A 72,089-nucleotide genomic window follows, 5' to 3' on the forward strand; every position below is an offset into this window, starting at 1 on the left:
GAGGCGATAAAGTTGACCAACAACCATATGGTAGGGTCGGGTCTTAATCAACAAGCAAGTGAGATGAGACTTCTCAATGGGATATTCAAGAATTCCATTTTCCAAGAAGCAACAATATCATCTACCCAATAAGATGTGAGATCAACCTTGAACAATTGGGCGTCCTATTGAAGTCTAAACAAATGGGCATTAGGTTATCATCAACATCAGTCACATTTTCTCTACTTGTTAGTCAAGACATGTGAATGGCCATGTAATGCTACTTTCCTTTGTGCACAACCACATAGAAATCAAACTCAAGCAAGAGCAATAGCCATCTAGTAATATGGCCATAGCACAAGGCTTGTTTAAAAGATAAAGTAGATCTCAATGATCAACAAAAATCATGAAGGGAGTGGCAACAAGCAAATAATGTTGAAACTTCTTAACTACATAAACCATTGCTAGAACTTTCTGTTCACTGGTGGAATAATTCATCTCAGTCTCATTGAGTTGCCTACTCACAAAGCTCACCAAAAAGTCCATGTTGTGTTCACTAGGTTGGCACAAAATAGCTCTAATGGAAATTTTGGATGCATCAATATGAACATGAAATGTGATTGTCCAATCTGCGACTCGTAAATAGGTGCAAAAACAAAATCCTTCTCTAGGGCCTCATAGGCTTCTTAGCATTCAATAGTCCATGCCTACACAATCAAGAGCCTATAAAGTGGCCTTGTAATAGCAACATATTTAAAACAAATCAACAATAATAGCCAGTATGTCCAAGCTAGCATTGAGTGCCCTTTGGATTGGTGTGAGGTGGAAGCTCCATACTAACCTTGATTTTGGGCATGTATTTGTGGTGATACCCTTCTTGGACACAATGTGTCCTAAAATAATGCCATGGTTTACCCAGAATTGATATTTCAATGGATTTAGAGATAGATGATATTGCTAACATCTTTCAAAGTTAAGGCGAAGCTTCAAGGTGCTTCAGCCAACTAGTGTGAACACATAAATCATTGACAAAAGTTTCCAACCACTAATATAGCATGTCTTTAAAGATGGTGCATATCAATTGTTAAAAAGTGGTAGGTGCATTTTTTAGTCCAAATGGCATGACAATGTAAGCAAAGACACGCCACTCAGTGGCAAAAGCAATATTATGCTAGTAATCTGGGTGAGCTTGAACTTGATTGTATCTAGAAAATCCATCCAAGAAGCTATAAGCCTCCTTCTTGGCCACCTTCTCAATCATGTAATTTGTGTATGGCAATGAACAGTGGTCTCATTTGTTTGCTACTTTGACTTTCTTATAGTTGACACATACTTTTCTTTTACTATTTTTCTTAAGTACCTCGACAATGGATGATACCTAGTTAGCATGCTCAATCTCATAAATGAATTCTACATTTTATAAAAATTTCAATAAAATATTTTTAAATAAATTACATCCATTATCATATGTTGTAAAATTTTAGCATTAAACAAGCTAAAAAATAAGGGGTTGTAGATTAGGGATAGACAGGTGAAGCACCCCAAGAGCACACACACACAAGCAATGGAGACTTGAGAACACACAAAGAGAGTGAGGGCTAAAATCTTCTTCTTCTTCTTTCATCTTCTTCCACACAAAGAGAGTGAGAGCTGAGAGCTCAGAGAACACACAAAGAGAGTGAGAGCTGAGAAGCGTTGAAGATTCTCAGCTCTCCCAAGGCCTTGGTGAAAATATTAGTAGCTTGATTCTCTGTGTTGACATAAACCAAGTTAGCCAAAACTCACTCCTGAATGAAATGGTAATGGATCTCTATGTGTTTGGCATTCACATGATATACTAGGTTCCTAGCCAATTGAATGCTACTAAGGTTATCATAGTAGATAATAACCTTCTTATCTACTCGTATTCCCAAATCATCAAGTAGCTTTCGTAGCCAAGCTACCTCACATGCTCCAATTGCAACACCTCTGTACTTCACCATATACTAATAGATAAGGCAACTATCAGTCGTTTCTTACTGCTCCAAGTAATAGTAGTACTCCCAAAGAAAAACATATAATCACTAGTGGATCTCCTATTTGAAATACCACCAGGGTCAATTCGCATTTGTATAGCCATGCAAGTACAATGGTACACATGGATCATAGAATAAGGCATAGTTCAATGTGGACTTGACATAGTGCAATGTGCACCACATTGCATCCAAATGTGGCTTATGTGGAAGCTGCATAAACTAATTCTCCAAACTAGCTATGTAGTTTAGGTTTGAGGCTCGACCCACAATCTTTCGATACATAGTGACATCCTCAATCAAGTCACCCTCATTCGTACTAAGCTTAACATTAATATCCAAAGGTATAGAAATAGGTTTGCAATTAGCCATACCATACTTCTTCAATGTAACTAATGTATTTTGTCTCTATGATAACCATATACCCTTTGGAGTCTTAATTACCTCTATGCCAAGAAAATAGCGTAGCTCTCCCAAATCCTTAATCTCAAATCTAGTCTTAAGAAGATCCCTCACATTGTCAATCTCTGTCTCACTCTCACCCACAATCATCAAATCATCCACATATATATAAATGATTACAATATTTGCATCACTCTCACATATATAAAGTGAATAATTAGCCTATGCTGCTCTGCAAAATCCAATGCTAAAAAGGTATTCTACAATCATGTCATGCCATGCCCTAAGTGGTTACTTCAGCCCCCATACAAGGCCTTACGAATCCTACATATATAATTTGGATGATTCTCATTCACATAACTAAGTGCCTGCTCCACATAAACTTCTTCTTGTATCTCCCCTTACAAGAAGGCATTCTTAATATCCATTTGATGCATGATCCAAACTTTTGATGCAGCCATTTCTATGACAATCCTTATAGTGGTCATTTTTGCCGTTTGAGAAAAAGTCTCCCCATAATCAATGTCATGAGTCTGTGCATATCCTTTAACAACCAATTGCACCTTATAATACCCAATAGATCCATCTTTAACCTCGTCAATCCATTTCTAGCTAACAACTTTCTTGCCTTTAGGTAAGGGCATCAACTCCCATGTGTCGTTATCCATAAATGCAATCGTTTCTTCATCCATAGCACAATCCCAATACTCATTACCCATATCATCCTCAAAAAAAGTGGGTTTCATATCCTATATAATCTTAGCCATGTATACACAATGATGAGCTATATAGCTATCATATTATCAATAATTGCATTAGCTTTCTCACTCTATTTGACTTGTGTGGACCTATGTCACTATCAGGTGCTTTGGTATCCTCTTGTGCCTTCCATACACTAGGTGTTTTAATAGGCAAAATCCCAAACTCCTTGGCCAAAGAGCCATCTAAATCAGCATCAATATGAGAGAAACCTGATGATACATTTGTTACAATAGGTGAGTCCCCAACTTTCTCTTTACCTTTTCTTGGCATCTATGATACACTTGGTGGAGTAATCTATGTCCTCAATTTGTCACTCCAAGATCTATCAACAAAACCATGACTACAAGACTCTTGTGATCCACTCAATGTCTATGGTTGCTTACCTACTATTTTTTGTGCATCCACACTCTCATGCTCATCATTTGCACATTATTGTACTAGCTACTCATTTCATTAAAAACAATATCTCTACTAACTCTCAGCTCATGTCTAATGGGCTATAAAATCTATATCCCTTCTACTCAAGACAATATCCAATAAATACACATTTTTCTAATTTGGATCCAATTTACTACACAACTTGTGAGGAATATCTACATAAGAAATACATCCATTCGTAAACTTCTTTTCAAGTGTCATACCATATATAGTAGCAGTGGATATTATGTTCATAATGTATACAACAATAGCAACAATTTCAGTCCAATAGTAATGAGACAAGTTTCTTTTTAATATCAATGCATGAACCACCTTTGCAATATGCATGTTTTTTCACTTGGCAATTCCATTTTATTGTGGAGTATATCTACATGTATATTGCCTCTATATACCATTGTTTACAAAAAATATACATATTTTTTCACTCAACAAATCCAATTTTTTGTGGAGTATATCTATATACATATTACCTTTATATATTCTTTTTTACAAAAAAATAGAAAACACATTGGAGAGATATTCTCCCCCTCCATTTAATCTTAGGCGTTTAATATACAACCCTCTATCCTTCTCAACCAAGCCTTAAAGCTTTTAAAGCTAGTGAACACCTCACTTTTCTTATGCATAAAATAAACCATTACTTTGCGAGTATGATCACCGAATGAAGGAGACATAATACTTGTAATCACTCAAAAGTTGTAGTCTTTGTAGGACCCGGCACATTAGAATGTATCAATTCAAGTATCTTCTTGCGCACATGCTTTTTATGTGAAAATGCATGCCTTGCTTGCTTTCCAAGTTGACATGCTTCACATACTTTATGCATCCCATTAACTCTAAACTTAGTAGGCAAGCTATCACAATCTATTTTGATTGCATGTCTTTCAACCGTTGCATATTCACATGACCAATTTTCTTATACCAAGTTTCAATATCAGCCATAGCACCTAAATCTTCTGCAAACATGGCAGCATCCATTTCAAGTAGACTTACATTAAGAGTATACAATCTGCCAACACGCTTTCCTTTGGGAATCAATCTACAATTATTTTTTAGATCTTCTACATAACAAGCATAAGATGTAAACCGAACTTGTAATCCATGTTCTACCATCTGACTAAGAGAAACCAAATTTTTTGTAATATTTAATATATGCAGCACATCATCCAATACTTAGTTTTGCCATCCTACATACTCAAAGGAATATTTTCAATATGAGTAATGGGATAAGCTATATCATCCACTGTCTCCACATAGCCCTGGAGATTCTGGACGGTGCATCTCTCTAAACCACTCTCCATGAAAATTCATGTGGTTAGAAGCACCTAAGTCTACATACCATATATCATTCGTTGATGAACCATTAGCAGTCATAGTATTCATAAAGTGCTACATAACAAACAACTATTCACTTGTGTCATCATTGTTTTTGCTACTCGATGCATAATTACTTTATTGCGTTTTCACATTTCTAATTTCAACCTTCTTTTTAAAGAAACTTTTAGAAATGTAATCTTTCTAACCATAATGCTAGCACTCTCTACTATCACCAAAATTCTTACCTATTAGAATCTGCATCTTGCTCTCTTTGACTCCCCCTTCCTCGAGGCCATCCTCCTCTATTTTGTTGTGCAATATAACCTTGACCACGACCACCACCTTGGCCTTTACCATGACCTCTACCTCTACTAGTAAACTCATATTTATATTTTTTTTTAATTTGAGAAGAAGAGAAATCCAAGCCAAGGTTCTTCTCCTCGAGTATCAACATAAAAATCAAGTCTTTAAAATCAAGGATATCATTCCTTATATTCATAGATGACTTAAAGCTCTTGTATTCATCTCCAAGTCTATCTAAGCATTCATGTATAAACATTATCATCAACTACCACGTTGATAGATCTAAGTGTCAGAGTGCAGTGATGTGGAAGCGTAGGACAAATACTGAGAGAGAGTGAACACAAAGAGAAGAGAGAGAGAGAGAGAGAGAGAGAAAAGGAGATAGTGTAAACGTAGAAAAACTGCGGTGTAGTATGCTGTATAAGAGTGTAGAAATACACAAGCGAGCAGAGGAAATATTTGCGTATGTATCCGACTTGATGACCTCGATCTCTGTCAGCCGCCCAAGTACAGTCTGTCTCAGCCAACAAATGTCAAGATCAGAATCTAAAATCGTTGAATAATGTGTCAACAATGTGCTCAAAAACTGCTATATAAAGCAGAAATAAAAGGCATAAAAATAAATATATCAACCGCATTAAATATAGCCAACTGTAATAAAATAATGTCAAATACTATCCGACTACACTACAGGCTGCCACATGGCACCTACGTAGTCTGCTAACATGGCTGACTACTGACGTGGCACTGTACTCTGTCTACTACACGTGGCTCTGTGATCTGTCTATTGTACCAAACCCTAACTGTGCAAAAACCCTAACACAACCTGTCCAGGGGATGACTCTCATGCTAACACCCCCATTGTCGCACCACAGAAGAGTAGGATGAGTCTGGGGGCAGCCAAGCTCCTCCAACAATCTTCGAAGCCACACAACCTCACATGTGGTGGAAGACGCAGCTCGATACTCCACCTCAGTAGAAGAAAGGGCTACCGTGGGCTGCTTCTTGCTACTCCAAGAGATAACACCTATACCCCCAAGATAAAACAGCAGCTTGTAGTAGATCGTCAGGGGTCCACATCGCCAGCCCAATCCGAGTCACTCCAACCTACAAGAACCAGATCTAAAGCATCTGTACCTGCGGGATAAGAAATCCCTAAGTCAGAGGTCCCCCTCAAATACCGAAGAACCCTTAGGGTAGCCTGCCAATGCACCTGTTTGGGTTTCGTCATGAACCCTGCCAAAAGACCCACAGCAAAACAAAGATCAACATGAGCGTTGAGAAGCCAAATCAAGGATCCAATCAACTGAGGTAGCGTGACGCATCCATCACGAGAGAATCTGAGTGTGAAGTGGCCTTCCAATTCGGATCCATAGGAGTAGTAATGGGTCGACCATCTCAAAAGTCACCAAGACCTCGTGAATGTACCTTTGCTGAGAGATGAAAATCCCCCACTGAGACTGATAAATCATGTGACCCAAGAATAAATGAAGAAGCCCCACATCTGTCATATCAAATGCCTAATGTTAAGTTGTCTTGATCTCTCGGACCTTTTGTGCATGATCCCTTGTCAAAATCAAATCATCAACATATAACACAAACAACACACGACCAACCTCGGAAGTGTGCACATAAAGTTGCGGATCGGCCTTGGAGCGCCGATATCCCAACTTTGACTAAAGAAACGAGTCAATCTTCTCGTTCCATGCGGAGCTTGCTTGAGGCCATACAAGGCCTTCTTCAACCTGTAAACTTTCCCATCCGAGGATGCAAAGCCAGGAGGCTGCTCAATATAGATCTCCTCCTACAAGTCACCATTCAGAAAGGTCGACTTCACATCCAATTGATAGAAATGCCATCTCCTATGGCCAGCCAAGGCAAGAATAGCTCGAATAGTCACCATATGAGCACTGGGGGCAAAAGTATCATGAAAATCAATGCCTGGGCACTGAGCAAAACCTTTAGCAACAAGGCGAGCCTTGTGCTTCTCCAAAGAACCATCGCTAAGGTACTTGCTCTCTCTTGAAGACCCACTTGACACCAATCACCTTCTTGTGAGAGGGACGAGGCACAAAAGACCAAGTGCCATTCCTCTCAATAGCCTCCAACTGGGCTTCCATGGCCTTCCACCAATGATCAGACTGCAAATCCTCCTTCACTGAGGTGGACTCACGATCCTACATAACACGAGCTAGCAAACAATAGTTGGAGCAAACAAGCTTCGAAGAATGTGCCTGGGTCCTTCGTGACCTCCATGGTCCATCCTGCGGTTCCCACTCCTCAGGGATCCCCTCGATCCCTGAATCTCGGAGTGTGTCATGGGCCCAACGAGGAGGAGGACGAACCTCTCCCCGTCACTCTCCATCTGCTAAAGACTCAGGAACATCCACCGAGACGGAAGCTCCTCAGGGGTTGCCGATGGAAGAGAAGACTCTGAATCAGAAGAAGAATCTCCATCACGAGGCTCTGGCTCCAAAGGAACTGTCTTGGGAGCCCAATTCTCCCCTGGATCTCCAAGGACGGGATGCTCCTCAACCCCCTTTGTGGCCAGAACTTCCACAAACCGCACTTCTCAGCTCGTGTAGACATCCCACTTGACGGGATAAAACAAATGATAACCTTGGGATTGGGAGCTATAGCCAACAAAAACCTATCGTTGGGAAGTCGCCTTGAACTTATCACGCCGCGTCTTCGGAATATGCACATAAGCATCACACCCAAAGATCCTGAAATAAGAGACATTAGGCTTAGTCCTGAAGTATGCCTCAAAAGGTGTCATCCTGTCAACGGCCAAAGTGGGAGATCGATTGAGGATGTGAATTGAGGTAGCCACTGCCTCGGCCCACAAAAACTGAGGTGTCTATCGATGCTCCATCATGGTGCATGCCATCTTGATCACACTACGGTTCTTCCACTCCAAAATGCCATTTTCTTGGGGAGTGCTGGTGTTAGAAAACTCCTGGTAAATGCCCCTATCTACATAAAAACGAGCAAACTCATTAGACATAAATTCACCTCCCTTATTTGAATGCAAGATCTTTAGTCACCGGCCAGAACGGTTCTCCTCAAAGAGAAGCCAATCCTTGAAGTGAGAGAAAGCCTCCGACTTCAAAGTCAAGAAATAGGCCAAAGCATCCTGCTATAGTCATCTACGATCAACATGAAGTACAAGCTCCCCTTCAGGGACTCGGTCCTCATTGGGCCACAAAGATCCGTAGATACAAGCTCCATGGGTGAATTAGACCACCTAAAAGCTTTGTTGGGAATCGCATCCTGATGTAGTTTCCCACGAATGCAAGAGACACATGGCTGATGGCTCACCACTATGTCCGGCAAGCCTCAGACAAACGACCCTCGCAACACCTTTCGAAGGTACTCCTAGTTCAGGTGGCCAAACCGAGCATGCCATAGCTCGGATTATGTCTGAGAAGTAAGAAGAAGAGAAGTAAGAGCTGAAGAAGACTTCAATTTATAGACACCATTCTCCTCATACCCTGTAGAGAGAACCTTCCTCGATTCATGATCAAGGACTCGAACAGTATCACTGTCAAACTCCACCAAGAGACCAAGAGCACAAATCTTATGGACCGAAAGTTAATGATACCCCAAACATGGCACATGAGGCACCACTGTCCACAATCCACTCTCAAGCCTGTCATCGCAGCATCAAAAATCTTTGATGTAGATTCCTCAATGACTGCTAAGTGTAGAAAAGCAGCTGATGAGGGTGCAGCCACCACTCTAGAATCCTTAGTGTCCTTCTTCTTGGTATCCTTCTTGTCTTTGTCAGGGCAATCCTTCTTCTAGTGACTGGTCTTTCCACAAATATGGCAAGTCAATTCCTTCTCCTTGTCCTTCTTGGATTTGTTGTCCTCCTTTTTCTTTTGGTTCTTTCCCTTCTTTTGAGAGGCTTGACCAACCAATGCCTCCGATTTGGAAGTATTCTGTCCCTTCAATTGTTCCTCCTGATCCAAGACCATAGGAACCAACTCTTCCCACCGAAGAGTCGACTCTCGTCCTAATGCAATAAGAGCGGAATAAAAGGTACCGAATTGTGGCGGCAACTGGGATAGTAAGGTGATCACCATGTCTTCGGAGGAAATAGGCTTCTCCGCATTTTGAACCTGCATCTGAAGCTGCCAAAGCTTGTTGATGTGTTCTCGAAGCGAAGAAGACTTATTCACAGACAAAGTCCGCATCTGCACCTCCAAAGAAACCCTCTTCATCAGGGTCATTTGGTTGTACATCTGATCGAGCTCCAACCATATCTCTCGAGCCATCGTCAAGTGCTCGATGTGAGCTATCACGACTGTGGTGCAAGATAGAAATAGAAAAGATCAAATCCTAGCATTCAGTTTGTCCCAATGAGACTGGGCCTTGGTCAACTCCGCACGAGCATTGGAAGAGAGTTTGGACTCATCCCTCACCGAGGGCCTGTTCATCTCCTCCATCACCAATTCCACCAAATCATAACACTCCAAAATGGCCAACATCATCACCTGCCAGATGCGGTAATTGTCACCGTCAAGCTTTTGATCCGATGGAAGAGCTGGTAGGACAGGCACCTTTCTGTCCATGATCTCTTGGAACTCCAAATCATTCTTTGTAGACATGTTAACCTGCAATACCTACACAAATGCAAAGTCAGCCCCCTCTTACTATGAAAACGTAGCCTTCTAGGGCTCATTCCTCTGCTGCCCAAACCTTCTTGACCGGCTGGAGGCGATGAAAAGGTAAAATCTGCAATGGAAGGCCTCAAACGCAGCCTTCCTCCCCTTCGAACAGCAATAACCTACAACAAATTCACCGATTAGACTCCTTTCCTACACGCCTACGCTCGCTTCAACCTTGATTCGATGCGCAGCCCTCCCACTTGCCCTCGAATCCTGGAAACACAGCCTTATGTCAGGCTAAAATCTCCTTTTTAGATAGGTTTAACCCTCAGTCAATCCATCTTTACCACTTTGATACCATGTCAGAGTGCAGCGATGCGAAAGCATAGGACAAAGACTGAGAGAGAGTGAACATAGAGAGAAGAGAGAGAGAAAAGGAGATAGTGTAAACATAGAAAATCTGCATTGTAGTATACTGTATAAGAGTGCAGAAATACACAAGGGGGCAGAGGAAATATCTGTGTATGTATCTAACTTGATGACATTGGTCTCCGTCAGCCCGAGCACAGTCTGTGTCTCAGCCACCAACAGATCTCAAGATCAGAATCTGAAATCACTGAATAATGTGTCAACAATGTGTTGGAGAACTGCTATATAAAGCAGAAATAAAAGGCATAAAAATAAACAGATTGGCAAATGCAATAAAATAATGCCAAATACTGTTTGATTGCATTGCAGGCTACCGTGTGGTGCCTACGCAGTCTATTGATGTGGCACTGTACTCTGTCTGCTGCTAACGTGGCTCTATAATCTGTCTGATGTACCAAACCCTAACTATGCAGAAATCCTAACACAGCCTGGGGATGACTCTCATGCTAACACTAAGAACTTCCATAATACACTTTATCTTCAAGGCATAATCACTAATGGACATGCTTTCTCTTTTTAGTTGGTTTTGACTTGAGTGATAGCTTTTTGGCCTTTGTGTTTACCTCGAGCAACCTTGCCAAATTCTTCCATGCAATAAACGGGGGTTTTAGATTCCTGCAAATACTACATCATGCTATCTATGATACTAACATACAACTAATACATAACTTTACTCTTTGTCCACTCCCAATTTTTCTTGGCCTTTACATGTTATGCAGTAGCATTTCATGCAAAAACTTAAGGTGCTACTACCATGTCTCCTTCAATGTAATTCCAAACACATTTACCCTTCAAGAAATTTGTCATCATAAACTTCTTATCAAGTTTCTTTCTAACAAACAATCTGATTGAATTTGTCAGACATTTTGGCAAAATAGAAAACCCTACAAAAAACTACAATCTACACAAGCAAGCTGATACCCGCTGCACCACAACTAAACATGTAATCTTTTTCATTGATTGCACAATAATAAATATAATCTGCAATCTGAATGCAAATACCTTCTATGTTTGTAGTCAATAAAAACCTAAAACTTCACATATTCAAAATCTGTAATTTGAGTGTACTTGTAAACAATCGAGATAGTTGAAACTGCAGTATACCTAAAAACTACTTTTAGGACCACTTGCAACAAGTCCCAAACGAAGGTCAAAAAGATCTCAAATACCAAAAATCATAGAAATGAGCCTTAAAAGGCTCGTCTGCTATATATACATTGTTTTTTCTACTCACTAAGTCTCACTATAATCAAAGACTCTAGCCATGCTAGCCTTAGGAGCCTCCTATGGCTATAACCTAAGGCAAATTGAGTAAGGTGGAAGAGCTTCTTACCCATTGCTTGCTTGCTTACTTTTTGCTCAAATACCTTCACCTTAGCCTTCAATTGAACTCTACATAGCCATGGGATAGCTTTGATACCATGAAAAATAAACAAAGAAGAGAGAGGCGATGCACCCAAGAGCGCACACACACACAAGCAATGGAGACTTGAGAACACAAAGAGATAGGGTTGAAATCTTCTTCTTCTTCTTTCTTCTTCTTCTACACAAAGGAACTAAGTCTACAATATGATAAAAAACTAATATTAAAGTACCAGAATGTATGTACACACGATCACTAAGTGTAAACTTGCTAAAAAAGAAGAGGTGGCACAAGGGATGCACATAACCAAGGATGGACTATGTGGATGTAGTCCATCTATAGAATCACTAGTGTACCCTCATGTCAGTCACCTAGCATATCAGTGAATAATATCGTGCCACATCACCAAGGTATATAGTGGATGCCAGCTGGACATCTCAATAAGGGGATGGGGATAATTATACCATTAAAGAAATATAAAAGGGTTGAGAGTTACTAATATAAAATTGTGATAAAATTTTAGTTTTTAAGAAACTAGTATATAAGGGGAAGACATAGGATATTACTCATGTCATAAACACAAGGTGTCTTACAACACTGATAGTTTAGCCCAATGTAGTTAAATTTCTGTATAAACAACACATAAAGTAAGGAGGGAGGTTAGGGGGGATGAGGATGACATTACTGCATGCACTAATTTCATTAGTATAACAATATTTCAATAAAATTTAAGTATTACAAGACCATCAAAGAAGGGAAGCAAGGGTGGAAAATTATTATGTATGCTATAATCATATGGTGTTTAATAACACTAATAGATTTACCTAAGAGCATGAAATGTTTAAAAGATGCTTGATCACTATATAAACTTCAAATCTTATCTTACAATTAAATTAAAAATAGTATGGAAAGAAACATCATTTTGTGGGGTATGGGAGTCATTATCATAACATATTTAAAAAGGAAAAAATTACTAACATATCCATAGCTTGTGACAGTTTTGCACTAGTTGTAGGACCAAGTTTGGTAGGTACTACAAAACTCAAACATTCATCAACAACACGAAGTTGCAAAAAAGACTACACAAGCTAGGGACAACCATAATACCATAAGGAGCATTCAATGTGGGGCAAAAGGTGAATGTGCACAATCCACGCTAGCCACATGCAAGAGTCACTAATTTGCATGCAAGATGCAATGAAGGGATAGCTATGGACATACCCATCCAAAAAGTATAGGGTCACAATTAGAGCCAATGAAGAGAAACAATGAGAAAAAGAGGGAAACTAGTTCTTTTAGGGTTAACTTATAAGGTTAGGGTTAGGATTCTAATCCTAGCAAGGGCAAGGCTAAGGGTAATGCATTCACTAAGTCTTGAATCCTATAACTCATCAATCTAGTCCATGTAACTCATTCATAACTAAAACCCAACATGCCCACATCCTAGAGAGAGAATCAACTACCACATTGTCTTTGCCCCTTGTATGAGTGATGTTAAAATCATAGTTTTATAAGGTAGCTACCTACCTATGCTACTTAGGGGTAAGATTTAACTAAGTAAGGAAATACTTTAGAACCCTTTGATCACTTTGAACTCTAAACTAGCTGCCATACAAATAATGGTGCCATTTCTTTATCGCATGTAGAATAGCCAATATCTCTTGGTCATAGACATTCATAGCTATTGCTTTATCTATAAGCTTACTACTTTCAAAGGCAATAACTCCATGCTCCTGTAGCAAAACAACCCCTATGCCACGGCCACTAGCATCACATTTTATGGTAAAATCTCTAAAGAAATCCAAGAATACTAAAATAAGAGCTGAAGTAAGTAATTCCTTTAATTGGTTGAAGCTACTATCTGCAAGTGCATCCCAAAAGAAAGCTTTCTTCTTCAACCTAACAGTCAAAGGAGCTACTATAACTACATAATGCTTAATGAATCTACAATAGAATGATGATAGACTAAGACCTCTAAGTGAAGTAGTGGTGGTAGGCGTTGGCCAATCTCTCACACGCTGCACCTTCTTAGGATTAGCCTATATCCCTTGTTCACCGACAATATGGCCCAAGTACTCCACTTCAATCTACATAAAATAGCACATATTCTCTTTAGCAAAGAGTCTATGATGTCTCAACACATCAAAAAACTTTCTCATATGTGATAAATGGTCTTGTAAAAGTCTTGCTATAAATCAATATGTCATCAAAGAAGACTAGGACAAAATGGAAGAGGAAAGCCTATGAAATCTTATTCATCAGACTCTAGAAGGTAGCTGAAGCATTAGTAAGCCTAAGTCATACTGTATTATGGACGAGTAGTATCTTGTCTCCCTAATACAACTGCATTAGGATCAAGGTGTCCTTGAAGATCCAAGCATGTATAGTAGGAGAATGTCCTTCTTCATAGACTTTGAAATCTAAGAATGTGAATCTAAGTAATATGCTTGCATGGAATAAATTGTCTATATCTTAACATACAAGTGTGTACAATGTTGTGAGAGCATTAGATTTCTAAGCTGTGAGTGTCTTAGACCTTTAGCCATGTAACTCAAAAGTGTTATACCCATTGTCAAAATTTATGAGGTCATAAGAATTGGGTAATAGAGCAACCTTGCATTAATTATGTAGAATTGGAGTCACCATTCAGGCATATGCAAGCTCAAGGTAGTAATGGGTCCTCATGAGCTTTTGAAAATTGTCATGACATTGAGACACTTACGTCCTATAAAGAACTAGGTGTCTCTAAACAACTATTTCATACATGGAGAACTAATAGCAACACATTAAAGAGATTATTAGAGGGTAGAGATATTTCATATATTGGGTTATTGCCATAGAAGGAAATTATTGTGTTATGTAAGAGAACAAAATAGAAGGGAAGGGTCATGGGGAGATAAATCATTGGATGAAGGGCAATTATTCCATGTCATTCAATTAACTACAAAATAAAGCAACTATAAGAGTAACCTCCGTACCATTTGGGCTATGACCAAATGACCAAGCGGAAATGCATGGAGGGACCACCACCCTTCATGCGGGGGTCCCAAGATACTCACCTTGTTTAGTTCTACAATTGTGCTTGTAGTCGTATTTGGTCTAATTAGAGCATAGGTAGGTTAGTTCATAAGCTACTAGAGATGAGCTACCAAGGTCTTACCTTTTTGAATCCATTATTTGCAAATCTTTGCACAAGTATCTTGATTTGTAAAAGGGCATTATAGGCAAAATTGTTGGAATAGAGATTGGGTCCAATTTGGGAGAGGATTACCTTGTGCCACCAATCAGAGGGTTGATTGCTACTTCTATGGATGTGCTGGATACACTTAAAGAATAGTTTTTCCTTCTTATCATAAGTTTCAATAGACAAGGCATGAGGTAGGCATTTGATCCACAAATTCAAAAAGTGGATAAAGAGAGAGAGAGAGAGAGATAAAGCGTACACTTTCAAAGAAGTAGGATTTTTCTGATATATCAAACTATAGGGGGACTCTAGGGTAAATAGAGAAAGGGGAATTTTGATGCGGGAAAACAAAGATAGTCAGATTTGGAATATTCATAAGAAGAAGATCATCATAAAATCTATATGCATGCAAAAAATGCCTCAAAATATCAAATTTGTTCTTAATGCCCAACCTTTTTTAAAAGTTATATTCAAAAAAGCAAAGGTAGAGATTACATCATATAGGGGAATACCTAAAGTCCATGGGTATACCATGGCATTGCTTATAGTTGAGAGCTGTATATATGTATTATCTATAATCCAAGAGTTAAGGTCAAGACACTCATCTAATGTGGAGAGTTGGTTGTTTTTTCTTTTTTTGGACCGACAATCAACTTTCATAGTGGGGTCAATAGCCAACATGCTAGCTTTGGTATGTTTAAAGAATAGACCGTGTTGAAACTTAAGCAAATTGAAGCACCTTTCAATAAGCTTCACCCCATCACCTTTTTTATTTGGAAGTAGTTTTGAACCATTTTTTGAGACCATGAGATTCTTTGCAACCGATAGGACCATTTGTCTAAAATAAGAAAAAATAAGTGATGCTCTAATGGCTTCATGTGCCTCCTTTGCCACCCAATTGAAGAACAATAACATAGAGCCCCATAAGGTTTTGGCTGGAAATATTACATCAACATTATGCATAATGAATCAAGGGGCATGATCAAACCATAAAATGGCATTATTTTGCATTTTTCCCAATGACCAACAACAATGTCCCAAGAGTACTTTATGAAAGGCCTTAGGAAATTGAAGACACCATAGAGAAATTTGGCATCATGCTTATTGTCACTTGGTTTGGTAGACTTCCATGCCTCGTAAAGACCATATGGTAAGGGGCAATGATTTGCTTTAAACATAGAAATGCTAATAGGGCCATTGAGAATCATGATCCTGGAAAGAGAGGAGGTGTCATCCATAGCAAGGACTGAGAACTCTTTTCTAGAAGTACCAATATTATATTCTCCAAGTAGAAGAAGTGTAACATGCGTGACTGAGACACACTCAATAGCATGATTTGGTATTCCATCAAGATGTTTTCCTAAGCGACACCACTTGGTACTCTTTTGAATAGCACGAGGTTTGTTGCTTAGGCACTCTCGAGTCTACTTTATAACAAAAGGTTATGTCCATAACCCATAAGGATTCGGGTTTCTAGTTTGACGCTAAGGTCACCTATCAACTTAATTAGCATTGGCTCTTGACCATATGCATTCATAAGTAAACTCAAACTGAAACACATCAATGCTATACTTGGTTTATAGTGAGTGAAAAATGAAGGGGAGTAATTATATATGTCGATCTCTCTACTCATAGGATATAGTCTTGACTTTGTTCCCCTAAAATTGCATTGATTCGGGGTCTAATACAACATATTAGGCAATCATACATTCAGAAACTTCTTAGATCTAGCATCTTGAAGTTAAACTCTCTCGGCTCACCGAGACCACCCATCCATAGGACATGGACCTGTTGGGGGATCTCACCCTCTCACTTTCCTTAAGGCTTATTTTAGTTATCTAATTATCCTAGCACATTTCTATTTGACATGCAAATATAACTTCCTTAATTAACCATTAAAACTAGTTTCTTCACATAAATTATGGTCACATACAAAAAGACAATATCAAACAATCCTTTGAAAACAGTTGTAAAACAATGTATTCATCCCACACCTCCTCTAAGGTGTAATGTCAACGTAGCATTTCATCCCTTAATCTAGGACTTGTGTCCAATCTCAAGTACATGATCCACCAATGTGCTCTTATCTAGCATCAAGGCCTTCTAGAAAGTCCATCTTGAGTTACACAAGGGTTGGGTAGTTCCTAGGAGCATAAGGGGTTTACTACCTAGAGCCCCCCTAGCACCCTCACCTCCTCTTGCCCAATGGTTTTCTATGGAGAGACCTCTCGCATCTAGGGTGGTCGGGGTCCTAACCTCTAGCATGGTCAAATAGCCCCTTGGTGAAGGGCTCCTGCCACTAACCTTGGGAGGGTTTTAGTGTATAATAAATTTCCACCCATGAGGGCACAAGAACTCTTGTGCAAACATAATCAAGCAATCAATTTATCATCATTAGCTTGGAAAACATTCCGTTTTCATAGCATCAATTCAGCAACCATTTTCAATAATCCATATGAATCAACCAACTTATATTGGGTTAAGAAAACCATCTCTTTCCAATTAAACATGCATTATCTTAAAAGAAAATTGATTAGATCAAAATAACATCCTTGGGATATATTGCAAAGGAAGATATAATGCACAACAGCTTATTCTTCTTTAGTGCAATCCCCAAAATGATACATGAATAATGCACGCCAGTCATATGAAAAAGATACACCTCTCTAGCATTTTCTTTACATTGCAAGTCTTTCCCCTACATGATATATGCTTTATCATGTTCAATCGATGCATAATCTCTCTATATTCCAAGGCCATGATCAATCTCTATTTAAATGTATGATTTTTCTATCATTGCTATGCAAAAGCAAACTACCTTTGATAAAGAAAGTCAAACTAACACTTGGGCCTACCCCAATCCAATTCAAGTGTAATGAATCCCAATCTAGCCTAAGTCCAGTGATATTTATGATCCAACTAGCTTGTCTATGTGGTAACATATTCACTAAGCTAGATAGCACCTAAAGTTTCTAAGTACTTTGTATTCGAGTTGCTCCTCTTGGGGACCATCATGTGTCCCAAGCTCCGTGTGCTCTTTCTTGAATCTCAACAATACTCGTGTTTATCCTTTGCATGTCAGCTTGGGTCTCGTTTCCAATCTTAGGCACATGATCCACCAATCTACTCTTATCTAGCATTGGGGCCTTCCAGAAAGTCTATCCTAGGTCATGTACAGGCTAGGCAATTCCTAACAGCATAAGGGGTTTACTAGCTAAAGCCCCCCTGGCACCCTCACCTCCTCCTAATCGAGGTTTCCCTACAAAGGCACTTTCTCGATCTCTTTCTTTCCCTCTATATTTTTCAGTCCTTTCTCACTCTCTCTTTCGTCCCTTTCTATCTTTAACTTTCACTCTTTTCCTTCCTCTCTATCTCTACACCTCTCTTCTCCTTATCTTCTTCTTCTCCTCCTCTTCTCCCATCTTCTCCTCTTCTTCTTCCCTACCTCTTCTTCTCTTCTACCCTTATCTCATTTCTCTCTCCTTCTCCCTATTCTCCTCTTTCTCCTTCTCTCCTATCTTCTTCTTCCTTTTCAATAGTAGCATCTCAATGTCAATATCCCCTTTAGTTTAGCCTTTGCAAGGCTTTTTATAGGCCTTTGGAGAAGGGGGATGCAACTGCTCTCTCTCTCTCTCTCTCTCTCTCTCTCTCTCTCTCTCTCTCTCTCTCTCTCTCTCTCTCTCTCTCTCTCTCTCTCTCTCTCTCTCTCTCTCTCTCTCTCTCTCTCTCTCTCTCTCTCTCTCTCTCTCTTCGAGGTTATTTGCATGGGTGGTCAGAATCATCATGGCAAGATTGATCGTTGTCTATGGCACTAGAGGAAAGTGATTCAAGTGATGGTGGTGATGATTTGAATGGTGGCATTCCTTTCGATGTGGGTGGTGGCAGAGTCTCTTCAATGGTGGTAGGATGATGACATATTCTAGCAATTCGATGGTAGTGTCAGAGTAAAGGTAAGCTTAATAAAAACTAACTTTTCTTTTTAATTTTTCCTCCTCTGCCCCCTCCCCCCCAAGCCATATTCACATGTGGGGTTTGGGGATATCACAAGAAGCCACATTGCAATGGGAATGGGGACTATTGAGGTAAATTAAGATTGCATAGTAAGACCAAGGTTGGTGGTTACTTGTTTGGAGATAAATTTGAAGGAGTCAAGGAGGGATAAAGGCATCTACATACAAGCCATAATCTTGCTTCTTCACCCATTTGGCGGTTTGTCAAGTCCTACTCAAATTTTTAGCCTTCTTCCTTAAAAAATTTATGAAGGGACTAGAGATTTTCTTTCCATCTTATTCGGTGTAGTTGGAGTGTCATAATCCAAGGTTTTTCCAGGTCTTAGATTTTCATATTGGAAAGGGATGTCAATATGCAGAAACAAATTTCTAATGATAGATTTGGATAAATCCATCCAATTATTTAGATTCATTTCATCTTCTTTTGCCAAGCTATCCATATTATCCACCACTACAATCCTTAGTTTTGTAATAGCTCTCGAGAGACTAATGAGTCCTATGTGATAGATTCTAAGCCAACTTGCTTAATCCAATTGTAGGAGAAGCAAGTTTTTAGTTTCAAGGTTTCTATTAAAGTAAGAAATGTTGAGATCGATCAATGTCTAGTGAAAGTCCTTGGAACTAATGTAGGATAGTATGCCTTGCACAAAGATTGAAAGCAAGGGGAGTGGATCAGTATAGCCCAATGGAAGTAATTTCAGATGCCATCCATTATGCTACGTGTCTTTGTGTTAGTGTGTGTGAATGTGCATGTGTTAATGTGTATGTGTTTTTTTTGTGTGCATGTGAATGTAGGTCTATGTGTGTTAGCAGTGTGTGTAATGTGCTTACAAGTGTGTATATGAAATGGGTTTAATCTACCTACGTTCTACAACAATTGCCCAATACCCTTTCCTCTCCCCCACACCCCCCGCCCAAAACAACTACAAACTGATTGCTAAGCTTAATGACAAGCGGCATATAAATGAAACACTTAATAATGGGAATGTAAATTCACAAGCCTCTAGTTATCTAATGTTCATGCCAAAAATATATGCTCCACTATCGCTAATTCTTCACAAACGAACCTGCATAGGGAAAGAGCACTTAAAATTGGGATAGGACTTTTCTAGGATGCAAAACTAACCAAGAATCCTACCATCCTCAAAATCTCATGGAAGGAGCTCCTACTTAGAGAGACTAATGGTCTCCCCTTGCTGAAGTATGGTATTAGTTGAGAAGCTCACATAATTTGGTGAAATAAAGCACTTAATTCCAAGGTAAAATATTTTTCTCTACAATGAAATAGAACCTTTAGTGGCAAGTGGAGAGTGTGCAACAAGGATTGGTGAAGCATACTATGAAGCTAAAGAAGAGGCAAAAAGGATTCCCCAAGAACACTATTGAACTTCAACCCAAGTCAATCATTGTTGATGAGTAGCAAGAGTTTCCCACTTTCCTACTTAACATTAAAAATATTGCTACAAGATACTCAAAGAGAACAGAAGAGTGATTGTTGAAGAGTTAAGGTATTTCACTCTCAGAGTTCTTTGTGGCCTTTTTCAAGACCCTCATGATGTTTAAACTTTGATGTAAATATACTAAAGGAAGACAACACCACTTGTCCCCTCCTCTCTAGGACTATGAAAGGACTTGGATTATGGATCCATGTATTTGTCTTTTAGCAAAAGGGCAAGTAAGTTGTGGGGCTGGGCCGATGTTCAAAAGCAGCTTTTGGTTTCCAGAATAGACCTTCACTCGACAACTTCTGTGATGTAAACTTTTAAGGAAAAAGGAAAAAAACATCTAACGAAAGAAAACATAGTAATCGCAGGTGGTCCTTACGTACTCGCAAATCATTTCAATCAACAAAGCAGCGCGCTCTTTCCCGTTCACTCCCGCGTCTGTGTAGTACTTAGTCCTTACGAGCTCCCCCATGCATGCGTCCTTCCTAGTCGCCATTACCGAACCGTCCGAGCTTGGACGCGACTGCCCACAAAAGCCTGTGACCCCAATTAGCCTCTATCATACCATGCATACATATCTAATCTACTGCACTCACGAACTCCTCCTTCGCCCTCCTCGTGACTTGCCACCCAGCTACTTTAATAATGCTCGCACCATACCACCCTCCACTGCATAGAGAGTCTCCATTGCCTCCCCCCCCCCCCCCACCCCTCCCACACACACTCTCTCTCTCTCTAATACTTCCTTACTCCTCATAGCCATATTACGGGCTAGCTACAGGCCCCACATCATATCAGAACACCTTGCTGCTGTTAATTTGGGCTCCCCCATCAGCTGCGAAACCCTGCAATGCCTCCGTTTTGCGCCGACGCTCCCTCCCAGATCAATGGCCACGACAGTGCTCGATGCCAAAAACACAGCCGCAGTGGCGCGTCATCCTGGCACAGCAGCCCTATCACCAGAATTGCTGCAGGTCTCGCCTGCTTGCAGTTCTTATGCGCCCCTTTTGCCACTTCTCTGTTCCTCTTGGGCCAGAGAATTGATCCCAATTTCTTCAAGGACCACCTTCAGCCTCAAGCCTCCAAAGACCTCTTGTGCTCATCAGAAGAGATTCCCTTTGAACAGAATATTTCTCACGACAGCCGTGCAGTCAGGTCCATGAAGAAGGCCTTGTATGGTGAAATACTCCAATTTCAACGGAGGACGCGTGGCTGCGAGACCTTGAAAGCTCGCATCTTCAACTGCCTTCACAAGCACTCACCCGCCGACCACCTAAAGTGACTGTGATCCTTAATGACTTCAAGAGGAAGGCTCTGTGTGCCCAAATTGATGCTTTGCTGGCTCAAACCTGCCCTTTTGACAAGCTCTGGATGCTCGCATTCAACAGCCCCAATTAGGAGATTCTGCGAGCAAACGGCCGATGCCTACAATGACACACGCATGTCCTTCATCAGCTCATCTTACGACTTCAGGTACTATGGCAGATTCCAGCTAGCATTGCAAGCAGAGGAGACAGACTGTTTACATCTTGGATGATGACATGATCCCGGGGAAGAAGATGCTACACATTCTAACTCATGCTGCAATAACCACCAAAGCATTGGCCGCATCCTTCCTTTCAGACAGAAAGACTACACTTCATCCTTCCTTTCAGACAGAAAGACTACACTTTCCCTAGCCCGCGCCAGTACGGAGCTAAAGAAGCAGGCATTTATTTACCCAATCCAGCATACAAAATCATTGTTGAGCATGTCCTACAGGTTGATTTTTTATCGAGCGCTTCGTTTCTACCCACATCTCTTGTCAAGAGTATGTTTATAGAATCCCCATCTACGTTTGTAACCGGGGAAAATAGTCATCTGAGGTTCGCTGCTAAGCTCTCTCATGATAGTACCTTGAAAACATTGCAAATTTGTATAGTTCTCTCATATTAGTTGTATGAATATTACATATAGTACAGATTGAGCTTAGTAAGTGGCAGTTAGGAGCTTAATCGCTAAAATTGCTTAGTATAGATTGAGTTTAATATGTGGCAGTTAGGAGCTTGATCGCTAAGATCGCTTAGATTTCAACTTCAAGAATTTACATAATAATGCTTGGTTAGTGCCCATACATGGTTTCAATGTGCACATGTGTAACAAATATGTTCAACAATCAATTGCTTTGCTCGATGTTTCACTTTGAACCTGCCTAGAGGTGAAATTAAATGCAACATTTCAAGGGTCGAATGTTTCGTGGGTGAAATGCCTCATAGTTACACACACAAAAAAGTTATATTATTGTCTACAAAAGGCCAAATCGGCCTATGAGACCAAAATGTTACATCTGAAACGTCATGGAATTTTGTCAAGTTCCAAAATAGCTATCATCTAATGCTATGGCTAAGTAAATGGAAAATAAACAACAAATAATACATAGCTAATGAGTACAAAATGATATCTAAGCTAGATATAATGTGGAATTGCTCAAGAGGCACTCTTATCCCAAGATATCTCTCATGGGTCTATCTAACATAGAGAAGCTGAAGCGGTAGGGTATGGTTCCCCAATGACAATATAGTATCCTCGATATTTATAGTGATGTCTCCTACAGGCGTGTAGACTGGCTAGGCATGGACAATGAGCTTTACATCTCTCTGTGTCTATGTCTAGGGTGATCCCCTGTGGAGGGACTACCACTCACTCCAATGAGGGCTCTATTATGGAGGGAGTAGTTGATGCTCTATAGCACTCTATGAGTGTATACTAGTGTGTCTCTACTCCTAGGTCCATAAGAGGTGCTCTTTATGCTAGCATAACTCTAGTAAGAAGAGGCCGATCTAGAAAATCCATCACCTTGGATAGTGTTCCTAATCTAAACATGCAATGGAAGGCCCCTTCGACCTCATAACACACTAGACATCTTCATAAGTAGTGTTGCTCTATCTTTGGCTCAACCTGACAAAGCTAACAAATCCTATCCTTCGAAGGGAGGGAGACTACGTTGTATCTACATGTCTTGATCTGTAGCTAGTGTGAGGATGTACGAAGCTGTCCAATGGTGCATCATGTGCATCCATGTATCTCGAGCGGATAACAAAGCCATCAGGAAATATATGTAGAAGATTCTTTTAGGAGAAAGCCATCTTCATTCCCCCCAAATCCTCAATGTCACCCATGTCTTGGTTGTGTGTATCATGGCTTTCTACCCTAGATCCTACGTAGGTGTCACCCATGTCATGGCTGAGTGTATCAGAATGATGTCCATCTTGATGATACGATTCATCTCCTCTCTACTGAGCTCCAAGTGAGGTCAATCCAAACTGTACTTAGTGGTGGGAGATGATCCATATATAATCCATGTAGTCATAACCATGCCAAGCATACCAAGATTCAATATCCCCCTATAATGCTAGCTGTCTAAATGACTCTAGTGCAAGCCGAGAGTATCTCTATCTCGGCAAGGTCTAGAGCCTATGTAGGAAAGTCACTGTCGTGAAGAGATCCTCTAACCCTATGGGTGGTGCTCCCATCTCTACTCTAATTATCTCATGTGGTACAAAGGGCTTACTCCGAATCATCTGTGAAATCACCACTACTAGGGGTCTCTCCATCTGCTCCCACCCCTCATATATCTCCTCCCCCTTGGGCAGTGGTTAATCCTGCGTAGCGCTCCTCATGTGGTAGAGACTCGATCCCCATATGGGGACCCCATACAAAAGATGGTGCTCCCATCTCTGCTCTGATAATCTCATGTGGTACAAAAGGATTACTCTCAATCAAATGTGACGTCATCAATACTAGGGATCTCTCCATCTGCTTCCACCCCTCATTTATCTCCTCCCCCCCTAGGTAGTTGTTGCTAATCTTATGTGGCTCTCCTCGTGTGAGAGGCTCAATCCCCATATGGAGACCCCATACAAAGATGCTCATATGACCAAACTGTCAAAGAGCTAGAGCTTTGTTCAAGGCTCATGAAACTGTGTGCACACTAGCTCTCCATCAATCCTAGAGCTACATAGCCTTGTGCCAAAAGTCTATCCTCTGATGCCCTTCTCAAAGTGAATCTCGGCCCTAAAAATGTAATCCCCAAGTAAATATATCTTTGGACCACCTCCACTATCTCCTCTCCATATGTCAAATGGGATACTAATCATCGAATCCACTATGAGATAGTATTAAACACCATAGCCTTGGTTTTCCCAAGCTTCACAGTGAGATCGATGTCTTGATAGGTGTGTAGTGCATCTAAGTGGCACTAAAATCCCTCTAATGTGTTGGACATGAGGACTATGCCATTTGCATATAATAATATGAGAATCAATGCCCCCCCAGGCCAACTCCCTCCCCTCCAAGTCTATCAACGTAATCTAATATCTCACTAATATAAAGGCCAATTAAGGTAGGTGAGTGCGAACATCCCTATTTCACACAATGGTATTGGTGATCTCCTCTGACAACCCTCCTAGTGCCCATACACGTCCTATAACAAACTCATGTAGTGTTAGTAGTCCCCCATATCTCATCTCCATTGGGACCTCCAACTTCTGTAGTGTTTGCATGATCCTAGCATGTGGTACTGTGCGAAAGGCCTTACAGAAACCCACAAAGCAACAATATACCCACCTCCTCTTTGTCCTACTCTCCTCAATGATGGCTCGAAGTGTGAGAATACGATCAAGAGTAGAGTATCCCCTCCTAAACCCTACCTATCCATGTGCCCAATGTTGGTGCGTTTGCCCATTTGCTCAATTCATGTTCTATTATCGATTCATAAAGCTTGGCTAGCACATGGCCAACCATGTCCATTTTATAGTTCTTCATAGTAACCATGGGGCCTCCAACTTTCAAGATTGATACTATAGTATCAACTGACCACATGGCAAGGAAGCCTTCACAAAAGATCATGTTGAACTAGTGGGCTAAAAGGGGTGCAAGGATATCTGTCGCATGTGATAAGTGCTCTGCTACCAGTCCATCATGGTCCCGACCATTGTGGAGTCAATCGATGGCATCACAAACCCTTGTTGTGCTAAAGAAAGTAGATGACATGGGTCTATCCTCTAATGGTTGGGGAAGCAGGGGTTGCCCGAGTACTTGGTATAGTGAGGTAGAATATGCATGCTACGTATTTGGGGAGGTAATGGGTGTATGGACTCAAAGCTCATGGAATGCCTTCCATGCCTCATTAGTATCTTGTCCCAAGAACAACTAGTAGAACTCGTGCTCCAATCTGGATAGATATATCCCCTTCTTTGATCGCACTAGGCAATGCAAGATTGAGCATGTCTAGCTATGTGTGTAGACACCTCATGCTATACCTTACTAGAGATGAAGACAAGTTTCCTTTCAATCCTGGTCATACCAACTATTCTATGGGACATTCTTGCCTAGAGGACTGTAATGGGGGCATGCATGGGAAAAATACAAGCCAACTAAGGTGCGAAGTGTTTCGTTAAGCTGTGTTATAAACTTCTCTAGGGATATGCGTGGAAGCCATCTCTTGCAAGCTCCAACAGAGATTATATGAGTAGGCACTTGCTGTCAATCTAGAGAAGTGATATCTAGAGAATCTTAGGTGGTCCCTCACTAGAGGATCACATCATGTTTGCAAGTGATGGTAAACTATAGGTAGGAAAAATACATGGCAACTAAGGTGATATCTAGAGAATCTTAGGTGGTCCCTCACTAGAGGATCACATCATGTTTGCAGGTGATGGTAAACTATAAGTAGGAAAAATACATGGCAACTAAGGTGTGAAGTGTTTCGTAAAGCTGTGCTATAAACTTCTCTAGGGATATGTGCAGGTTCATCTCTTGCAAGCTCCAATAGAGATTATATGAGTAGGCACTCGCTATCAATCTAGTGAAGTGGTATCTAGAGGATCTTAGGTAGTCCCTCATACTGGAGGATCATATCATGTCTGTAGGTGATGGCAAACTATAAGTAGACATGGTCGACTACCACTACTAGTGAACAAGGGGACACTTTGAAAGATTATATGTCAAGAATGAGGGATAAGGGTCCTAAAAGATAGTCCACCGTGCTCACTCCTAATCTCTATATAGATCCTCCAAAAGGGCCTCCCCCTATAAGTGTGGATGCATGCTTATGTAGGAAGCATGTGAGACCATCTAATCTAGATCATCTATCCAAGCCATTGAGGATGGCTAGTCCATATGCATCTCCCAAGGCTAGGAGGTGGTCACCATAGTCTATGCACTCATCTATGTCTTGTGATGTCCGATTGAGCCCCATCTCCTCTGGTGCTATCTCATTGTACATATGGTCCTTGCCCTTGAAGAAGGGAACATGTCCCTATGTTGTGCAAGCATTGAAGCCCCCCACCCCACCCCCATACAAGACATCTCCAATACTGAAATAATGCATAATATCCTCATATAGTAGTAAATATGGTGATTCTCCCCCTTTTGGTACATATGGGAAATTTACTAGAGCAAAGTAGCACACTTTCATGTATATGCCACGGGTCAATTTGTATGCATCTGAATCCACATGAAACGAGCCGCCTCATCCCTCTGCATAACTTGCACCATATGCTATAGACCCTCCCTATAGAATACAACCACTCCAAACCCTTTGGTCTCCCATTGTGATCGAGCTTTAGAGCAACATGTTGTCTCCCATCTGTAGCCTCTCACCTCTGGCAAGTGCGTGCCTAAACTTTAGTATCTTTATATACAAAATGACATCTCTACGAATAAAGGTCTCCTAGATTAGTCCTACATCAATTCTCATGGCTCCATTACAATTCCACATGGCGAACTTCAAGCGTCTCATAGGCGATGCCCTATCATTGACACCTATCTGTGTTAATGATGTGTCCATCCGTGTATATTGCCCATTTGCCCACTTTGCAAGCCTCCATAATTTGTGGCATGCATTCCATACAGTGGGCCACCTAGCCAAGTGTGAGGTCTATTAGTAGAATTGTCAGCTCATGTGTGAGTCTATGTATGCTTGATGGGTTGGGCACATTTTTTAGGATTTAGACATTTTTATTATGGACATTTCATGTGGCTAATGGCACTTTATGCTTGTTGGTCAACATTTAATGCTGGTCGACCAACTGCTGTATATGGCATTTTTCACATCTATTTATTGGGCTTCTTTCTTTTTGTGTTATTTAGCTCTTTGACTCCTGATTGTTTTCACGTAGCAATACTTTCATATTCCTCTTTGTGAACTACAACTGTAATCATTTAAGCTTGATGATAGTGAAAATGTCATAAAACATATTTTCTAAATTATGGGTGACTAGCTCAAATAGAAAATGTTGCCAGCATTGGCAATGGGCGAGGATACCAGGGCAACAAGGCCAGACAAGATATACCCATGACTTCTTTTTTTTATTATGATATATCTTTCAATATCAAGGTGGACACAGATTTATTGGATGCTCGCTTAGTACGAGGAGCCTTAGATCTTCTCTAACCAGCATCCTCCTTCCACTAAGGACTCCTCCAAGCATGTCAGAGCCCTTATGGTACATTGTTGTCACCAGGCGGCGATACTTTTTACAGTTGCTTTTTTTATTTACTTATATAAATATTTTATTTTTCTTTTCTTTTGTTGCTTTTTATCCCCAGAGTTCTCTTGGAATAAGCAGGATCTTTGCATGGCCAAAAGAAGCAACCATTGGGACAAATTGAACTAATGATTTGTCTGAGCCTTATGACTAGTTCCATATTGAATGGACACTGAAAAATAGAATGACAATGGTTTGGGACTGTGTGCTGCCACTAAAGATGTTGCAAGACAATGAGTCTAGCCAAGATAGAAGATGCACATGTGAGAATGCTCACGAAATAAAACTCACAGTAACTGAGCCACATTATACTTTTGATGTGGTCGCAATGATAAAAGTTGCACAAAACAACTCCAGGAATGCAAGGATCACCATCCCTAAAATTTAGAAAGTTACTATTTTTGGATCTCAAAATCTGTTCACGTCATTGTTTTCATTTTTACACGAGGATTAATTCTTTGGTCTGTGCCAAGACCAAATTTTGCACCGATCATGGAGTTTTAAATCAGAAGGTTTAAACGGAAAAATTATTATATGTATGCTATGTGGCACAAATTTGAGAGATATATATATATATATATAATTAAAAAATACGTAATAGGCATAAGGAACAAATGGGAGAATGAAGTTTGGGAGAGCTGAGGGCAGATTACTGCAAGAAAACCAACCATGGAGAATACTTCTACGTCTCTGACTCAAGCACAGAGGTAGAGCTTGCTCCCTCTGATCATCTCTCTATTCTCAGAAGAAATGCTTTGCATGATAGATTGATTCCATCAAAGGTACCATTCAATGTTTTCTCTGCACATACTGAATCGTAAAACAGTGAACTCTGCTCATGCTGAAGAAGAACAATGAACTCTACACATGCTGAACAATAAGAACGTTATGCTGAACAGTAAGAACAGTGAATTCTGTATATGCTGAATGAAAACAGTGAACTCTACTCATGTTAAATAAGAACAATGAACTCTGTACATGGTGAATCATAAAAACAATGAACTTTGTTTATACTGAATGAGAACAATGAACTCTGCATATGTTGAATCCTAAGAACAATGAACTCTGCTCATGCTGAATGAGAACAGTGAACTCTGCTCATGCTGAATGAGAACAGTGAACTCTGCTCATGCTAAATCGAAAGAACAGTGAACTTTACACATGCTGAATCGAAAGTACAGTGAACTCTACTCATGCTGAATAAAAATGGTGAACTCTGCACATGCTGAATCGTAAGAACAGTAAACTTTATTCATGCTGAATAAAAACAATGAACTCTGCACATGCTGAATCATAAGAACAGTGAACTCTGCTCATGCTGAATAAGAACAATGAACTCTGTACATGCTGAATAGTAAAGAACAGTGTGATGGACAATAAGAACAGTGAATTCTGCACATGCTAGACAGTAAAGGATGTTGATCTAGACATGCTGTACTGTTACTATGCAGCTAGGATTTACTTAGAAGAGATGAAAACTAACTATTCACAGATTATGTATTTTGAAACATTACCATTTTTGTAATTTTCTATCTTTTAATTTTTAAAGAAATACCAAGAGGGGCACCAATCTTCAGAGCCAATCTGGTGTTGAGCGAGGAAGAGAGATCTCTGTTTATGTGTGTATATGTAAAGTGTAGGTGTTAATTGAAGGAACTATTGCTTTATGTGAATCATAGACCAGTTGCAATTGTTCTCAATAAACATTATTTCATCTTCCACATTCTGTATTGCTGATTAAATGCTTCTAAGTATAATTAACTGGTAAGACTTAGTATTACAGTATTTTGAGCACACTAGTTGTTAAATGGAGTATTTCTATGGCTGCTGCTCACATCCACAACTGCCCTCTCATGGATCCTTTTCCAATATTCAATGAATATGTAATAGCTGGCAGTGAGTCACATTTCATAAAGCATAACTAAACCATCTGCATACCTCAAACATATTAGTTGTCTAGGATTCTAAAGCTTGATGCTAGAACTATATCCTTTATTTATCATTGCAACTTTTATCAGGTAGCTTGCAAGTCTAAGTACCAAGCAGTAACTTATAATATCACGTGAGTCTGCAGAAACTGCTAAGACAATGATTTGCATAATCACCATTTCTGTCTGCGCTTTGTAGAAGTAGTTTGATCAATTACACTAGCTCAAAAAGAAGAGTGTGCCATCCTTGTCCATACCGTGTGCACTATGAATACATGCTCAAACTAAAACGGACCAGCATTCCATAAACAAGGTGGCTTAATGCCGTTGTCCTAGGACTATTACTTGAATGCCTACATATAAATTTGAAGAAAATTATAAATGAAAGTTGCACATGACTCTCAGCTCTACTGCTGCAATGTTACAAGCTGAAGATAGACACTAAACTGTCATGGTTGGTAGATTGCTGGAAATTTGTTCTGCACCCATGACCCCAACATAGCTGCAAACCTGCTGGAAACTGCACCAAAACTGCTAGCTGTTGCTGCCATAGGTCTCTTTGATTAGAAGAGAACCATATGCCTGTAGGAACACGAGTACAAGAGAAATGAAATGAAATGAGACCAGGGGTTATATTAAGGTCAACAAAGGGCAAAAATGACATGTCAGATTGTGAATGCACATGCAGAAGCAGAATGCAAATGAGAAACAAAGGGGGAAAAGAGAGGAGGAACAAGACCTGAATTCACTGCAGAAAAATGGACTGCATACAATGGCCTGAGCACCAGCATGTGTGTCTGAAGGACAGGGCAATCATAAGGGCACTAGACAGGACAGCAGGATGAAGAAATCTGCACACAACATCACCCTCAACACCCACCCTACTTCATCATGACATCATCATCATGCTGCTTGCAACCTGTTGCTGGTGGTAGTGGTTGTTTAACTACCTGAAAATTTTGACTAAAAGATAAAGTCGTATTATTGACCATATTCCTTCAGATCTCATACAGCCTCAAAACTCATTTTAATTAAAATCAATGTGAAACTTGAAATTTTCCATTAGGACAAATCGCTCAATAAGTTCTATAAAAAGGGTACCAGCACTGGCTGACCATTCTCATCCCTTATCCATCATCATCACACCGGGTAATGGTTGTTAAGCTGCTTCAAATTTTTCCTAAAAATTACACTCGTATTATTGGCTAAAATTCCTTCAGTTCTCAGACAGTCCCAAAACTCATTTGAAGTTAAAATCAACTAAATACGAGACTTGAGAGCTTTCCATACGACAAATGGCTCAAAAAGTACTATAGAAGTGTGTGAGTGCTACCTGACCATCATACTGTGTTTGGTATCAATCTTCATCACCCTCATCTTGTCCTCAACCTACCACCCTACTCCCCAGCTCTATTCAGCGCCAATCCTACTTCATCGTGATCATCCTACTGCTTGCGACTTGTTAAGGGTAGTGGTGGTTAAACTTTTCCTAAAAGATGAACTCATAATGGATAAATTTCTTCTGAAACCAGCCTCCCTTTTAACAGAAGGGTGGTGGAACCCTGAATTATGCTGATTACAGCACGCAATTAATACATAAAACAAATAATTACTTGAAAATTGAGCACTTCACCACTTTGGGCTAGATTCTCTGCAAGAAATTGAGACAAGCCAACACCGATTGGTGAAACCGGCCTGATCACTTGGAAGGGCGGTAGTGTACAACCAAAATATATAAATGCTTTCACCCAATTTAACAGTCGCCCACTTTACTTGAACTTAAAGACACAGAATCAAGAAGCTAGAATGCTCCTGTTGCCACACAGACACCCTGTTGACCCCTAAGTTAGGCGCCCCTTGCGGTATTTATTTATTTTTAAAAAGAGAAAGTACAATGGGCTGTCTTTCACCTATTCTGGGTGAAATTTGACAGCATAACAGTACAATTACTGACCCAAATCAGGTTGACCAAGAGGGGAAACTCTGCCCAAGTCTGAATCTTCTGGTTGGAGTGCAGAATTGACCATTTCAACCTGCTGTATTTACTGGTTCAAACCTGTTCTGAAACCTGTTTACAACTCATACTGTTCCCTGTACTGTTCAGCCCACTGTAATTACTGGTTCAGACCTGTTCTGAAACCTGTTTTCAGTTCATACTGCTCCCTGCACTGTCCTGCATCATCTGGGCCAAGTGCCCCTCTGACATCAATTGGGCTCTGAATTAACCTCTGAACAGTCCATAAACAGTACTGATTCAGTCCTGTTTCAGACACTTACTTGGTGACGTTACCACCCTCACCTGTCCCTGCTGGGATAGCATACAACTGCTCCTGTTCCTGGAGAAAGGAGGATCTTGCCTCATGCAAAAACAGCATATTCCCACACAGTTGTACCTGTATCAAAAGAAAGGCCCTTGATTCTGCTGCATAACCTTACTGTTAGGGAGAGAAAGAGAGAGAGTAGGAAGCAAGCTCAAGCCTCTGTGCATCATAGACAAGGTAGATCAGCTCTCAAGAGCTTTCCATCTGCAGCAATCCATCTCCCTTTCACAAAATGAGTCCCCCCATGCATTGAAACTCGTTTTTTTTGTGCTGCCCTCTCTCTCTCTTTTGGGAATTTATGCTCAAATTGTGACACATGGCATACATGTAACAATTTTCCTATTTAAACCTTTCGGTCTAAAATTCTCCATCCTCGGTTCAAAATTTGACCTCGGCATAGACCAGAGGATTAATCCTCGTACAAAAACAAAGATAATGACGCAAATAGATTCTGGGATCCAAAAATAGTAACTCCCTAAATTTTTGGAGTTGCTTCCATTGCATCCCCACTAGTCTTCTGGCCATCTTTGCAGACTATGGCTACATCCAAATTTACAATGTAGCTCAACTGAAAGTGAATTTCCACTGATGACCCCACATGAACTAATCTCATGCAGATTTGTCCATCTTCACTTTGAACTAGTCTCTTCCAGGCTAGTTCTTCAACACACTTGTCCATATACACTTTAACAAGTCTCTTCCAGGCTTGTCAATCTACAGTGCCATCAGTCTCTTCCAGAATTGTACTGGACCTTAACTGTCCAATCTTGACTCACTAGACATTCCTGTCCGTTTCACAAACTGACCATGCAACTCAGGCGTTTAGATTTCAAGAGGGATCCTTCCAAAAAGAAGAACCAAATAAAATATGTAATAAAGAAATCAACAAAAAGGTAATAGCTGTCACAGTCTTGTGACAATTGGCCCCAAAACGTTGGTGTCCCTTATGGTATTTCTTTTCACATTAATTTCAGAGATTGTTACAACTTGAATAGACAGGAACCCAAGAAAGGGTGGGACACATCACGAACTCAAGGAATATGTCAAGAGTTCCCAATCCTTTGCGAATCAAGCACAATCCCACACAATTTTGAAACCAATTGCAGTTCTTTGTAACCAACCACCCTAAAATTATTGCTCCTCCATTCCACATCCACGGAGCCCAAATTGAATCTTCTCCAATTGCATGCAAAACAGCCCTACTGTAGACTGCCAAATCTTACAGATTCTGCTCTCCACTGACGAAATTTACATCAGCGACCTTCCTCAATTAGTGAAGCATGCATCCCAAAATGCAGCCATGCAAACCCTGATCCTTGTTGTTTAAAGACTAGGATTAGCAAATTCCCAATCAGCAACACTTGAGGTTCAAATTTGGAGCTCAAATCTTCAATTTCCTTCCACCAAATTGTACATGCAACCCTGTTGTAGACCACTAGATCTCACTGATCCTTCTGTTCACTAATTGAAATTACATCAAGAACCTTCCTCAATCATTGAAGCATAAATGTATGCATCCCAATGTAGCCATGCATACCCTAATCCTGTCAGAAGTGGTACAACAATTGGAAGCGTAAACATAAGCTGTAATAAGTTGCTGAAACACAAGACGAAAGAGAACGGGAAAGAAAGAACACAATACAGATGAGAAATCAAATGTATATTCAGGAAATAGAATCCATATATCAAACACGAGATTGTCGCATGCAACAGTGAGTCACTGGCTACGTGGGCACCGGCACCGCCTCCTCTCTCCACGGGAACTCCAGGTGGTGAACTAACTAACTGAGGAGGAGCCCAGAATAAATAGGCACAAATAATGCCATAAAATATATCAGGTCTGCTGGTCGGCCAGCAATAAATGCCCAATATGACCATAAAATGACACAATAAAAAATGTCTAAATAACCTAAATAATGTGCCCAAGCCTCTGCAACTCAGACTCGCACTTGAGCTGACATATCTACTAACACCCTCTCTCAGATCATGGGTGATCTGATACAATACAATGGTACAATGAGAATGAATCATAAACCATACAACATAGAACCACCAAGTAGAACCATGGATACCCAAGCAGTGGGTGATCAAGGTACCACCAAGGTGCCCCGAAGAGAACCTAATGTCGATGTCAATCGTACCAGCTTCGGAAAATAGAGAAAATCATAGTAGCCCTCAATGTCTATCAACAAATATGTAGGATCCTCCTCTCTTTGTTGCTCTCATTCACACATAGGTATGGGATCTTAGTTATCATGGAGTCTTGGATCCTTACCAATATGGAAATATGAAGACAATAGAGGAAAATCTGGAGCAATGACTTCATACTATTTACAGTCTACTTCCACTAATTTGTTTTACTCCTTTTGCCACTACAAAGAATACTTCCAATGATAAAACTGTGAAGAAAACTGTGGAATAGCGGCTAGGGTTTGCACTAAGGAAACACAAAGTATACGACCACAACAGAAGCACAACAATACAGACACAAATATGCAAAACTAAAACCCTAAATAAAAACTCAAAACTCAATCACAGAAAGTTGAAACAAACACAAGAAAAAGGAGAGAGAAAGAACACAACTCTGAAGCGAATGAAAACTGTAAATGCATGAAGAGTGTACCAAGTGCCCAAGGGCAGAGCAGTAGTGTTGAAGAGTGGCGTCTGCCGAAGACAAATCCCAAGTACTCTAACCACGAGTTGGAGATGAGAGAGTGCTGAATAATGAAGAGCAACAGGTTGGTCACCAAAACACAGTTGTCGAATACTAAAATTTGGTGAATGCAACAATGTACCACCAAAGAAGACTGAAAATTGATCATCCAAGGCAAATAATTATTAGGCGACAACAAGAGAGGTGTTTGCTAATGTAGACGGCTTGCTGGATAGTAAAAACGTAGGTATTCCAACACTCACGTAGTGGGAGAGATGGTAACAACCTATCGCATAGCACCAAATGCTAAAAATGCAAGCTGATCAAATGCTATGACGATGCAGCAGTGCCCAATGTTTTAGTTAGTTGATTTATAGTGTGAACACAACTACATTAATAAGTTGTGTCACCACTTATAGAGTTAGTTCTAGAGTTAAATTAGCTATACCTGAGTTAGGGATAGGTCTAACTTACTTAAGACCTATTGTATTTTCATTCTATCATTCTAGCACTTGCATCTTTTAAGTGTGGAACTATTGCCTACTCTTACTCATCGTCTTGTGTTTGCTCGCTCTCTCTCTCTCTCTCTCTCTCTCTCTCTCTCTCTCTCTCTCTCTCTCTCTTCTCCATTTTCAACATTGATATCAGAGCAACTTCTATACATGGATCCCAAACAGCCACCATCAATCAGTGCCACTCTGCCAAGGTTCTGCTACAGCCAACCAACATTCAGCCCAAGGAAGAGAAGTCGTTTTAGAGGAGGTGCTATTGTTGTTTTCAACCTACACTCGGTCCCGTATGCGATTTTGCATGTAACTCTATACACATAGCCTCTCTCAGCCCTACCGCCATTTTCTCAGCCTTACTCACCATTTTCTCAGCCCTGCCCACCATTTTCTGCATATCTGAGAAAAAACACAAAAACCCTAATTTTTCACATATGGGGGTTTTCAAAATTTTCTATAATTTCTTATCCATCTTGCTCATCTCATATCTAATATCAAAGAAATTTTCAATTTCTCACACTCTCTACCAAGAAATTTGGGGATTTTTTGTTGACTTTCCCATTTCTAAAAGTTCTCAAAATTTCTTCGAGATAAGTTAGGGCTATTGCCTGATCGGAGTTCCCCTGTGTAAATCTCCACCGAAATTGCAAAGATTACACAATTTCATCGACGCATCAGTGTGAGAAATTTAGGGCTTTTTTGTTTTTTGACCCCGACGTGCATCACAAGGCAGATTCCAGCTTTTGATTACTATTGGCACACAGCCCATGGCAACATTTCTCCAGAAATTCGGACTATCATATATAAATTTCTTCGATTTCTTCGAAATTTTGCAAAGAATTGCCTTGCACGCGTTCCAAGGCAATAAGTCAATATTACGACAATATACAGCAGTGCATTGTTGTTATTCTTGTAGCTGAGTGCTGATTTGATGACATTATACACACTTTGGCATTTGTGTGACAGTTTGGCACTTGTTTGATAATCCTAAGGGAACTTTGGTACTTTGAGGAGTACACACACTATACTTCAACATTGAAGTAGCTGCAAATGTTTGCTCAATCATAACAACATGGCACATTAGGGAAACAATGATCAAAGCATCATCCTTCTCACTCAAGAGGACAAGCTTGATGGCTCCAACTATCCGTTTTGGAGTTTTATGGTCTGCAACCTTCTTGATGCAAAGGACTTGTGGGACTATGTTACAGGTGACTTGCAGAGCAACTAAGAGGTCTCGCACATCAAACACCTCTGTGTCACGCAGCACGCTCAAGGACAAGTTGTTGATGCCGCTGCTGGTACTCCTCCTCCCCTTTCTCCCCCTGCTATAGAGGATCTGAGGAAATGGGATTTGAAAGATACTCAGGCACTTTCAAGTTTCCTTGATTGCCTTGTCAATGAAAAGGGCAATTATTCCGCACATTCAGCTTTATAAGACCTCAAAATCAGTATGGGATATACTTGAGCATATATTTGCAACACACAATGAGGCCAAGATATGCTATCTCCATAGAGTTGGCCAATGTAAATATGGATGAGGATGATAGCATGACAAATCACCCCACTCACATATAGGATTTGTGTGAGCATTTGCTCAATGTTGATGAGGTTATTCAAGATGCTGAATTGGTGAACATCACACTAAACTCTGTTCTAGAGTCATATCTTGGCTTTCACGCCTCTTTGATGTTGTCATTTGGGGAGGCCAGCAGCCACTTACTTTTGTGGAGTTGGAAGTCCTCTTGTCGCAAGAGAAGTAGACTCGGAAGAATGTTGCATTGCATTGAAGTGATGTGGCTATGCTTTCCAAGGTTAAAGGCAAGGGTGAAGCTAGCCAAAATGCACAAAATCAGCTATTTGACCTTGAAATCACTTCTGGAAGTTTCATACAGCACAATGTGACTGTTTGGCAGTAAATAGTTCCTTCCATGAAAGGTCTACTCAATACATTCACAGCAGCAATTATAACAGTGGCAAACTTGCATCCAACCATTGCACATGATTTGAGACTTGCAGTAGAGCAACATAGCTCTAATCTTATTCAGTTGCCTACACTATCTATCCCTTTGAACTTGTGGACAGAGAATCTAAGACGACTTGCTTTACAACATAGGCCAATTTTTCCCTCAAATTTGACAAGAAGAGTTGTTTGTACATTAATAGAAACATGAAAACCAGTAGTTAAGATCCAGCAAAGAACAAGAATTACTGGTTTGAGGTCACAAGCCCTGATTATTTGCTCATTATTTGTGGACATGAAATCATTAACTGACTACACAGTTGATGTGTGCATCTGTGCAGAGTGGAATAGAATGAAGATCTCTATTAACATTGTGACACAAAATCAACCAGCATCACTGCAGCGCCTTCTGAGGTCAATAATGAGGGTTCATCACTTAGCTGATGAAATCACACTCTCTTTTAGTATAGATAGTGGAGCTGATGGAGAGACTATAAAAACAGTTGGCAGATTCAGCTGGCCACACAGAAATAAGCTAATTCACCGCAGAGTTGTTCATGGGGGCCTTATAAGGGCAGTGAGTGAGAGCTGGTATCCAACTGATGATGATGACTTTGATATTATTCTTGAATATGACACTGAAGTGTCTCCATTTTTCTACATATGGCTCAAGTACACATGGCTCACATTCCACTACACCCCACACCCATCCCTGCCAGAGCTAGTGCCAATAGCACTTTACACACCAAGAATAATAGGTGGTTCCAAACAGGCCAAGCTGGAATGCCACAGACTATTTCAGGGACATACACCCCAATACCCCTTATCTGCATCAACTACCCTGCAGCTGGGGGGCATTGTTCTTCCCCACCACTACATGTCTAAAAGGTACACATTGGATGCAAAGCAAAACCCCGTGCAAATCCCAAACTCAAGGACCAACGGATGGCGAGCCTCTTGGAAGTAGTTCTTGATTGACCTTATGTATCTCCGTGGCTATGTTACGCTCTACCCCAATTTTCCCAATCAATCAAGTTTGTCGACGAATCACATGGAGCCCCGTGCACACATAAACGCAGCAGACAACAAGATGAATCACAAGATAGAAGACTTTGAGGTGCCCCTCGTGATTGAAGACTTCACCAAGTTGTTACCTGGGCACAAGCTGCCATCGGTGAGGGAGCTGCATGTGATCAATCTGTTTAATCAAAGGTCTTCTTTGAAGGGCCTCAAGAGTCAAAACACTCTCAAGACGTGCTGCAATGCAACCCCTTGCAGACAGTTGCAGTGGATGGCGAAACCGAGCAACCCTCAGGATGCACGTCCACATGTCCATAATGAATCGGGATCTGCAATAGAAAGTGGCCTCCACCTACACTTCCACACCATTCCTATTTGAGCCCCTTTGGGCGGGGAGGAGAGCTCATGGACCAAGGAGATGGCTTGTCTCTCTATAGCATACAGTAAGACAGCTAGAGCCTAGTATGTATAGCATGTTTCCTTTCTGTATATTTATATGTGTAGCATTTTAAGGCACGTCAGAGTATCCACACATGCACACATATTCTCTGCCTTCATGTATGTGGCATCTTCATATAGGGACAAAATATTTCCTCTAATAACTAGTAGCCGAGTTTGTAGGGGAAGCCATGGGTGTGCATGGAGATGAAAAGTTCAATACCGTAGTTGGGTTACTCCAAGGGCAATTACCCTTCAGTGTGCTTACCCCTCTCGGTGGATCAATGGAGAGGTTGGGATGAAGCGTAACCAATTTATATCCATTGCCTAATGGTGATGCATGGTCAAATTTGTACTTAAAATGATCGAAATGCAATTAGCAAACCCAACACGGGTGGAATTGCACTCAAAATAATTGAAATGATGGTTGATTAGCAAGCCAACACATGTAGAATTGCAAGTGGATACTCACACAAAAACAGTTTCTCTCTTGCATATCAGTACTACACCCACATATTCTTGCTCACATGTAAAACACACCCATTTTGTAGCTAAAAGCACCCATCAAATTGGTTGGGCTTCATCCCAACCTCCATACCCCTATGGTTATTCAATGCCTAATGGAAACATACAGTCAAACGTGTTCCCAAAATGGTTGTAATGATATATGTTAGCAAGCCAATGTAGGTAGAATTGCAAATGGATACACTCACACAAAAAGGGTCTCTCTCTATGGATTATGAGTACTACACCCACAAACTTGATTTCACATGCATAACACATCCATCTTTGTAGCTAAATGCACTTGTAAAAATTCTAATAATGACTATCCTTGAGAAATTCATTGAAGCAGCAAAATTACAAGGTATAGGATTTGGAGAGAGCAACATAGTGGTGTGATGAAGAAGCGAATATATGAAATGTGGCAATGCATAGCGCTATTGAGCCTTAGATGCAAGAAGAAACTTATCTAGGGCCTCCACATTCCAAAATTTTTACATGTGTGGCCTTTTTAGATTTTGGTATTTTTGAATCTTTGATAAATGATTGCCTATTAAGGTGATGTTTGGTATATATGTCTAATTGTAAAAACCACATTATTTGTACATCCACTTACATTTCTTCATAAAAGAGCCACGAGTTCAATCCTTGTGAAGCATATGATTTCAATTAAAATTGACTCCATTAGCCTCTTTTTTTTTTAATAGAATGCAAAAATAATGTGTTAAATAATAAGTGGCTGAAGTTTTTGGGTAAGACTTGATGGACATTGCATTTCGCCAAACTACTATATTGGATTACAATTTCAATTTGAACTAAGCATTATCTTTTTTTAATTTTAGATTTTAGATAATCAATTAATATTTATAGTGTTATATAATAAATGGCTAAAGTTTTTGGGCAAGACTTGATAAATACAAGCTGCATTTTTTGCCAAGCTACTATATTGAATTAAAATTTCAATTTAAACTTTAAGTATTATCTAATATTTTGATAATCAATGAATGTTTATTAAGAGTAGAGTGTCTACTTATAATTAAACATATATATAGCATATATAACATATGGTTCTAATGTTAAGACTCTAGTTATGTGTTGTTTATTGTATTGCCGTATGATGATGGAAGGAATACCATATCACAAAACAAAGTTTGTTGCAATAGCTTACAATAGTTGTCTTAGATGTGGTAGGCGAATGATCAAGCCCCCTTTTGCACTATTATGTTTTTAAATAAAACTCTGTTTTTTAAATTTCTTGTTTAGAATAACTAAGACATACGGATTCCCAATGCGCATTGAATTTCTCCTTATGCAAAAGAAGAAATTGAACTTTCTAAGCATCATATTTAACCCGAGCTCTTTTCCAGATCCGTTTCTTTAAATTGCAAAAACTACTTCTCAACGATCAAACATTTCCCGACTTTTGTGTTAGCATTTTCGACCACATGGTATCTTTTTCTTTCCCTCGTTGCATGCAAGGGAAGAGACCTTTCGATGTTGTCTCTGATGTCCCTAAAGGAGGCAAGCTAATCAAAGCTTTGCATGATGATGTCTTTGAGGTTTCTGAGACAATAATGGAACCTAATCCCTCTGTTGGGCACACAAGAAGACTTGCATATGACATTGCGGTGATTTACAAAGCCATGGTAGCTGACATTAATAATATTAGCGTAGTGAACCGACAAGCCTTTAGTGAAGGAAGGAAGGTATATAAGGCTCAAATCTCCCTCCCAATGGAGAATATGTGTAAGCACTACTTTGACTTCACAACCTGTGGTATTTTCATGTATTTCATGGGTAAGGTTTCTTCTAAGGATGAGTTCTCTAGATGGTTTATGGGTGCATTTCAAGCCCATTGTACACTGGGTTATTTTCACTTCATTGGCTATGGTTTCTTGCAAGTTCTCATGGGCTCTACTAGGGAGAGAGACTGGGTTCTTTCTTGCGTTATCAAGATGAGCTTGTACATTGCTTGCCTTGGTCTACAAAATTTTCTCCTATAGGAGTCCTTTTATCTGAATGCCCCATGTGGGTCTCATTCCCAGGGTTGCATACTCTCTTGGAGGGAGAGGTCAGAACAATTGTTGCATCCTCAAGGAAGGTCCTATATGCGCCCCCATTGTCGCATAACCCGAAAGGAGATCGAAGAGCCTATATCCTTTGGGCTATATAGGTGTGTTGAGCCCCTAGAAGTTTTGGAACTTATTGATAACAGAGATTTTAAAGTGGTATGTGCAGTTAATTTCTTTGTATTTCTAGATTCTTGTTATGTATGCTGCAAGAGTGCCACTGGGCACGTCACAAGAAATCATCCAAAGAAAACAAGTAAAGAAGGAAAAGGAAAGAAAGGCGACACACAAGCGGAGAAAATCCCTACTCAAGGTAAAGAGATTGTACCTACTCAAAATGGCAAAATTTTGGACAAAGGCAAAGATGTTACCCCTATGTAGAACACTAAGAAGATAAACAAAGATAAGAAGGTGCCTGAAGTCCAAGCTAAGACTGAAGTGAGCCACATCAAGAGAAGGCAAGTACAAGCCGGCCACATCTTGGTAAGGAAAATGCACTCCTTGAGCATGCAAGTGATTCTAAAGGTAAGGAAGGCTTTATCAAAGCAAAGGGTAGTGACTCATTGTCTCTCAAGAAGCTAGCAAGACGCAAGCAAGCTTTCATTAATATGTATGCACCTTTGTTGAATTTGCATTCTAATACTTAATTGCGTAATGAGGAATCTCAACATAATATCTTGGAATGTTCATAGATTGGGTGAGGATCCCAAAAGATTTCAGGTACAAAGTCTCATCATAAAAAGAAGACTAGATATTTTAGCTCTTCAAGAAGTTAAGTGTTGCTCCAATTTCCCACTTGTGATGAAAGATTTCTTGGTTTTTTTTTACGCCCCCATTAAAGGGCCAAGTGGCACCATCTTGCTATATGTAGACACTCTCTTAACCCTAGTATCATTATGAGTAGTGGCCCAGGGAAATTTTGTTGCAATCAAGCTCTCCTTTGCAGGTACTGAAATCTTTATCACATTGGTGTATGCTCCTAATGTCTTATATATGAGAGTACAAGTGTGGGAAAATTTGTCTCACTCAGATGCAGGTACTGCCTCTATGATTATGGGTGATTGGAATATGGTACTCTCTTTGTAAATCACTCTCATGATTCAAAACCCCAGGGAGTGAAGGAGATTGATGCTTGGGATTGTTTTTGTATAACTCGTGGCCTTATAGATGCAGCTAAACTAGCTCATGAAAGGGAGACTTGCAATTTTACTTGGAGGAACAAACACACTGATGCTTCATGGAGAGCAGCAAGGCTTGATAGGTTTTACTCAGCCAACAACGCATGGTGCCTTCATCATGCATATGCATTCAGAATATGTGTTGATGTCAACCTTTCTATCCATTTCCGTATCTAGGCTCCTATTGGAATACTATGTGATTCTACTAGGAAGTTGGACCCCTACCCTTTAAGCTAAATGTCTCCTTTCTGAACAATCCTAAATTTGTGACAGAAGTGGCTAAGGTTTGGAATAACAACACTAAGGAAATTGATCATGCAACCTTGTGAAATAAGAAGATTGCTAGGTTAGTGATGCTTGCCATAGAGTTTGGTAAAAAGAATGCGGAGTTCTAGCAATCTTCTTCTTCCCTTGCCATGTCTATTAGGGATAACCTTTTTGTTACTGTGCAGGAGTGCCCAAATGATGAGATAGTTAGGTCACTGCTTGGTGAAACTAGAGTGTTCCTGCATGCTCATGAGGAGGAGAGAATTAAGGACCTTCATGTTCAAAGCCAAAATCATTGGTTCAGGGTCCTATCTCCATGCTTCTTCAAGGTGATAAAACAAAAGGGACTGCAAGACTCGATTGTCCAAGTTACAAGTCAATACGGTACTCTAGTCTCTGATGATAAGGGGATAGCCCAAGTACTTTGCTCCTATCTATCTAGCATTGTGGTAGACAAACCCATAGTTGATGTTAATTATCTTCATAAGGCAATAAAGTTCCTGGATCCAGTTCCTAACATGGTACCTATTGAAAAAGTGCTTAGGGTGGATAGGCCCTTTAGTGTAGATGAACTCCATTATGTCGTGTTTCATATGAAGAAAGAGAAATCCCCACGATGGGTTGCCAATTGAATTCTTTCAATGCTCGTGGGAGGAATGCAAAGATCATCTATACTCACTATTGAACTAGATAAGAGATGGAGGCACATTGTCAAGCAACATGAATTGAGGCATCATCAAATTGATTCAAAAGAACCCCTACAGGCAGACATGCAAGGGTTGGAGGCCCATCACTCTATTAAATGTGTCTTACAAGATTTTGGCGAAAGCCATAGTAGTTAGACTCAAACACATCTTGGCAGAAGGGATTCACAACAAGCAATTTGGATTTGTTTTTAGAAGAAACATTCATGAAGTGGTTCTAAGCCTAGTTCTCTCTATGGATTATACCTTATCCTTAGATAAAGGGTTTATCATCATGATCAACCTAGACTTGGACAAATCTTATGACAAGTTTGGTGGGATTTCATCTTGCTTACTTTGAGAAAGTTGGGTTTTGGAAATGTAGTTTGCAAAAGGGTTTGGCAATGCCACGTCTCAAATTTGAATTAATGGGTATCTAAAGAGTTCTTTTGAGCTGTGCAAATCAGTACACCAAGGTTGTCACTTGGTTGTTCCACTCTTGTTTGCAGTCATCTCAGACCCGTTGTGGCTAAATCTAGACATGCGTGCATGATGATTTTGAAAATGAAGTCCCTAGCATAAGGAGGGAAGGTTTATCTGGACATCATAGTAGGTCAAGCTTAGATCTTAGATGCAATCACCCAGATAAGCAGTTAAAGTATGTTTGGTTTGTTGTTGTTGTTGGGGGGCGGGGGCGGGGGCGGGGGCGGGGCGCGTGGGGGGCCGGATATTGTTTTGGTCTACAGCCGCTATTTAGCATGCATGCCATAAATCAAGGATAAGCATAACAGATATCACCATGTCAGAGAAATGATGCAGCAAAACAAGAATGATCAACCTACTATTTTACAGAGCCCCCAACTACAAACACCGTTGAATTTTGAATGCATGGCTATTGTCTGGTGCATAGCCCCATGAGCATGACTGAGAATTCGCCATTCATGGCTATTATATATGGTCCAAAGCCCCAGGACAAGGGTGAGCACAATACCTAATTCATGCAGCATAACTAGAGCGAGAGCACCATTTAACCATGCCAAGGAAATCATACATGTGGCAAAGCCAAAGGGCTTTCCATACCAACAAAACTGATGGCACGAGAGGCCCGAATTGCAAACACCATTGAAGTTTGCATGTATGACTATTGTCTGGTCCATAGCCACATGAGCCTGACCGAGAGTTCACAATTCAAGCATGCAACAGAAGTAGACTGAGAGCGCCATTTAACCATGACACAGAATTCATGCATGGCAGAGCTAGAGGAATTTCATTATAGAGCACATAAACTAACTACCAAAATAGGTGCAGAGGAGCAAGAGGGCATACTTAGTTAGAGGCGTCGAGTAGAAAAAAAGCCCACAGACCTGGACACTCGTATTTCCTGCACATTTTATAGCGTCGGCCAGTCAGGAGCGAGGGAGGATGGCAGGAGACCAACTGGCGAGCGAGGGGGAGGTCCAACTGGCGGTAGCAGGTTTGCATTGCTACCTCGGCTTTGTACAAGGAGAGGAGGGGGGATTGGGTGCCTGAAATTTTAGAAGTCCCCACTACCCCTCCTAAAGGAGATGTTGCCTTGTGTACCAGCGGGGGGAGTAGGGTTCCACTCCACCCACTCCCCCTAGGTGTGACTTGGCTCTTAGTGTTTACACCCCCCCCCCCTCCAAGGAAAAGAAAAAATCACTTTAAAAAAATCAAATTAAATGAATTAAAATACAAATTAAGAAAGAACTTCTCATACCTCCTATGCCACATGCAATATTCGTGTGCCTTCTACTCTCTTCACGAAGGTTTTCTCTCTCCTTCTTCCCTGTGTCTTGTATGCGTGTGGTTGCGCCACACAAGCACTTGTATAAGGGTAGGTTCAGACGGGGGCGGTGGAAGTTGATGGTTGGGGTATGCATTTCCGGGTGGAAAATATCCCAAAGTATCCTTACCGCTGGCCTTAAGCTCACATGACATAAGCGGAAGAAAATTTTTTTAATTTTCCGCCGCCCTTGTGTTCACACGATGGTGGCAAAAGATTCAAGATTCTTTCACTTGACACAAGTGTGCAATGTGTTTGAAAATATTATCTATACATTGATCTTGCAATGTTGTTGAACCGATCGGGCCCAAAACCAAAGCCATTTGGTATAGCTCCACCACCACCTTCGTCATCTCTTTGTGACCGCTCCATTGCATCTTCTGCTTGGATAGGATGAATTGCTTGTATCTCAACCATTGAGCTTGCTGATGTCCTTTGATCCTCTTTCATTGAGCTACCAAGTTATAAGTTTGCCTTAGCCTCATGTACCCACTCCATGTCAAAAGAGTCATCATGGCATATGCAAATATTATATGTAACACAAGACAAGCAGCTACGAGCTTTGGCACATGGTGTAGATCCATGTCACATCACTTCAATAATATGTGAAACCTTGCCTTTAACATACCAAAAGCTCGCTCCATTGGCATTCTAGTGCTAGATTGAATGAAATTCCAATGATAATTCATGTGTGATAAGCCTTGTTTGCACCCTTTGAAGGGCACTAACATGTATGATTGGGGGCTGGGTAAGCACAATCTCCTACCAAACAATAGTTACCCAACTCACCCCTAGTGCATCTTTGACCTAGCTCAGTTCTTGTGAAGTTTAAGGAGTCATAGATTGACCCAGCCCACTCCACATCATAGTTCCATATAGAACAGTTTGCTGCAACTGTTAATTGCAAGAGAATAGAATGGAATCCTTTACAATTAAAGTAATCTTCATGGTTCTCCTTTGGAGCAATGATAGGAATATGTGAGCCATCAATTGCTCCAACAACATAGCGGATACCTCTCAAGGCCTCAAATTCCCTGGCTAACTTCTCAAATCGAGCTTGAGATGGCCACTTGATATATGCATCCCTTAAGCCCAATTTGAGGATGGCCTTACAAAAGTCCATGACTATACCACAAGCAGTGCTCTTTGCACACCCATGCAAATCTGCTAAGACCTTTAATGATGTGCCAGAGGCCAATCTATGAAGAGCAAGACAAACACGTGTACTAATACTTAAAGTGGCTCGCATATTAGTAGTTTTCTTTTCCATTTGTGGAGCAAACTTACCACAGAAGTAATGAAAAGTCTCTCTGCTGATGCGAAGTCATCGCTTAAACATACTTGCCGAGTAAGAACCTAGCAAGTAATGTTCAAGAAAATGTTGTGGACATGCATGAGCCCAAGCCTTTCTGTGCTTATGGCCCTCCATACGATTATTGTCTTTGCAACATTTCTTGAACGGCCCATACACTAAATTAGATGCAACCACATTTGTAGTGCGGCCTCATCAATGTGCATATGGCTAGGTACAAGAAGTTCTGTGATTGCCAAGGAGCACAATCATGCACAAAATAAGGCCGTCTTTTTGGAGATTGCCATTTTAACATGCATGCACACATCTATGTTAGTGAGAAGAATTATTCCCTTGTATTAGGTCTTCAATACACAGATATATATTAGTGAGATTAAATAATCCCTTATGTGTTTTTTTAATAGCAGGCATTGATAGCATAAGCTAACTATTGACAAGTTAATGCGTTAATAAAGATTCAATCATTCCAAGTCATTTTGACTTATTTATTAGCTTGATGAAGAAATCCAGCCATGGTAGCTTGGAATTGTGCAAGGATATCTAGGCACCTTTCTCTATAGCCTCTTGTCGAAGTGAGGTCTCCTTGAGATGATCAAGAAGTGCTCGACCTATTTCGGCCATGTCAACCAAAGAATCTTCACATTTAGGAGTGGTACGATGAGATGAAGACAAAGATGGTTGAACTTTGCTTTGGTTTGCTTGAGAGTCTCCCTCAATAGTTGTCTCCTACCCCATAGCACCCACATTATGGTTAGAGGTGGTAGATGCCACATGGGAGACACAATTGACGGATGCCCTATTATGATAGTATTCATCCACCACATCATACCACTTGCAAGTGTGATGCCTATCGTTTCTAGACACTAAATTATGAGCCTTATCAATCATGTATTGACCTAGTACTACAACCCACTTTTTCCAACATGCTTCAGTGTCTTTGTCAAAGGCATGGTAATTAGAAGACAATTTGTCCACTACTTTGGCCCAAAGGTTCACACCTTGTTTTTGGGGGTTTCCAAATTCCTCATTCATGCCACCTCGAACATGAATGAGTTGGTCGACCCAAAAATCCTTCCAGTTGCCTTTCCCCTTGGTGTCATTGTCATCATCATCGATGAGGTCCACTACACCTTTCTTCTTTGTGGTACGTTGCTTCTTTGATGAAGCACATTTTGTTACTTCATTATCGAGCTCTAGGGCCTTCTTCTTTGAAGGTTTAGCATGGGGTTTGGAGGGTTGAGAAGTCATTGGGTTCGGACTAGGACCATTCTCCATGGTTTGTGAAGAGGTGCTTGAGGAGAAGAGCTTGGTGGTTTAGGAGCCAGGTGTTTTGGGGGGGGGGGGGGGGGTGTTCTAAAGAAGAAGGGGGAGGTAGGTGAGGGGAATGTTAACATGGTGGTGAAGCCATTGGGGGGCATGGAGAAAGGAGAGGTTGAGAAGGGATAGTAAGTGGATTTGAGAGAACATGGGTTGAGAGATAGTGTTCTCTTCACCATAAACATGGGAATCAAATTGGCATTTGTCCATATTACCTAAAAATAAAAGAAAAAAGGGAGCCAATTAACAATATCTACTTATGCACTTTGATATATGGGTTTGAAAAGTAAAGGTACCTTCATGTCACATGTGCACTTGCCCTTGCACCTATAAACATAAGAATATATTTTCAAGAAGGTAAAGAAAAAAATTAAATATGTTTTGGAAATGATCCACGTATGGTGGCATGCTTTACCTTCAAGTGACTAACACCAAGCTTTGTAAACTCCAAGGGAAACTTCAAGAGAAAGAAGAAGAAATGTGTGACGACAAAGGAAAGGGTTTCCTTTATAGTGCTACAAAGAACGTTAGAGTATTCAAACATTGAAGCTATTAGTTTGATTTTCTAACGTTGGGATCTCTCAACATAAAAAATCAAGCCGTTTATGTCAAATCATTATTGTTAATAGGCTTGCAAATGCTGGCTTGTCAAATTCTCAACATTTGGGCACGGGGGGGGGGGGGGGGGGGGGGTGGGGGGGGGCGGGGGGGCGGGTGGGGGGTGTAAGGGCTTTGTAGCTATACCATGCTGTTGCTACCGATTGCACCTATATAGGGAGTAGTAGTGACTCAAAGCCCTGCCTTGTTTCCACTCTACGTGTGATTCCCTATACCCAGTGGTGAACCCTCTTATGTGCGGCGTCACGAGGGTGTAGTCCTGGGATGTGTCTATGTTGTCCCGCTTTTTGGATTGAATAATACAAGAGTATACCTTGAGCTCATATATCGTGTTACCTTTCTGTGCCGTGTTGAGTGCGTAACGAGTGCAGGTTTATCACACTTGGTATCAGAGCAACTCTTGCTCGGAGTGAAGGAGTGCTCACGGAAGCAGGAGGAAAGATCCAGTGCCCCAAAGAGATCGAAGTTGTAACGACCCACAGTGCCATGCCCCGCATCGTGTCACCCCACGTCGCGACGCCCCACGTCGCATCGCCCCCCGACACGTCGCCCCGCCGGCGTGACGCCCCAACCTCGACATCCCACCGTCTGAAGACGTGGCACGGCTTCCCCGCGGCACGACCCATACCACCACAGGCGAAATGCGGCTTCCCCACGTCGACACCACCACCACCCACATGGAGGACGAAAGGGCGAACGTCACACTCCCAACACTGGAGGAGAGAAAGAAGAGTAGGGGGCAAGCATGGAGAGTGGCCCAAGAGGAGAAGGTGGCCGGACTAGAAAGACAATTAGATGGTATGTCAGGCATGCTGGAGTCAATATGGAGGAACATGTAGATGAAGGAAGAGGAGGAAGAAAGGAGAAAGAAATTAGAAGTGGAGCAGGGCTATAGAGAATGGGTGATACAACAAGAAGAAGAGGAGAAAAGACACAAAATGCAAGAGGAGATAGATAGAATGGGTAGAGAAGAGACATCTAGGAGGGCACAAGATACAAGGAAGGAGAAGGAGAAAGTAGTAGAGTTAGGCAGCAAAAAGAAAGACAAGAAGAAAGAGAAGAAGCACCACCGTAAAGAGGAGGAAGATAGTGATAGTTCAGAAGACGATTATGGAAAATTCAAGATGCCCCAACTAGCCAAATACAAGGGAGAGAGAGATGGGCTGGTTCTGAAGAAATGGATAGCAGAGGTAGACAGATACTTGAAGTATTCACAAATAACGGAAGACAGGAAGGCGGAGGTGGCAGCCATTTACTTGGAGGAGGACGCTGCCAGTTGGTACCTACTGGAGCAAGAGCAGGGCCACACCATCTTTTCGTGGGAGGAACTACAGGAAGAATTGAAGGACTACTTCATTCCAAAGATGGAAAAGTTCAAAGTGAGAGATGAATGGAGGAACCTTAAGCAAACATAGGGAAAGATGAAAGAGTATGTTAGCAAGTATAGGCAAATCATGCTACAGCTACCAAACATGGATACAGACACTAAACTACATGGATTTTTGTTTGGGATGCAAGAATGGGCTAGAAGAGATGTGGAGAGGCAGGAACCAACAAGCTTAGCAGAGGCCATGAGAATGGCCGAAAGACTGGTGGACCTGGAAGGCAGAAGAACAGCACAAGGGAATCAAAACAGGTTCAACAACAATTTCAGCAACACCTTCAACAACAACAACTCATGGAACCAGAGGCCCAATGCTCCTAGAGGGGCATTCACAGATACAAGGAGCCAAAACACCACTACCACCACGGCTGTATCACAAACCGCATTAGTACCAAGAGGAGCAGCAGGAAGATGGGGAAACAATCACTACAGGCCAACCCCTGGCACATCGTATGGGCCCGCAGGATCAAATACATCATGGTGGAGACCCCCAGGCCCTTCCACCGGCATCAGATGCTTCAAATGCGAGGGCCCACACTACCAAAACAGATGCCCAATAGAAGATACAGCTTCATCAAGTGGATCAAAGGGTGAATGCAACTTGTGCATAGGGAGGAGAAGAACCACAACCACCGCGTATCCAGGAAATTCCAAACAGGAGTGAAGAAAGCATGGACCACCCAAGGGTAGGGTCAGTTAGTGCCCGACCCCAATGCATGGCAGCCAGGGTAGCTGCAGTCCACCATCTATACATCAAAGGCCGAGTGGGTGAAGGAAACCAACCTATCATGGTGAACACAGGAGCAACACACAACTTCATGACACCAGGGTGTGCATCAAAACATGGATTAAAACTATCAAAGGCCCCTGAAGGATTAACAATAACATTCGCACAAGGAGAAGCCAAGGAAGTAAAACAAGTCTTTGCAGTCCAAGTGGAAGCCGACAAGTGGAAAGCGAAACTCAGCTTCTTAGTAATCCCCATGGATGATTTTGAAGTGATATTGGGCTTAGAATTCTATGACAAGTATGTCATTGCAATGTTTGGTAAAGGTGTGAATGAAATGATGCTAGATATGCAAGGAGAAGGCGTCAAAGTGCCATGTGAAAGAATGCAGCTACCTGGCAGGACCCCAATCAAGGTGCAAATGAAGGAGAATAAGCCAAGAGTATCATGCCAAACAGTAAAACCAACTGCAAACCAACCAAAGGGCCAGACCCAAATAGCACCGGTCCAAGGGACCATTATCAGGCCACGTATCATGACATGCAGTGCAAAGCAAGTCGAAAAATCAGTCAAGCAAGGAGATATGGTCTATCTGTGTATGATCCGATCAATTGGAGAAGAAGAAAATGGCAAGAAACCCAAACAACAGAATAGGAACACAGAGGTGGCAGAAATACTTGAAGAATTCAAAGATGTAATGCCAGCCGAGCTACCCAAGGGTCTACCACCCAGGCGAGATGTGGATCACAAAATTGAGCTGATTCCAGGGTCTGCCCCACCAGCCCGAGCTCCCTATCGCATGAACCACACTAAGCTCATGGAATTGAAGAAGCAACTACATGAACTAGAAGAACAAGGATTCATCCGCCCTAGCAAATCTCCCTTTGGTGCCCCAGTGTTGTTTGTAAAGAAGAAGGATGGGGGACTTAGACTCTGTGTAGATTATAGGGCTCTTAACAAAATCACCATAAAAAACAAATACCCTATGCCCCTAGTGGAAGACCTCTTAGATAGACTGCACGGGGCCAAGTACTTCAGTCGGATTGATCTTAGATCAAGATACCACCAAATCCGCATAGCCGAAGAAGATATCCCAAAAACAGCCTTTCGTACCCGATATGGTAGTTTTGAGTGGTTAGTCTTAGGGTTCGGCCTAAGCAATGGGCTAGGCACATTTTGTGGCCTCATGGATGGAGTCTTTAGACCGGAGATAGATATCTTTGTCATTATCTACATAGATGACCTCCTAGTCTACAGCAAGACCTTAGAAGAGCACAAGCAGCACTTACGTCGAGTTTTTGAGAAACTATGGCAGCATCAGTTATACGCCAAGCCGGAAAAATGTGAGTTCACAGTGAAAGAATTGAAGTTCTTAGGCTTTATTATAGGAGCAGATGGAATCAAAGTGGACCCTAAGAAAGGGGAAGCTGTCCAAAGATGGCCTGTACTGAAAACTGTAAGAGAAGTGCGGGAGTTCCTCGCCTTCATAGTCTTTTGTCGGAGGTTCATCAAAGATTACAGCCTCATCACTACCCCCCTCTCCCACCTCACCAAAGAAGATCACTCTTTTACATGGGGGAACGTGCAACAGGAAGCCTTTGAGCAGATGAAGAAGTGCATGAGCCAAACTCCCGTCCTAAGGGTGCCGAATTTCACCAAACCTTTTGAAATTTCTACAGATGCATTTGACTACGGCATAGGAGGTGTACTGGTCCAAGAGGGTCATCCCATTGCGTATGAGTCAAAGAAATTTACCGATGCTGAAACAAGGTGGAGCACACATGAGAAGGAAATGTTGGCAGTCATCCACTGCCTTAGAAAATGGAAGCACTATGTTCAAGACAAGCACACAATAGCTATACCATGCCGTTGCTACCGATTGCACCTATATAGGGAGTAGTAGTGACTCAAAGCCCTGCCTTGTTTCCACTCTACATGTGATTCCCTATACCCAGTGGTGAACCCTCTTATGTGCGGCATCACGAGGGTGTAGTCCTGGGATGTGTCTATGTTGTCCCGCTTTTTGGATTGAATAATACAAGAGTATACCTTGAGCTCATATATCGTGTTACCTTTCTGTGCCATGTTGAGTGCGTAACGAGTGCAGGTTTATCACCGGGGGGGGGGGAGGTCGAAGAAATTCACATGGTTTTGGGTGTGACATGGACACATGATTGCCTCTACCTGCCGCATCGTCTAAACACTCCGTTACACATGGCGACTGCTGGTTGGGTGGGAGACGGCAGCACATGGTCTGTCGTTTTCGTCTGAACCAGGCCTAAGAATGAAATGATGAATAACTTCACTCCTTTCTACTCGTCTTAATATCAAAAAAATGAAAAAGAAATGTGCATGCTATTCTTAACTATTACTTTGGTAATTTCACATGGTTTGTCGTTTTCGTCTGAACCGGGCCTAAGAACGAAATGATGAATAACTTCACTTCTTTCTACTCGTCTTAATATCAAAAAAATGAAAAAGAAATGTGCATGCTATTCTTAACTATTACTTTGGTAATTTCACTCATTTCTACTCGTCTTAATATCTGAACCGGGCCTAAGAATGAAATGATGAATAACTTCACTCCTTTCTACTCGTCTTAATATCAAAAAAATGAAAAAGAAATGTGCATGCTATTCTTAACTATTACTTTGGTAATTTCACCATGAGTTAATAATATGAATTTCACAACATCTCATGGGAACACAATTATTGCATTTATCTAAACCAATAAAATGATTCCTAATTACTTGCACGTGTTTTAGAGTTGGTATTTGTGCACCCCTCCTATTCCACAATGCATGACACATAAGCAATCATTCAAACATAAGTCCTAGGTATTGCCACATGTTTTAGAGTTGGTTTTTGTGTAACCCTCCTATTTCGCTATGCAAAGCATGTGGTGGATTCACTAGGAGTATAGAGTAACCTAAAGTCTCGTAAGGGTTTCAAGCAAAGTGAAGTGGTGTCACCCTAGTGCTAATTTGTAGATCCTAGGTTTCTAGTTAATGTTATTGTGAATCCTAAAGTCTTGTGGTCCTAGCATTCCTAGGGTACAACTTACAACCTAAGTCTACCTAACTTGGAGGGCTAAGGGATGAATATTCTATGTGAATGTGTGGTTTCACACTTGTTTGCAAAATATTGGACATATGTGGGATCCTAGCCTAGGATTGTTGTGGGTTGGCTAAGCCGTGGGGTGCCTAAAGCGATTCCACATGCACATGCCTAAATTAGTGTTTGGATGTTGCATGGCCCTAAGCTAATGCAATGTCCTAGTCATTTAGTGTTTACACTTGTCTTAAGAGTATGGCTATGCTTATGCTATTATGGGAAGGGAACCACCTATGTGGGATCCTAACCTAGGATTGTTGTGGGTTGGCTAAGCCGTGGGGTGCCTAAAGTGATTCCATATGCACATGCCTAAATTAGTGTTTGGGTGTTGCATGGCCCTAAGCTAATGCAATGTCCTAGTCATTTAGTGTTTACACTTGTCTTAAGAGTATGGCTATGCTTATGTTATTATGGGAAGGGAACCTCCTAGCATTGCACATGGTCTATCATTCTAGATCCAAGCATATAAGGGCTCCTATTTCTTGCACATGAATGGTTCCTATGTTCCCAAGTATACGGTCACTCTCATGCACATGACTGTACTTGGAAGGGAGTGCATTTTGGTACATATGCAAGTCTTTCTAAGAATGTGTGCAAAAGTACCTAAGCTACTTGTGTATGAATGTAGCATTTCCTAGCATGGGAAAGTCCTCTCTTGTGGAGTTGTGTGTATGTGCAAAAGTGCAATGCTCTTGTGTCCTAGATATGTGTGAGTAGTTGTACCTCAAGACATGTCCGCTCATGTACTCACGTGCCAATGCCCTCACCTATGGGAGCGGTCTATGGGAGTAGTTGTACCTCAAGACATGTCCCCTAGTGCTAATGGGAGTGGTCTATGGGAGTGGTTGTACCTCAAGACATGTCCCCTAGTGCTAATGGGAGCGGTCTATGTGCTCATGTGCTCACGTGCCAATGCCCTCACCTATGGATGCTTTTGTGCCAATATATGCTAGTGTGTTCATGCCAATGCCCTCACCTATGGGAGCGGTCTATGGGAGTAGTTGTACCTCAAGACATGTCCCCTAGTGCTAATGGGAGCGGTCTATGTGCTCATGTACTCACGTGCCAATGCCCTCACCTATGGATGCTTTTGTGCCAATATATGCTAGTGTGTTCATGCCTTTTGTGCACCCATGTGCTTTCATGTGCATGTGCCCATATGTGTACTTAAGTGCCAATATATGCTATTGTGTCCATGCCTTATGTGCACCTATGTGCTTTCATGTGCATGTGCATGTGCCCATGTGTACTTAAGTGCCTATGTGCTCCTATGTCTACATGCTCAATTGTGCTTTTGTGGTCTTATGACATTTATGTGTGCCTATGATAGTGCCCATGCATGCATGTGCATGTGCACATGTATATAGCCTTATGTTTTTGTATGTACATATGTGTGTATGCTTTTTTACGGTGTGAGTATGCTTTAATGAGCCATGCTTGTGTGCTATTATGCTATGATGTAGTCATGCTATGGGTGTTGTGTTATGTGCTCTTATGTGCTATGTGTTATTGTGCCCGTGTTTTCATGTGTCCATTCTAGAGTGTGTGCTCATGACTAGTGCATGTGTGCTCATGCTTATGTCCTAGTATGCATACTTATAAACTAGTGTATGTATATTGATGTGTTATGTGCCAGTGTGTGCGCTCATAAACCATTGGGTTCATGCTCTTATGTTAGTGCTTGCTAGTGTGTGCTACAGTTATGTGCCCATGTGTTATTGGTATGTGCTAGTGCCTATGTCTACATGCCTGTGATATGTGCTATGCTTGTGCTTGTACTTGTAGTTGATTTCTCATGTTTACATGCTCAAGTTAGTGTGTGTGCTCATGTGTGTGTGTGATCTAGTGCATGTGTCATGCTCTATTGCATCTTCCCATGTTTGTGCGTACAATTATGAGCTACTTGTGCTATTTTGCTCAAGTTTACATGCCCTGTCATATGTGCCCATGATATCTGCTTACACTCGTACTCTAGTGTATGTGCTAGTGTACTATGCTAGTTGTGTGCCCCTATTATGGCTACATGTTCTTATGTTATGTGCACTCAGGTGCTTTTTCTTAATGTGCATGTTATCAACAATATCATGACTTATGGAACAAGAACTAGAGGTTTACGAAGATCGAAATTGAGCTACAAGAAAATCAAGAAAGTAAGGACTCGGCCTACCGCCACACAACTATCTATTTAGGCGGCAAGCTTAGCCACATGGTGGTGGGAATGCCGTTCCCCGCCATGTGGCCATTCACCATGCACTCTCCTCCCCTAGCCTAGCCTCTCCCTCGAGCTTCTCCCCCCACGATATGACTAGTCCCCATTTGTAGATGCATTCACTGATGAGAGCCTCGGTGCACGAACATGTACGTCTCATCTCATCCATCCCTCCTCTTTCAATCATTGCTCTTTGCAGCCTTGTCTATACCAGCATCTTTTTGGGTTGACTCCCCTCAGACTAGTGCCCTCTTGCCTGTGAACATAGCCCCCCCTCTCACCATGATGGCCAAGGAGTCTATCATTCTAGACTTGGACTCCCTGCTCAATCTCACAATGACCTTCATGTTCAACACAATGATTTTTCTCTCCCTTCACTCAAACTTCTCCAAAAGAATTCACTATACACTCAATTCCCTGATTTTTCCTAGCATAGTCCTTAATAGCTTCATCTTCAAATCCCACCATGCACCTCTTCCCCTCTTACAGCCATGAATCATCTCCACCCTTGCAACTTCTCTAGCAACACCCATCTTTGGCATGCATGGACAATATTATGGAGCAGCATCAGAAAGTGTTTCGACAAGAGGATCACAAGAAACTCTAATGGGAATCAAAGCAAGCAATGTTCAGTGAGGCCCTAGTGGAGAAACTCTCAATGGTGAGGCTGTGAGGACTAAGGGAAAATTTTAAAAAGGACCTCCACATCCAAAAGTGACTACTTGCCAAGATGAAGCACAATATTATTACACCCTTCTTGAAAATGGCATAGCTAAAATTTTCCATGAATATCATATTGGGATTAAAGGCACTCGTGCCTACCTCACCCTATATTTACTTTATGTTGAGATATTAGCAATCACACCTAATGTAGCCTATTTGTATGAGGCAGTTTGGGATGAAGACATGCAGGCTGTATGAATCCCATATGCACAAAAAGGGAAAATTGTACCCATCCAACAACTATAAAGCATTGTACTTGACTACCACTTTTGATAGATGAATGAATACATGATGATGCTTTTCTTTATCAGTTAGTGTCAGTCTTGTACTTGTCAGTCCTACACAAGATTGTGTTTATGAGTCCAAGCTCCCATCTTGGAACCTAATTCACTTGTGTAATAGTTGTGGTCTTCAGTCAATGTCATCATGAGTTTAGTCTATGCTTACAAGCCGCCATAGCCATGCTCTAGATCCCGAATATTTAACATGGTATTAGAGCTCAACTGAGCATGGCCCAACTCTCCTTTCACTCCTCTCAGCTCCTTTCCATCTTTGCTCAACTCAGTTTGAGTACTGGACCCTATCTCCAGCTTCATTTGCATTCCTAACTTCAATGAAGCTTCCATGGCAGCCATAGCCAATAGCACCCTGTCAGCTTGAAGCTTTCATATCTCTCTCCACATGCCAAATCTCTCTGAACTTCCTTCTAGAAAAGTGTTTCTCTACTTCCAGACCTCCTCCCTAGCACCTCAATCATTGAGATTGGGCAACTATAGCTTCAACATTGCCTCTTTTCAGAGTCGCGGCCATAACTGTGTCTACGGACAGCACCTACCTACCTTTGTTGTTGGAGCAGCCATATCTTATCAACCATGCCATATCTCTTTAAGCTTTCTTCTTGAGAGTTGTTCTTCAGGTCAAGTTGCAACTTCTTGGCACAAAAATCAAGGAGATTGATGCACACCATGCCCGGCATTTGCATTTTCCCAAATCTGGGCACAATTTTAACAGCGACCACTTTGAAGGCTTAGATCTCTCAATTCGGGCAAAATGAGTACAAACCCTCTTAGGGGGAGTTAGACCCATTAGTGAGGGTCCTCAATCTTAAATGGTTTGAGTAGATTCGACATGTGGGGCTCGTGGGAGCTCATTTACCAGTCGTCGGTCTCTGTTTTGACAGGACAGCCATAGCCACTTATCTTCAAGCTCACTTTTTCTTCATTTTCTCTCTCCTGCCACTTAAACCAAGCCAAGGCCACTCTAATCTGAAGTTTTCAGCAAGTATTCAACCATCAAATCAGCAAGGAGGGGAAGCTATGAAGAGTTTTTGAAGATTATCAAGTCAAACTCAAGCAATAAACATCAAATTTCAAACTAGTATCTTTTGATACTTCACTGCCATTTCTTGTGTCTTTTGACACATACAAAGATCAACTCACTGCTGGTTATTCTCAATCATTTGAAGTTGATATCCATCATGGAAATGACCAAAATCAAGTCTTTTATGAAGATGCTTCTCATGAAGAGTAACATTACTCTTGTTGCTCAATTCAACTACATGGAAGACTTATTTATTCCGCTTGCAGGGATGGATGGATTTACTTGTTTTAAAGAGCAAACGATGAATTTATTTGAAGATTTTGAAGACATTTCTGCTGCCTCAAAGACAATGATACTTTTGCTTGAGGGGGACATGGACATAAAGACTGATGCAACTATTGTAAGCAAAGTCAATGAAGAAGCAAATCAAGAGAACCAAAAGAACAAGAATAAGAAGAAGAAGCAGAAAAATCATGAAGACTTTGAAGTGGCAAACAAAGTGAAGTACAAATACAGGAAGCTAGACAAGAAGAACTGCAATGAATTGAAGATCTATGTCAAAAGAAATGTTTTAAACTGCAAGGGCCTCACGGTCCTTGATCCTATTTTTTGCTAATTTTTTTAGCCTTGTATTGCCTAGCCCAAATATCTTTATCATAAGCTTGTAAACTCCTCATGTAGCCTTGTACTACAGCCTCTGTAAGGCCCTTGCTACAGCCTCTGGATGACCATCATGTTTGTGGTATCCACACTTAGCCTTTTCTGTGACAGCCTCTAGTGTTTTGCCATGTTTATGGTGTACCCACACTTTGTAGGTGTTACTTTCACTAAAGCCTCTACACACCTTGTACTTTCTGGTTGTGATTGAGGAGGGGTGTTGAGATATTAGCAATCACACCTAATGTATCCTATTTGTATGAGGCAGTTTGGCATGAAGACATGCAGGCTGCTGCAGGAATCCCATATGCACAAAAAGGGAAAATTGTACCCATCCAACAACTATAAAGCATTGTACTTGACTACCACTTTTGATAGATGAATGAATACATGATGATGATTTTCTTTATCAGTTAGTATCAGTTTTGTACTTGTCAGTCCTACACAAGATTTTGTTTATGAGTCCAAGCTTCCATCTTGGAACCTAATTCACTTGTGTAATAATTGTGGTCTTCAGTCAATGTCATCATGAGTTTAGTCTATGCTTACAAGCCGCCATAGCCATGCTCTAGATCCCGAATATTTAACACTTTACACATCGTGATTGCACACCTATACACTATAGGTGGCAAGTGCCCATCGCTATCACTTTATTTTTTATTCTTTTAGTGATTCTTGAATAAAGGAAGGATGGTCACACATTGTGATTGTTGGCATTCCCACATACGATATCTCTCTTTCTTGCCCTCTTGCTCCATCTGTTATAGCTCTTGCTTTGCTCCTTCTTTCACTTGTTTGCTTCTACTCCAGCTCTACCTTTCAACTAGTATTAGAGCCAACCATTCAAGGAGCTTCTTCATCTTTTTCTTCAACCCAAATTCAAAGCTTCAACTTAAGGTTTCATGGTAGCCATTCTTTCTTCCTCTCGAGGTATGCATTGAATCTTTCCTTCTTCTAGCTTGTTCCAACTTGCTCTCGGTTTGTTGAGGAGCTTCCCACTTAGTCAAGCCTTATTGAGTGCTTATTGAGTTAAGGATTAGTCATTCTATCCTTTTTGAGTGGATACAAAGCATGTTGTAGAAGTCATATACAATTGTGGTAGCTCAACAACACTGTCATATTTTGGCCATAACTTTTGCATACAATATCGGATTCAGGCATTCTATAGATATAAACAATGAATGCAATGAGAGCTATAGATCTAAGCACTCAAAGAGTTGATTCTACATAGTTTCCTATCTCTGTTTCACATAGAATAGAACAATTTTGTATGGATAGCAAACATTAAATTCCATAATGTATGTTTAATGCTCCGGGGATACTATTTTGGTGCTCAATAGTATGGTTATGCTTTTGAAATGCCAGTTGGATTGTTTAGAGCTTGATTAGCTTAATTTGCAAAGGTTTATTTTTTTCATAACAGTTTGGATATAAAGCATATACTAGTGAATTTCATGATTTGAATGCCTATTTTGGGTATGCCACATGTCCTACGATGATGTCTAGCATTTATGTATGAGCTTGGATATAGTTATGGCATGCTTTGAAACTTGGATTTGAGTTACATTCGATGTACTTGGGCATTGATTAGTTGCTTTGAGCTTTTATGCTTCCTCAATTATAGATATTAAGGCTTTATTTGCCACTTATGCTCTTAGGTATACTTATGATGTGCTTGGGCTTCCCGGATGGTTTGATGTATGTGTCTTGAGCTTTGCTTGCTCACTTTACATTCTAGATTCACTTTCAATGGGAGATGCTTGTACTTACTTGGCAAAGCTTGGTTCTTTGAGACATTGGGACTCTTGATTCATGTATATGCTCTCTTATATGCTATTGGATGCAGTTACCTTTGCTTGTGGGCTAATTTGATTATGTATGCTTTAGACACCAATACTTATCTCTATCAATAGTTTGTCAGTGATGTATATGTTTATGGACATATGACTTACTAACAATTTGAGTTCATGATAGTCTTTGGTATCGATGGTCTATGCTTAGCCACTGCTAGTTGTATTCTTTGTACCTCAATTGCTACTCAAAGATCCCTGACAGTGGAAGCTTGCTTTCTTGGATATTTGCCCAAAGTTGGATTGACATATACTTCGCCACTACCACCACCACATTTTACTCTCCCTCTTCTCATCAAAACCATGACGAATTCTCCTCTCTCTCTCTCTCTCTCTCTCTCTCTCTCTCTCTCTATCTCTCTCTCTCCCCTTATATGTTGGGGGGAAACCATTGACATCTCACTCTCCTCAATAACTGCTTTACATCACTACATTAAGCTTATGTGATTATTTTTTATAATATTATCACAATGTTATTGGTTGAATTACCCATACACAACTGATATCACACTCATGTATACATTCACATCCCCTCTCTCAATTACTTGTATGAATGTTATAACTACATCATGATGTATTAGTACTTTAATTGTGCACATATAAGCAAAACTAGATACAATTACACTTACACATTCCTCAATCTGTCTCTCTCATATGTTGGGGGCCAAACCATTAACATGTCACTCCCTTCAAAAACACATCTCTCTCTCTCTCTCTCTCTCTCTCTCTCTCTCTCTCTCTAACAATGCATTAGTAGTTATCTCTCCTTAACTTATTTACATCACTAGATTAAGCTCATATGCTATCTTTGATAATATTATCACAATGTTAATGGTTCAATTATGCATACATATGAGATATCACTCTATATATACATTCACATCCCCCTCTCTCTTCTTTGCATGCATTTTATAATTACATATTGATGTGTTAATACTTCAATTATGCACACACGAGCACACATGAGCAAACCACAAACACATATTTACACATTCCTCTCTCTCCTTATCTTGTTCTCTCTCTTCCTCATTTGATTAGGTTTACATATGGATTGAAGTTATGCATTTGTTTATAATAGACCCTTGCAAGCAATTGCTTGACAATCTTCGTAAAATATAGCTCTGTATTGCTTCATTACCTATAGCTGTTATTTCTTCCAAGAATTTTTCATTTTAAACTCCAAAATTCAACAATCAAATATTTTAAAATAGTGATATATATCACATTGTACTGTATGAACTTACTACAAAAACTACAAAAAAATACTAAATCCACAAATGCATTTAGTAAACTACTATGCGCAAAGCAAATGAACATATTTATTACAAACATTAAATATCAATCCAACTCCATTATTGGAGGGTAAAATGGGTGTTAGCTAACAAACTCCTAGACTAACCCATGGAAACCTACTACCTCAATCAAATAAAAAAGCATGTATTCCAAGAGGATGGTATTCATGGGATTTTCCTTGATACTCAAATAGGGAATTATGTGTTTGAAGAGGATGGTATCCATGGGATTTTCTTGAAATGTAGATGGATATATAAAAGAGTTATGTGGGTTACATTGCATATTCTTTATGCTATCATCCACAAATAGTATCATTGTAGGGCTAAAGGGTGTCCAATCAATATCATCAAACATTTTAAAATTTGTGGCTTTACCTTGAATCCTTCCCAAAGAATGAAAAATGCACTAGAGGTATCACTTTCCTACGATCAGCCATAGCCTCCTTAGAACAAGATATAAAAGCACGACATATTCTAAAGAATATATGTAGAATTCCTTACCAGGAATCTGGATCCTTATGTCTCTTGCACCTCTTTTTCTTCGAGTATTTTTGTATAATGCCTTCTCATTGGAGGGGAATTCACCTTTAGGTAGTCGAGGAAGATAGGATATCTCTAGTACAACTCCTCATTCCATTGCTGCTCAATTTGGTGATCCTTATATATGAGCTACTCCTCCTTTAAGTGCACCTAATTCCTACATTTCCTTGGCAAAGTTTGCAACATCCCCTTCTCCAATTGCACATACATGAACCTACCATTCATAGTTCTATTACATATAGAGAATACATTGACAACATACCATTGCAAATATACTTTTATAGAAGAATACCAAGTTATACCTATAGAGAAGTCTCCATATTGCTAACTTGCATGACTTTTGAGGCTCAATATCATCATTTGATTTGAAATTCTCTTTATCTCCTACGTGAATTAGAATAAAAAATATTTATCCATTTGAATGTTGTAGTAGTTTCCTCATTGAGAGAGAGAGAGAGAGAGAGAGAGAGAGAGAGAGAGAGAGAGAGAGCTTTGAATCACAACTGCCCTCCATCATCTCTTTAAGGGGATGTGAATTTTTTTGTTTCCATACAGGGGTTATCGGTAATCCCTTCTCGACGAAAAAAAATCACAAGTTTCTTCCTTCATCTCTCTGAGGGGACTTATGATTTTTTTTTTTGCCAGGAAGGGGTTGTTGACAATCCCCTATTCAATGAATTTTTTTAAAAGAGAGAACTTGTGATTTTTTTTTCATCGAGAAGCAGTTGCCAACAAACCTATGCTCAACATAACATAATTTCACAAGTCCCCTCAAAAAAATGATGGAGGAGACTTGTAAAATATTTTCACAAGTCTCTGTCTCTCTCCCCCCTCTCTTTATATTTCTATTTAGTAATTAACTAAAAATGATTAGTAATTAATTTATTAACTAAGCAATAAATTAAGTAGTGCATGTATGTATGCACCTCTCTCTCTCTCTCTACGTGTGTGTGTGTGGCCCTATATTCATTTCTCACTATGTGTATCTCTGGCAACTTTGTGTGTGTGTGTGTATGTGTGTGTGTCTTTCTCTCTCTCTCTCTCTCTCTCTGTTTCTCTGTCTGTCTGTCTCTCTCTCTCTCTCTCTCTCTCTCTCTCTTTGTGGAGTCATTAGGACTCAATAGAGTCAAGACATAAAGAGAGAAGAGAGAGATAAAAATAAATTTTTGATGAGAGAGAAGAGGAGAGGGAAGTTTTAAAATGATGTTTGATAAGAGATAAGAGATAAAATATAATTACTCTCTAAGAATGCCATATTATATGCATATTTATGATATATTTTAATATGAGATGCAATAGATTGAGACTTTGTGAATGAACTATATTGAAATGTTTAGGCCTTTTGAACAAAAAGCAATCCTCTCTTTCGGAAAAAAAATTATCCTAACATAGAAAACTAATAATTAACATAATGTAGAATGACTATTGTCTTTTGCATTGTGTATTTGAAAAAATAAAGACTTATCAAAGATTTAAAAAAATTATACTATTGAAATTATAATCAAAATGTTACCTTTTAGTCTTATTGTACTTAGGCTAAAAAATTTTAAATAGAGGAATTTGATCTCAAGTTGGATGGAGAGAGAGAGAGAGAGAGAGAGAGAGAGAGAGAGAGAGAGAGAGAGAGAGAGAGAGAGAGATTTTATGTATGTGTGTTTTAATTAAAATTCAAAGTTATTAATGTGTAATAAAGGCCCAAAGATAATATTGCAGCATAGAGAGAGAGAGAGAGAGAGAGAGAGAGAGAGAGAGAGAGAGAGAGAGAGAGAGAGAGAGAGAGAGAGAGAGAGAGAGAGAGAGAGAGAGAGAGAGAGAGAGAGAGTGTGTGTGTGTGTGTGTGTGTGTAAAGATCCAAGGCTATTAATATAGGAGAGGATCTAAAGTAATATTATAGGAGAGTGCTAGAAATTTTCAAAGCACTCTCTCCTATAATACTACAATACTACTTTTGGGCCTCTCCTACATTGATTTGAAAAAGGTGCTCTCTATCCAAACTACTTTCATATTTCTTTATCTTCTCTCTTATCAATAATTTTAAAAAAGACACCTCTCTCTTGTCTCTCATCAATAATTATTTTTATCTCCTCACACACACGCAGACATCCAAAAGTTATTTTTCTATCTCTCCTCCTTCTCTTCTCCATTGAGTCTTAATACCCTTCCAATTGAAATTCCTTACATTCAAAGTATCTAGAATATATTTTTGATTTTAAAGACTAGGCAATCCATTGATGAATCAACAGTCAATGTAATACAAATCTAGATTCGGATTGCTTGTAGAAATTATTTTGTATTATGAGAGAGAGAGAGAGAGAGAGAGAGAGAGAGAGAGAGAGAGAGAGAGAGAGAGAGAGAGAGAGAGAGAGAGAGAGAGAGAGAGAGAGAGAGAGAGAGAGAGAGAGAGAGAGAGAGAGAGAGAACTATTTACAAGTAAAGAGCGAACTATTTGTTGTGACACATGTCACAATCCAATGTAAAACAAGTTCTATCAAACCTAGAGTACTTGCATAAATATTTTTATATTGCAAATGAGAGAGAGAGAGAGAGAGAGAGAGAGAGAGAGAGAGAGAGAGAGAGAGAGAGAGAGAGAGAGAGAGAGAGAGAGAGAGAGTGTGTGTGTGTGTGTGTGTGTGAGCAAGCGAGTGAACTATATATCAGTAAAGAGAGAATTATTCACTGCAGCATACATCACAATCCAATGTAATACAAGTTCTATCGACTTGGAGTGCTTGCACAAATGTTTCCATATTGCAGTTAGGTCTTTAAAAAGCAAGAGTGTAAAGCTCAAAGGCATTGATAAGGATACTTGGGATGAGCTATATAAATTCGCTATTATATTGTCATTGTCAAAACAGGTTTATTTCAATGTTATGGCACTTGAGGATAATGATTGGCACTTATGGGAGAAGATATGTGATCTTTGTGACAAACAAAGTTATACTTCATGAACGCATTGGCTAGGCCGGATCCAAAGAGTAGATATCATCCAAAGCATCCACTGGGTCATAAAAGTGATCCACAATATCATCTTCATGTACTGATTCATACTCCAAATCTTCAAGGATAATCATAATGTTGACTTTGGTGTTACCATGGATACACTTAGAAGCTTGGTGTGGTGAATACTTTTCTCCACACTTGAAGCATAAACCTTTTTCCTTTCGATCCTTTTAAAGGTTCATTGGGATCACTTTGTCATTATTTGGAGGAATAGTAGAAGTTGGTTTCAATTCATCGTATCGATTCCCTAATGTATTACTATTTATAATCTTAAAATTACCTTCTAACTTAGTAGCATTAAAGGCAAGGTATATAGGGACTTTAGGGCTACCAAATGATAAGCTAGATCCACTAACATTTCCCTCAAAGTTATCCTATCTATTTATAGCATTATGCTATCTAAAATTGGGCTAAGTAGAACATCCTTGTTGTACTTACGACCATACCTTTTTGTTAATTCAATTGGTTGGAAAAGTGTGGCTAGTCGTTGGGCCATAACATCAATTGAGAAGCTAGGCTTCAAACCATAAATGTATTTGTGCAACTTTGTATTATCACTCACACTTTCCACATATACGGTAAAGTTTAGAAACTTATTGGTATACTCTATAACAACCATACTTCTTTGTTCTAACTTATACCACAACTTGACCGATTTTCCCTTTTTAGTAGGGGACACAAACACTTTAGCCATTTTTGCCTTGAAATCTTTCCATCTATCAAATTTTTGGTTTTCTCTCTTAACATACCTTTACCATGTATGAGCGAAGCCCTCTAGGTGAAGAGTAGCAAAGTATACCTTTTGATCATCTAATCCAGGGAAGATATCAAAATATGACTCCGACTTAGATGTCCACTCCTCTAAATCTGAAGGAGAATATAAGTGCCCATTGTACTTGATCAAAATTATCTTATAACTAAGTCCTCGTTCAACAAAGCTTTGTTGTCCATTCAAAATTTGGGAATCCATGTCCATGCAAATTCTAGTGGGGATTGAATTATTTGATTCACTCATTTGATAACATGTTTGAAATCTACATGGAGGTGGACATAGCTGAATTCTTACCCCTAGAGGATTAGATGTATGAATGCTCAAGTCTGGCCCTTCATTCCTAAATGATTGTTCCCTTGTTTCATAAGTGGTATTATGTATTTTTTTCTTCCAATAATCCTAGGATGTGAGTTGAGAATAACCCTTTTATTTTTGGTTGCCATTATATATATTACCTTAAAATACATATTTAACCTTGTATAATGAAGGATTAGTCTCTAATTGCAACCTCCTAACCATTCTTTTAGGCTATATAGTAGCAAGGGAAAAATGTGAAAAGGGTTTGTTATAATGGGATTATTAAATAACTCCCTCTTGGAAAGTAATCGGGAGCAACCTATGTGGACTTTAATAAGCTTCAAGATTTATAAGCTTAAAGCTTTATTTAAAGAAACAATGGTGTCTCCATTGAGATAAATGAAAATGGTGGTAGCAAAATGATACAATCCGATAGCTCTGTGTTGAATTTGGTAAAAGGAGGGAGAAATAATGGTGGTTTGAGAGTCAGGGTACTTTCCTTTTCCAATCAAGATAATTCAATATGGTTTTACTAATGGTTTTGAAGAAGGTTCATGTGGTTTTGAAGAAGTACTTGGTTTTTAGGAAATAGTAGAAGGATAAAGGTAAAGGTATTTATCTTCCCAGGATAAAGTGAAGTACAAAATTGATGGTGATACAAATTCCTTGGAACAAAAACATTCTATGTGAAATGTGTGACCACTAGGTAATAGACTAATGCTCAATGTGGATGATGGAGCAACCTTCAATATGGATATATGACTTCTTTTTTATGATAACACATCCACCACTCATAGCACTTTGATACCAATATTACTAGCATTCATAATATAATAGATAAAATTTGAGAGAAATTTTGAAAAAGCAAATTGCAAGAGAGAAGATAAATCCACAAAACTTGCACGACACAAGATTGTGTGCAATTTTTCCAATGCATGTATTTATAAATCTGAATTAAGCTTTTATGCTCAAAATACATTGAAGGTATCTTTTTGTGTTATTGCCTTTTCTATTCTTGCACGACTTACTTTTTGTAAATATATCTAGCAAACCCTATTCTAAATAACTTTGCAACCAAGAATAATATTTTATCCCTTCTAATAATTCCCATTTCTTGCAAACCCTATTCTTGAAAACCCTAGGGGTAACCGTGCATCTATTGCATATTGTGCATAGTATGATGATGTGTGTTATATTTAAACCTAGGATATCTCATGTAGTAGTTGTGTTATTGTAAAGAAGCTAATTTCCAAAGCAAATTAAAATACTAAAAATAAAAGAAATACACTAAAATGCTAAGAAATCCATAGGCAAGTTAGCTAAGCTGCTATGAATCATGTTACCAAATGATACTAAGGCTAAGAATCATTCATGAGAGGTTGTAGCATGATATCCTCATGCTATGGAGGGATATGGAATCCACCCCAATGCCATGGTGGCAAAAAAGTATGCACCCTCAATGGGTGGTGGGAGGTAGAAACCTCAAACAAGAAATGTTTACAATTGGCAAAAGAGCATTGGCAAGTTACAACTTAGCCCTTTTATATCTAACCCTAGACCTAAGGCTAAATATTGGTTAAGGTATTAGTTTACTTTATTACAAGCCATCCTGGCATAAAAGAGCTTTGTCGTCTCAGCTAAAATTGGTACAAGATACAATGAAGATTACAAGGATAGCTTGAAACATATGGATCCATGCTAATATGAAACTTCAAGTTGAAGAAATCATATAAGTCGATGAAGGAGAAGAATATATTTTGAGAAACTATTGTAAGCTATCCAAAATAGGATGTAGTATAATTTTGGCCATAACTTGAAGTAAAAGTGTCCAATTTCCATATACAAACTATAGAAGTGTAGAGGACAATATGTAGTATCCAGCCATGCCATCAAAATAAAATTTTGATGAAGATAAGGCAATTAATTTTTGCACAGAAATTTAATACAACAAGCTATTTACTACTCAATAAGTGAAGTATCATGAAAATTGTTCCAAATACAAAGCATGTTGCCAAGAAGACTATTCCATAAGAAAATCCTTCCACTTAATGAGATACTCCACAAGAATTTGATTCCTTAGAACCTTATCCTGCTTGCCAACAATCTTTTTGGGTTTATGAATGATCAAATCATCTTCGTCAAGGGGAGGTAGTTCTTCAAGAACTTGAATTTCAGCACCAACATACTTCTAAAGTTGAGATACATGAAGGACATTATAGATACGAGTAATTGAAGCCAAATCAAGTTGCTACCCATTGATATGGAATCATCCTTGTGAATATAAGTTATAAATGGTGCCTACGAGTCTAGTAAAGAAGTGTGCCCATGTACTTCTATTGAATTGTCACCCACTTGTACAATATAAGTGGATTAGATCACTTTGGATATGGGGCTAATTGATGTTGTTATTGGTTATAATTGGTTGAAAACTCTTGGAAAATTTAATTTGGATTTTGAACAAAAGCAAATTGAATTTAATTGGCAAGGACAACACATAGAACTGAAGGGCATTGACTATAAACACATAGAGCTCATTTCCATGAAGAAATTATAGAAGAAAATCAATGCCAAGTCATGCATCTTCACTATTTTGCTTGCAAAAGTAGATGAAGATTAGCCACTAAATCAGCAATCTTCTTCTTCAAAGAAAAGGGACCCAAGATTGGAAGAGCTATTGGAGGAATACAAAGGTTTGTTTCATCCATCATTATCCTTGCCTCCTAAACAAGAGGTTGACAATTTGTTGCCTAACAAAAAGCCCATCAATAAAACCTCTGTATCACTTATCTAAGTTTAACAAAGAAGAAGTGGAGCGACGAGTCAAAGAATTGCTGCAAATGGGCTTAATTCAGCCAAGTCAATCACCGTTTGTATCTCATGTGCTCTTGGTCAACAAGAAGGATAAATCATCTCGCATGTGCATTGACTATAGGGAATTGAATAAGTCAACAGTTCAGAATAAGTATCCTATTCCACGCATTAATGATCTATATGGATGAACTTCAGGTTACCATCAAATTAGAATGAAAGAAGGAGATGAGTTCAAAATAGCATTTCGAACTAAACATGGATTATATTGCTTCTTGGTTATGCCTTTTGGGCTTTCCAATGCACCCACTACTTTTCAAGCCCTTATGAACAAAATATTGCAATCATTCTTGTTTAAAATAGTCCTTGTATTCTTTGATAACATCATTATCTATAGCAAGTCCAAGGATGAGCATTTGAAGTATGTATAGGGGGAGGCCTTTGATACCCTAAAAAGACATGCACTCTTTGCCAAGATGACAAAGTGTTCTTGCATGAAAGATGAAGTGGAATACTTAGGTCATATTGTGGGAGAGCAAGGAATTAGAGTGGATCCAAACAAGGTGAAATGTGTCAAAGAGTGGCCTACCCCTATGAATTCAACATCTTTGAGAGGATTTCTTGGATTATCTTTTTTATAGGAGATTCATCAAGAATTATGCTCATGTGACAACTCCATTGACAGATAAGCTTAAAAAAGAAGCTTTCTTTTGGGACTCCATAGCTTAATGAGCTGAAATCTCTTCTAATTTCAGCACCTATTCTTGCATGCTGCTCGGACTTCTCTAAGAAGTTTATCATATGTGCATATGCTTGTGGAAGAGGAGTAGGGACTGCTTTATATCAATATCATAGAGTCATAGCTTATGAGAGCCGAAAGCTTGATGATAAGGAGTGACAACTACATGTTTATGAGCAAGAGATCTTAGCAATATTGCATGCTATTAAAAAGTGGCATCACTATATCTATGGTAGCTACTTTAAAGTCAAAAGCGATCATCGTGGTGCTGAAATACTTTCTTTTGGAGCTAAATTTGTCTCCCAAGCAATGAGGATGGTTGGCCACTCTTCAAGGATATGACTTTGAGATATCATATATGGCTAGAAAAGATAATGTGGTAGCAAATGCCTTGTCAAGAATGTGGGCATGTTACATTTCCACTATTTTCACCATGCATAAAGATTGGATCCATGACATTCAAGAAGAGTAATTATTTGATGAGCAAGCATCCAAAATGATAAAGGAATTTCAATAGGGCAAAGGAGAAGAGTATCCAAATTACAAGTGGCATTATGCTCTTCTTTGGTATTGTGGATGGGTCTATTTGACTCCTCATTCATCTTTCAAAGATCGTACTTTGCAAGATGCACTCTTCACCTTTAGTGGGCCATCATGGTGTGTTCAAGACATTTGATAATATCAATAAGAGATTTTTATTGGAAAGGTAATTGGAGGGATGCTAAAGATTATGTCATGAGATGTCTTCTGTGTCAATAAAACAAGGATTCCACACTTCTACCACCCCAGTGGATTGCTTCAGTCACTACTTATTCCTAATGTGAAGTGGACGGACATTAGTATGGATTTTATTACAAAGTCCCTACAACAAAGCATGAATGGAACATCATTTATGTGGCTATAGACTGATTCACTAAATCACCCCATTTCATCCCAATAAAGGTTAAATTTACAACAAAGTAAGTGGCTGATCAGTTTATGTAAAGTATCTTCAAACTTCATGGGATACTAGTGAAGATTATGCATGATTGTGACACTAAATTCTCAGCCTTTGTATCATTTGGTAACATGACTCATGGTAGCCTAGCTACTTTGGCTATGGCTTTCTTGGCATTTTAGTATATTTATTTTATTTTTATTATTTTACCAAGGTTGAGAATCATTCATGAGGCTACAACATGATATTCTCCTCATGCTATGGAGGGTCATAGAATCCACTCCAATGCCATGGTGGCCGAAGAGTATGTACCCTCAATGGATGGTGGGAGGTGGAAACACCAAACAAGAAATGTTTAGAATTAGCAAAAGATGCTTGGCAAGTTACAACTTAACCCTTTTATATCTAACCCTAGACCTAATGCTAAATATTGGCTATGAAGTGTGTGCGAGAAGTGAGCTTTTTGAGCGAGCTTTTCTAGGCAACCTCCATTTCTTGTTCCACATAGTCCACTTATTCCACCCCTTGATTTTTTTGACCTCCACCACCACTATCACAACAATTTCCTTCACCACCATCGCCACTATCATTGCCACCACTGCCGCCACCACCACCACGGCTACCTCCACCAACACTACCACCATCTTTGTCGCCACCACCAATACTGTTGCCACCTCCACCACCACTACCATTATCCCCACCACCTCCATGATTGCCACCACTACCTTCACACACACACACACACACACACACACACACACACACTCTCTCTCTCTCTCTCTCTCTCAGTTTCTCCCTCTACGTGTATATTTTCTTTTTCTCTTTCTAGCACACTCGATTAAATAGCACTCTATCTCATGTAAATGATTTTTCTCTTTGCAGCACGTAACATGGATTCATTCATGTGATTACCTTGGAAGAATGAAACACCATGGCCCACACCTCTCTCTCTCTCACGAATTACTCCATGTCTTTACTCTCTCTCAGTTTAGGATTGTACATGCAATTTCTCCCTCTCCCTCTCACTCTACACACACACACACACACACACACACACACACACACACACACACACACACACACACACACACACACACACACACGTATATATATATACATAGATATATACACATATATAAATCTTAGTCACTCACTCACTCTCCATGTTTATTTCCCTCTGTCTCTTACTTTTTCCCTCTCTCATGCATGCAATCAGTCCACATTGTATCATAATGCTTCACATCAGATTATGGCATGTGTTGTAACAAACGCTTCTCTTAAATCCTAAATACATCTCTGTCTCTCTCTCTCTCTCTCTCTCACATAATGTGAATGCTTGGGTAGCCACTTGGTGTT

The 72,089-nt window shown here is 40.1% G+C and overlaps 2 pseudogenes; one reads left to right on the forward strand and one right to left on the reverse strand.

Annotated features, from left to right (window-relative positions):
• Window positions 1–20,828: 20,828 nt before the first annotated feature.
• Window positions 20,829–38,556, forward strand: LOC148038762 (uncharacterized; annotated as a pseudogene).
• An 8,413-nt stretch (window positions 38,557–46,969) lies between these two features.
• On the reverse strand, window positions 46,970–47,704 carry LOC148038763 (uncharacterized; annotated as a pseudogene).
• Between the last annotated feature and the right edge of the window lie 24,385 nt (window positions 47,705–72,089).

Source organism: Lygodium microphyllum, chromosome 3 (genome assembly GCF_053477565.2).
Source record: "Lygodium microphyllum isolate KBCC chromosome 3, Lygodium_microphyllum_v1.1.10, whole genome shotgun sequence".
NCBI classification, from domain to species: domain Eukaryota; kingdom Viridiplantae; phylum Streptophyta; class Polypodiopsida; order Schizaeales; family Lygodiaceae; genus Lygodium; species Lygodium microphyllum.